This window comes from Amblyomma maculatum, chromosome 3 (assembly GCF_055883805.1).
Source record: "Amblyomma maculatum isolate TAMU_Amacu chromosome 3, ASM5588380v1, whole genome shotgun sequence".
Taxonomy (NCBI): Eukaryota; Metazoa; Arthropoda; class Arachnida; order Ixodida; family Ixodidae; genus Amblyomma; species Amblyomma maculatum.
The window spans coordinates 164,366,345-164,438,433 of NC_139346.1; the positions used below are offsets into that span (position 1 = coordinate 164,366,345).

General features: G+C 43.7%; 2 protein-coding genes across 2 annotated transcripts in view; both read right to left on the reverse strand.

Moving 5' to 3' along the window:
- Positions 1 to 6,766: 6,766 nt before the first annotated feature.
- On the reverse strand, positions 6,767 to 37,801 carry LOC146196713 (transmembrane protein 120A-A). The gene is made up of 11 exons (XM_084598482.1): positions 37,442 to 37,801; positions 27,474 to 27,706; positions 25,389 to 25,445; positions 25,195 to 25,287; positions 24,295 to 24,384; positions 24,082 to 24,147; positions 23,307 to 23,368; positions 22,616 to 22,708; positions 19,668 to 19,732; positions 18,109 to 18,177; positions 6,767 to 10,215 (listed from the first exon to the last, which is right to left on the reverse strand). The coding sequence occupies exons 1-11, from the start codon at positions 37,514 to 37,516 to the stop codon at positions 10,075 to 10,077; spliced, it is 1,044 nt and encodes a 347-aa protein (XP_084454608.1). The 5' UTR covers positions 37,517 to 37,801; the 3' UTR covers positions 6,767 to 10,074.
- A 26,575-nt stretch (positions 37,802 to 64,376) lies between these two features.
- Positions 64,377 to 72,089, reverse strand: part of LOC146196714 (sn-1-specific diacylglycerol lipase ABHD11-like) — a 24,117-nt gene continuing 16,404 nt past the window's right edge. The window contains exons 7-8 of the mRNA XM_084597062.1: positions 68,449 to 68,633; positions 64,377 to 64,562 (exon numbers count right to left, since the gene is read on the reverse strand). Of these exons, the coding sequence (XP_084453188.1) occupies positions 64,418 to 64,562; positions 68,449 to 68,633 (330 nt within the window). The 3' untranslated portion in view covers positions 64,377 to 64,417. The remainder of the gene's footprint in view (positions 64,563 to 68,448; positions 68,634 to 72,089) is intronic.

The following is a 72,089-nucleotide window of genomic DNA, read 5'->3' on the forward strand; positions in this document are numbered from 1 at the left end:
TCTGCTGTATTTTCGTACCGCCCTCCTCTCCTCCCACCTCTGGTGTGTGACAGTATGTGACGTCATGGTGACACTATTTTCAGCTCACTCTCTGTGTGGCTGAGAGTCATGCTTCACCATGAAGCGTCATATTCGGCAGAGATGAAGTGCCGTATCATGCTATGTTGTATATTGCTATTCCCTAGTGAAGGCTGATTTCTAACTATGGGGTTAACGCCACTTCTAGTATGCGGCAGTGCCCACAATTAAGAACATGGTATGTATGTATATATATATATATATATATATATATATATATATATATATACTTTGCTTTCCCGCCATTCTCTTATTACGGGATATGGCTGCTGAAAAACTTCGGTACTTCGGCTGCTAAAAAGCAATTTTAAATAGAAACATGGCAAGAGTTTCTTTACTTTTGATGACATATTTATAAACTGTTTTGAAACTTCTGTTTTTTTTTCTTATTGAAAGGTTCTGCAAATGGCCACGTAACGTCATCTGTTAACTAACAAGAATGTTCGTTAACCATAAATAGCTTGCATACTTCTCAAATCAAAGGATATACGTAAGAAAAGTATGATTATTTTGCTTAACTAGGGTGCACTTGGCACGTGGTGTGGTAGTCATCCACTTAACGGTCTTCACCTCACAATTTCTTAATTCACACAAAACGAAATGCTTATAACGATGGCCTTCCCCCTCGCTGATACACCCGGCTATGGCTGGTGGCGCAGCCACAAATGAAGCCATAAGCCACGTGACGGCAGGCTTAAAAAAAGGTTTACTTATTTTTCGCCATTTTATAGAAGAACCCAGTCGAAAAAAATTCACAGAACCATGTCAAAAGTACGGCAAAATATTCGGTAGTTCTGTCGTAAACGTCAAATTTTTCTGTAGTTCTGTAATACTTTTTTGTAGTTCTGTAGTTTTTCTGTAGTATATTCTGTTGTCTGTAGTTCTGTACCACTTTCCTCTTGTGGCTATAGAAATTTCTGATGTTACTACAGAACATTCCGTTGTCACAACAGGCTTCTCATCAAAAAACGCACAGAAATTCTGTCGTAACAACAGAAATTTTTCTGTAGTTTTTTTTTTTTCCGACTGGGAAGCGTAACCTAATTTTGACGGATATGCCACGATGCAAATGGAACGATCGACAATAAAATTCTCACGCGTATATAGTCGTGAGTCGTCCGCGTTCATAACATTTTTCTGTCAGAACTACGTACAGAAAGAAAACAAACTACAATCTTCGGTGCAGTTTAGCTTGCGCCGAAGAGCGACATCAATGCTTCTCTCTCGTGTTCAAAACAATTCAAACGGGTGACAAAGTAATCACGCGTGGATACACACGCTAAATTTAAATTAATTTACACCGTCAATGTCCGCCTAAAATGGCTTCAACTTTACTTCAAAAGTGCATGTTTAAACAATAGCACAGCTTTGGATGCTTTACGGAAGGGTATGCTGGTGCCACAGGCAGAACAAAAAATGATAAGGCAGGTTTATGTACGTGACCGACGCGCATCTTCAAAAGCATCCGCGGTTCGCTGCCACTAGACAGGAAAGTATGATAGCCTGTGTCTTGTAGGCACGAAGAAAATAACAGAAGCCTTGCGAGGCCAAACGAGCAATGATTAATTTCTTGTGGCCTAAATATGAACCATTTTTAAGCAATGCAAGCATCTGCTGCGTGGCTTTTCGAAAGCAATGCGAACGTCTCCTATTCGTGTGCTGTATATTATGGCCTCGTTAAACCAGGCAATGGAACGAGCTCATGTATAAACGTACGTACGTTTGCTATCCGTGTGGTTGAAGCAAAGGTTTGTTCATGAATGGCGCCTGCGGCTGACACGGATCGCAGTGGGCTAAGCCTACATTCAAAGCATGAAAAGGATGAAAAGTGCAGTCGGAGAATGGGAACCGAATATAAGGATGTCTTCTTCGAACTGTAGGAGCACTATTGTAAACGCGCTTAGACGGTTCGCTATTAACTTGAGCGCATATTTCGAGTTCGCGAAAACTGAACCCAAATGCCTGAAACCCGCAAAACGTTCAACAGATCTGCAAGTAGACACGCGGCAAAATCTTTTTCTTTCAAATATTTATCTTTCAACAAGAAGCTAATCAGCATTACTTCTTAATCCACTGTTCTATAGAAGAATCCTTGAACCATATTTACCTGTTCTTTAAAAAAAATAACCCGATAACACGCGTACAAAATTACCTATAAAATGGTAAATGAAGGTTCACCAAGATGAACAAGCAAAACAGAATGATGCATTCGTCTTCATCAAGCAGTTATTAGAAATGGCATATGTCAGACTAATTTTTAACGTTTACTCTCGGATTTTCTTCTTACTTTGTTTGGGGGCTAACTGTGCACTGAAACGTGAAGTAATATATATGTATATGTATGGTATCACGTAAATATAGGCTATGCAGCCAAGACTAAAGATGTGTGCTTCGCCATCAGGGATTGTAAATAATTCCAACCAGTAAGATATAGAGCCACAATAGTTGCATGTGCGCGAAGCAAAAATACAAGAGAAGGAGATAATTGTATACTGCGACACTGTACCAAGGGTAAAGAAGATATTGGTGAGAAGTGAATGTTTCCAGATGACCACCGTGTTCGAGGATATTGGGAGGTTTAAGATACGACTAGATGACGACACACGAGAGGTGACGAATCGAATTGGCACCGGGTTACGCGGATCACAAGATATCAGGGACCGTTTTGCTACGAAATTAGCAACTGTTGCCTTTTTTTTGTCGCCACGATGGAACCCCCTGGAAGCATTAGTAGCATTACAGCGCCGTGGCAGAACGGGATTTCCTGCCCGTTATCTACGGTCGAGAGGAAGGAGCTAGCGCCCGCTTTTTTCAAGTGCCTTCTAATCGGCTGCACACACAACTTGATAGGCCGCTGTTAAGCCGTTGACATTTTTCCTAAATATACTACTGTCTGCAGCCTATCAGTTTCCGATTGTTCTACCCGACGTTTGCGTGCTATGTCTGTGCTTTTCAGCCATTGAGCTATGTGAGTAAACTTCGGCGAGCTATTTTTGTGATGCGTTACTCGCGTTCATTGTACTGCGCGAAGTAATTACTCGAGGCGGCGTGCAAGAAAATGATATGTTGAAATTCTAGAAAAAAAAAAAAAAGAGCGTAAGCACCTATCTTTTAATGCCACAGAGACATAAATCATTCTGCGTATATTATACAAAGAAGTTATGTACGAAGCAAAGCCGATTTACATTCGGCGCATAAGTTAATGCTGTAAAAACGCTAACAAGCAGCAGCATATATAGCAGGTGTTTGAGGGAAGCCCTAGACTTATTTTATAACTAGGCTTTTTGAGGTACGCAGATGTTTTCTGCAACATGCTAGTATCGGCCGACAACTAAGGAAAGATCGATAATGATAACTAGCAGAAGCTGGTTCATTAGTGCTGATAATTATATTATTAACTATTGCAATTAAGTGCGTGGTTTCAATCAGGGGTTTGTAGCCGGCCGCTAGTATCTCCATATCAGTTTTTATAAGTTCGATTGCCTTCGGCGTTGTGCTTCAACAAATTTGGCCTCTCCGCCGCTAGAAGACGAGCGCTTGAGAAAAGCGCATAACAACGCCCCCAGTATGCCGCTTAAGCCCTATATGTGATCACTTTCTCATTCCCTCGATGGCTGGCATAGCTTCTAAATAATACTCTATGTAGGCTGGAGTTATACTGCAGCCAGCACCGTGGAGCAGGGGGACAGAGAAGGTCACGTGACACTTGCTCCCTGGACTGATGTGGGTGGGGGCGGTGCATTGCACGCTAGCGTTCGAAAGCGCGCGTCTTTTGACATGAGGCTGCCAAAATTTGTTGACCCACTGAGCCGCGTGTTACCGCATTTCTGAATTTGTAAGAACTGATATGGTAAATTGGTCATTACTAACGACCGAACACGAATCTTTGATTGCAACTAGGTAATCGAATTATCAGGCATAAAAAAAAAAAAAAACTGCAGCTAATATTGGCAATGGTACGCGGCACGTGTATTACTCCGCTAACAGTAAACAGAATCAGTTTATGATATTTCACTATACCAAACAAATCAAAGGCATCGAAATACTGGCGGTTATAATTTATTTTTATGGTTAGTTTTTTATTTAGGTAATTTTAAAAACTTAAAAGTGGACGACTTTCTGCCACGGAGGAAATGTGTGCGACGGTTACTGCAGGCCTGAGTTCTGTCAACACTGATATTAAACACCGTTTTAAAAATTAGTGGCGGGCTTCCCTAAAACATCTAACTCTAAGCAGATGCCGCCAATAATTTTGGTGTCCCTTTAGGCACTTTAATAGCACATTAGTACTTGATATATCTGCCTTGCACATTATTGCGGCAACAGCACACACCAGAATCTGCAAGTTCGCTGCTCCACAACTTCGCGGCTTAATTATCCTCCGACCAACTGAAAGACCAGTTTGCCTTGGTGACCCTGGCCCAAGACATTCTCGACACGTAATACTGCGTTTTATTAAAGTTGTTTTTTCCTCCTCCTTAGGGCGCCTTTCGGTGAACGGCACAACACTGAAAATTTTCCCCGCTTAAAAAGAAAAAAATACCATGGAGGCAGTGCTTAAAGTGTGGCTCCATCGGAGGGGGGGGGTCTGTTGTTCGAGGACGGGTGAAAAGGGTAATAAAGAGGGAAAGCGGCTGGTTGCGTGTATTGCAAATCGTTTTATACAAAGGGCAGAAATCATCAGTTTTCTCCATCTCTGGTTTTCGAAAATGTGTTATTGGTTCTTCACTGCGAAACAATAGAGAAGAAATCTTCCGATTACACCACTGACAACAAAAAAAAAAAATGGTTGCCTGCTTTGTATTCATACAGTCCTTATACTTTCAAGCTGAGGGAGTCTCGTCCCCCTCTTAAATGTTATAGACGATTTTAGAGAGTGAAAAAGATTGAACATGTATAGCATGTGTGATGACATCTTTACTTAATTCGTTTAGCTATGTGCCGTCGGACAATTCATAGCAGTGAACACGCATACCTATACTGTACCTCACTCAAAGCGTATAGCAGCATAAGCACCTAACATCCCACAGGGTTTCTCGAAATATTTTCATTTAGCTTACTGTCACCATTTTGTTTTTTTTTCCCGGGCTCAAGGCCAAGGCAAAGGTTGCTGAATATTAGATCAGTGCGTGTGTGTCTACCAGGAAGCTGTATATATATCTGGGTTCCTAATACAGTATCTTGTGTCGTATGCTGCAAAAGCCACCTTCCGCCTTCATCCCCTCTCCGTGTCACCTTTTCACTTGCGTTCCTTTTTCATATCCATGACCTGTTGGTCTGTCCACAGAAGTAACGCAGCCAATTTCTCAACTTCATCTCGAGGCACAAAATCAGCATAGGATATTGACATCGCTTCTTTTTTATATGCTACACGGATTCGGAATGCCGTGTCTGTACACCGGTTATGCGAGAATTAACAGAAAACTGCAACTTAGAATTTCGTGAAATTATTTCGAGCCAGAAGGCTAGAAACTCCAAATGGGTAGGATGAACATACACACATCGCACTTTTTTTCATTTAGAAGTATGACGCTCGACCAACTGTAATTAGTGTATTGTAAGTGTCGCTAAAATTTATTCTGTGGCTCTTTCTGTGTACGCTGACATTTTCCCAGGTGCATAAGATGCACTTATGGATAAAAAAATGTAATTTATTGTTATTTCAACACTCAATTCAAGTTAGCATTGTCACCGCGAGTGGGAGCACTGCTCAGCGGTAACGTTGCCATTGGCATCGGTTAATTGGTTCCGATATCTCAACCGGCGAGAAAGCACAGCCCTCTCACTTTTCCTAGGCCACGCCATCAGCAAGAACAAGAGAATAGGAGGGTCGACGTCCCTTTACGCCTGGCGCAACATTGACACTAGCTGGCGCAACCGACAGCAGCAGTCTAAGAACACTCCAACTCCGGCCACGGTGGTCTCTAACTGTTACAAAATGTTGTAGATGCATTTGTCTGCCCCATTAGGTGCTATACTGTAAACTAAAGCCACTGGTAGCTGCCGTCATAGGCTTGAGGTTGAAAATACTTTTGTTGCAGTTAGCAGGCACAGCAACTGAGATTCACCATAGCTTGGCCGGCCCAAGTTTATGCGGCACTGCTGAAGCCTAGGCAACTGTGTACCAATATGAAGAAAGTAACTGCAAACATTTATCCTCAAACACAAAAGCAAAATGATAAGATCTTAGCCGGAGGAAGCTCAGTGCTAGAGCAGGTAAATTTTACTTCAAAGGTAGATTGTTCATCAACCTCTTTTTTGCATTTCCTCTTTACAAGCTAATACACTTGCATTAGTATTTCAATCCTCCTGTTCACGGTTCATTTGTAGCCAATAGGACATCTCTGCACAATTGTTTACAATAGCTTTCTGTTGGTATGTGGCATAGAGATGGTTGACAATTGCCCATCTAGGACTATGCAAGAAGTACACGCAGCAAGTACTGCAACCGTTGCAACAGGGTGCGTGAAATGAGATCCGCTGCCTCACTGTGCAAAAAACATCTACTTACATCCTTTAAACTGTTACTTCCGTGCTACTCAAATGAAAAGCCAGGGTTTTTTGACAGCCCCTCTTACTGGTCATGAAACCCCCCGGTTTGGAGCAAGCGCAGAGCTGGCCATTATTAAAACCACTTGCATATATTTGCCTTAGCACAGGAATATCTGTCAGCTTAATAAATCATCAGTTTTATAAAGTTAAGCTTTAATTTGCATGTATTTAGGTAATGCACTTTTTTGTTTTGCATACAAGAGGCATAACACAGGAAACAAGTTAGTGGTGCTTTTGCATGAAGTCTATAGAAGAACGAAAGAAATCTGCCTTCAATAGTCACTATAGGCAATGTAGAGTTCCACCATAGCATGACGTAGAAGTTTTACAACTCTTAGGAAAGTGTCACAAGACCCTGGTAAAGTCAGGGAGGTGCTCGAACCACGCAGTACATAACCCCCATAATATGTTTTGTTACTGGTAACATACCGAAATGCTTCCATAGGTCCGCAACAGTGTAAGCTTGATTTGCAGGGTCAATAATCACTTCTTAAATCAATACAGTGGCACTTGAAGTAGCATGAATCCACTTTTGACTGCTGAGAGACCTCACATCTAATTTTTATTGCTTTGCTTCTCAGGCCTCCATGTCCACTCCAAAAAACATTAAAAAATTGTGGCAGAATCCCTGCACAGCAGCTGTAAATAGCAGGCTGGCACTTGCTACAGTTTAAGAGGAGTGGTTTATAATGATACAAAAAGCTTTGGTTACAAGTGCTGATGAATGTTATAACTACTTTCTTTTTCCAGTTTGTACATGCCAGCTTTCAAAACTCATGCTTCACTGTACATTGCCGAGTGATCAGATAAAAGTAACACAGTGAACTGCTTGAACACTGTTCGCTGCTGTTATGCTGCGGGTGTTGCAGCAACGAGTTTAATAAAATTTTGACATATCATGTTGCCCATGTTTCTTGAGTGATTGATTAGGCACTGATGAAACAGTTCAAAACGTGTGACTGTATATTGGCGTAGCACAACGAGTCAATTTCAGAGCTAAGGATCTAGCATTTTCTGTTTTCTTTGTGGCACCGCTACTAGAACGAGAATTAACAGCTGATAATGTTCACTGAGCAGGACAAAAACAACAGAATGCCTTTCGGACTACAATGCATCTCACACCAGCGCGCTTCAGAAATCTCACTAAAATCAGTAGGCTTCATCAAGACAAGGTAATTGCTTTGATCGTCGATATCGTTTAATAGAGCATGAAAACACTCACTGAACAGGCACAAGAGTGTAGATTATGGAATAGTTAGACCAAGACACCTGTTTGTCAGCACACGTGAAAGAAAGGCATAACACCTGCTTTACAATTAGATATGCAACTATGAGCAACCACCGTCACATGCTTTTCCAGCTGGGCAACAAGAACAATTAGTAACAGTTTAGTTTCTATTTCTAGCGTCACGACTAATTTTGATGTCACCTAACAAGCAACAACCTTGCAAAGCTCCACGGGAACAAATTTTCGGCACTAAATTATGCGCCTAAAATATGTCATGTAATGCAATTAATTTGAAACATCAAGGGTACTACACCATCAAGATGGTACCAACATGGAAAACAAAAGCAAGAGGGGTGAAAAAAAAGTATAATGGTTGTAAACTACTTTTCACCTGACACACTAACCAGCCATCATTGATGTAGCAAGCATAAAGTGATAAAAAAAAATGGTTTTTAAGACCTACCAATAAGGAATCACACTCTTCTAGCTATACACACTGGAGAAAAATTTGTGACGTCATCAGGCAAACAAAGAAAATGCCAAGAGTGACAGCTTTGGCAGCTTACAATGAAATAATAATCCTTAAATGGCTACTCATTAATTGCTCAGGCCGCAGACAAACAGGAGTGTCAAATGGGTAAGTTTCAGCTTCTTAGGGTAGACAAACACATTCAAAGTGGCCAACACAATAGTCACAATACTAAAGTATCCTTAAAGTACCAGATGAAACAATTCAGAACGGTACATCTGTTGAACAGAGTCCCATTTACACACTTCACACAGCACTGCATGTTACGCAGCTGCACTTTTGAATCATGCTTGCATATGCTTTGAATATGAAGAATAAACTGTAAGACTGAAGGAAATATATTGAAGCGGCAGAAGGCAAGATATATACATGCGTGCATAACCACACACACTCGTTTGGGCTGATGCTCTGTACACGAGCTGACATTAAAAACATGTCCGCAAGAGGGAGCACTACATAAAAGCAGACACATGAGGTGGCTACTAGCAGAAAAAGTAACTGCATTCTGAGCACTATGGTTGCACAAAAAAAAAAAAAAAAAAGGAGCAAATTGAAATGCCAAAGTGCTTTTACTGCAGAGAATTATTAAAAAATAGAGGGAACAATGCACGCTACTTGGCAACCTGTCCAGTTTACATTCGGAAACAACGCAAGCTTGTAACTAGACTCGAATTTTCTGCTACGCATTTCTGACATTATTGACTTCAATTAAGGCATCGTGGTATAGTTTTTAAGCACGCGTCTGAGGCTTTCTTACGAAAATAATTGCATGCTTTGCACAGGGCTTTCAATAGCTGTGCTGGTGCCATCATACATGACTGTACAAAAGCAGTCACTGAACATGAACAGTACACACAAATGGCGCAGGATGCCGCTTAAACTTTACATTAAAAGACAGCTTACAACCAGCCACCAAAACAATGCACTTGAAGCTTGGAGCAAAGTAACGAGTGGAGTGGCTGACAGCACAAGAACAAGAACCTTACGTCGATGAACTAATAAAGTATATTGCCTTTTGTACCACACACCAGGATATGAGCACGCAGCATTTCGCATTTTTCCACACCTTCAACCACACTGTCGCTGGCATATTCAGACACTCTTGACTTGTGCGCCCCTCATCTTTCTCACAGAGAGAGTCATGGCAACCCAAGAAGGGAAAAACCACTATGAATATAGCCCGGATAACCAGACACAGAGAACCTCCTACTAATACAGAGAGTTAAAAGTGAAGGTGAACGAGAGACTTCGATGAGGGACTACTGTGAGGCAAATTCGGAGCGATCTCCTACGTGCTAACACACAATAACTTGTCACACCAACACACACTTCACAGGATGCATACATGTGGAGATCATGCCAACACACCGAGAGCTTAATAATGAAAAATTAAAATGGTTCTTTGTGCGAGTACTAGAAGACATGCTACAGTGTCTGACCAATGCCAGGCACAACAAATCCAAGAACACCATCTACGAAGCAAAATCCTAGGTCTGCCTCCTCTTCATTGGGGAGCAGTCTGACTAGGGTGGTTGCATTTTCCTCACCGCCCACACACTCGCACGCTTTGCAGGCGAGCCAACAAACAGACGCCTGCAGTCTTAGTCAATACAACACACGTGCAAGCGGTGTCTATGACAGAAGGTCGCAGCACGGATAGAGTTGCAGTGCTTGGACAAATTTGACCCTACTCAATGTGGTCATGGCTTTTCTTCTTCTGTATCCGACGAATTACTGTGCGGCCACTGAGCTTGTGGAAGATCACGAGCGAGGTGGTCGAGATGTTGCCCAAAAAGAGGATGAAGAAGATTGCAGCTGATACAAACACCTGGCATGCCCATGCAAGGAGAAAAGGAGATGAAGTATTGTCAGAACTCATCGAGACATTCAATGCACGCACGCACGCACAAAATAATTTGTATCGATACCCCTTCATCTTGTTGTTTCGCCATGCGCCAATCGACAGCTGGAATATTTCCATGCCAGCTTGCTACGTCTCAGACCATTTGTACAAAAGCCCTCTGCATCACGCTGCACATTGAGCCCCATCATTCATGAATTAAAACAACACTGGAATGCAGTGAATCCCACTATCTAAACGTACACCAGCCAGCCTTTGATGTGAAAGACTTCAAAACATAAGGGCCCAGGAAGATCAAAGTGAAAATTGGTACGTATAACTAGTAAGGACGGTATTGTGGAAGCATCAACAATGTAGACATATCGAAGTGGGTGCAGATCAACCTCGACACATATTTTTTCTTCAGAAGACGACTAACACTGCCATTTTGGATTGCACTGTTTACATAGCAACACCCGCTAGTTTTAAGTCAAATGCAACAACCGGTTTCTGCCTTTTAATTATTTAATATTATTTACAGCTCAAGTTTCTCAGTCTCCATTTCTACACTAATTACTGAAGCAATGGCATACAGTTTAAGCCAAGACGATATCAAAGGAAAAATGAGTCAGTTGTCATCGCAAACGTATCAGTGCCCTATTTGGGACTCCAACCTACCAACGTGTCCGAAAACGACATGTCATCACAAGTAGACATTTCAAGAATGTGAGCCCTAATCGTACTGGAGATCAGTTATTCTTCAGGTAAATATAGACAGCTGTTAACATGAAAAATCAGGCCTTAAAAAAGTAGTGCCAGTGGCATCATCATCTACCAGGATCAGCCAGTGCACACGGCTCACGATGTCATGTCTACTCTAAAACGTAAATAAAAGGCTTTGTGAATTTGGCTGCTCTCAGTGGTTGACGCAAACTCCATAATTTACACTGCCGTTTAGTGCGCAGGTTTTCGGCAGCATAGCAGTGATAATGACTGCGATAGTGTCCGAGAGCCATGACAGAAGTCGAAGACTCGCATCACTGCAAAGCATGGTTCAGAGTGCTAAAAGAGAAGACCAACCAATTTATGCAGCATGTTCTCCTACTGCAAAATTGGCTTGTTTACACAATGCCTGCTTACCAATGCAAGCAGTGAGAGCCATCAGAAGGTGCTTCGAGCAAACATTAGATCAATTTGTTGCCAATTCTGACTGCATCCCTTTACTCCCTGAATTTTTTTTTTTTATAGTTCAAGCAGGTCTTTTATGCAAGTTGCTTGCAAACATTCAAAAGCAAGACAGACACATCGATGACCAAACCGCAGAGTACATGGCGGCGCTTCTTCAAAGAAAGCCGGTGTCTGCAAGTAGCCCACATGAGAGAAGGGAAATGTATATCCATCCATGAAGTATTTAACAAGAATGGGCAGAAAAAAGCCACGAGATGCCAATTTCACTGAAAATGAAAATTCTTATGCCAGCAAAAACAACATGACTGCAGTGAAAAAATAACGCTACAACAAAACTGTTCAGTAGCCAGCCTAATGGGACAAGGAAACCACCCTGATATCAACACATGCATAAGTACATACAGTCAAACCTCGTTACAACGAAGTCTCATTTTGCGGGGAAATTTGTTCGTTATATCCGATATTCGCTGTAAAGGTACACACAAATTCCTACAAAAAAAAATTCTGTTCATAAACCCAAGTAAAGGCTGCCCTAAAATGGAAAGCACAGAGCTGAAAAAAAAGCATTTTTTTTTTCTTTAAAGCATGGTATAAGCACGCGAAACCTTACCTTTCATTTTGCACTGCCAAGCAAAAATGAGCACACAAATCGGGATTTAGGCCACGCAGAACTGATTTATTAAAAAAAACGACGTAATCTTCATTTGGCGGCACTTCACACTATTCGATAGAATAAATTTCTCAACGAAATCGACACTGTGCAGCGCTTTCCCAATGTCAGCTGATTTGGCCACAGGTAGGTTCTCAAGGTACCTTCTCAATTTCCTCGCCATATCGGCGGCCTCGGTGCTGCTGAGAGCTCGCTCTTCGCCTTCTTCACTCTCATCGCTGCTCGTACCATCATCTGTAGGAAGCAGCTGATCGACAATTTCTTGGTCGGTCAATTCGGGCGCCACAGCCAAGTTGTCATCGGCAGCAATAAAGTTCTCGAACGTAACATTCGGAACCGCCAGTTGACGCCATGTCGTCTCGTCGAAACTGTCCGCTTCACGTTCAAAATCGGGTGCGTCGTTGGGCTCAGTCTCGCTGGTGGATGGGGCTAGGCCAGCATCAACAAAACAATTTCTTATTGTCGACTGTGCCACTTCGTTCCATGCACCGTACAGCATGTCCAGCGTAGTTTTGAGGTTTATGGCCATTGATAAGCCCCTGTCTATGTCAAATACAAGCTGCGTAACCAATCGCTTTCGGTAGCAGCATTTTAGTGAGCGAATGATGCCCCTGTCTAATGGCTGCAGCACTGAGGTCGAGTTTGGCGGCAAAAAAACTAGGCGGACCGCTTCAAGTGGTACAGACACCTTATGGGCAGAGCAGTTGTCCAATATAAGGAGCACTTTCCTGCGCTGCGCTGCCATGTCTTTGTTGAAGGCCTTCAGCCATGCTTCAAAGAGTGACGACGTCATCCACGCCTTTTTGTTCGCGCGATAGTCCGCTTAGACATTCCGGGCGTTGCGCAGGCACCTGGGGTGAGCAGATTTACCAATAACAGTTTGCCGCCTTTTATCCGACCCATCCATGTTGACACAAACAACAACGGTGACGCGGTCTTTGCTTTTCTTGCCTCCTCGGCACAGTTCGTTTTTCGCAACGAGTGACCTTTCCGGGAGCAGCTTAAAAAAAAGCGCAGTCGTCCACGTTGTAGATATCGTGCATCTCGTAGCCATCCAGTTGCATGCGGAAGCTTTCTGCCCACTTCTCGCAGTTCTCTACATCGACGGCTGCTTCTTCGCCCGACAAGGTGTGGCAAACAATCTGGTGGCGGTCTTTAAATCGCTGCAGCCAGCCACTGCTTGCATAGAAGTCATCGTGGCCTAAGACGCAAGCGAGACTTCTTGCCTTCATTTGAAGCACGGCACCAGACACAGGCAGGTTGCGCGCTCTAACGTCCTTGAACCACGCGAACAAGGCATCTTCAACATCCTGGTGGTGACAATACCTGACGCGCTTCCTGTCGTTCTTCACGACGCCTGCAGAGTGCACGTTTTCTATCTTCTGCCTTGCGCTCAGTATGGTTGACAGAGTGCTAGGCGCAACGCCGAAGTCTGCGGCAATCTCTTTCTTCTTGCGCCCGCTGTCGACCGCCCTGAATATTTTTATCCTTGTTTCAAGAGAAACTGCTTTGCGTTTTGGCGCCGCCATGCTGCAAGACGACAGCGCGACCTCGAGGAAAGTGAGCACATGCGCGGGTCGGCAAAAAGTAGGGGCAGGGGCATGCGGGCGGTGGTTCGGTCGATCACGTGCAGGTCACATGCCAGGCAGCCGTTGATGCTAGATTCACTCGCGGTTCTAGATGGCGTGGCGTGCGAAAGCGCGGATGATTCAAACACATTTTAGGTGGAGGCGACGCGGGCGGTGGTTCGATCACGTGCCGGTCACATGCCAGGCAGCCATTGATGCTAGATTCATTCGCGGTCCCTAGATGGCGTGGCGTGCGAAAGCGCGGGTGATTCAAACACATTTTAGGTGGAGGCGATTGATAAAACCGAAATTTAGAGTTTTGAAAAAATTTTTTTTTTTTGCTTCTTTGCAGATTTTGAGTCGTGTGAATACAAAACATGCTTCGTTATAACCGATTTAGTGTCAAATTTTCAGTTTTTCATTTCGTTATACAGATAGAACTCCCATAGAAATAAAGCACAGCCAACCAAACTTTGCTTTTACTTCGTTATATCCGATAATTCGCTGTATCCGTGTTCGTTATAACGAGGTTCGACTGTACATAGCCACTAATATATGCAGTAATGTTTAATAAGAAACACAACAATGCGTGGCAAATGCAGAAACCCCCGATTAGTTTTAAGTGCACTGGTGAGGTTTTCTTGGCATGCTGCTTCATCACAAGGGGCCATTTTGACTGCCTCTCTAATCCTAGCCCAAGTAACATGAAAATGACCCGAAATGCATTAGCTCCTTTGAAAGCTGCAACAAATACTGTCATACACAGCACCAATTTATGCATTAGACAGGGGAAAAAATAAAGAAAATTAGGGGACACCCGAGCTTCACCAGTATATTTTTCCCACCGAATTGCACTTCGATCATTCAGCCACTGGATCAAAAACTCATCCGAAGCGTGAGGTGCGCTTATCGGGAGAGGCTGATTCAGTGGATTCTCGAAACTGGCAGGCAGACAATGGTGGGCCTATTCATGGCTCTTCAGATGATGGCTGCTGCATGGAACATAGCCCGGTCCACCTTGATCTACAACTGCTTCCAGAACGCCGAGTTTGTTGACCAGGAGGCGACCAGCACAGATACAGCCGCGGCAGATGACACTCCATCATCGCAGACTCTGGGGATCGGTACGGCCTGGAAATCCCTTCAGAATGCAGGAAACGTTCCTGGCGATATCGAGTTGGACAATTGCCTCAACGCTGACACAGATGTGCTTGTCTACGAAGAGCTAAGAAATGAGGACATCATTAAAAGTGTTGGGCAGCAGGAAGAGCCGCCGTCCGATGCTGAAGACGATTCCACCCAGGATTTACCCACCTTGGCAACCTCGTCGCAGGTGATGGATGCCTTCGTTCCTGGGCTCTCACGGTGACGACATTGCGATAGTTCTCTTAACAGAGTGTTAGAGTCGCGTGACGCAGCTGCTGGCAGTGAAATGAAGTTGTCTATAAATTTTCAACAACGAAATTCCACGCCAACAAAATTTTTCGTACGCCCCGCCGATTTCATTGTCGCGGGATTCAACTGTACAATTATCCGCACTTTGCTGTGCTTACTGCTTACTACTAGCACACTTGTCACCCTTTATAGCGTGCGTTTTGCCAGGCAGCATTTGGTAGAATAGGGCCGTTTCATCGCGTTATAAACGTTCCTTTCAGCATACCTTGATACATGGGCCAAGTTTGTTGACAGCCACATACTGACGTCTCCGTCATTTCCTGCTGCCGATTCGCCATCGATACACTTGAAAATTATCCCGTGGCAGAGCTTGAAGCGATGGAGCCAGCTGTTTTCATGGAAAAAGCTGGGAAGTTCAGGAGGAATGCAAGGTCTTTTGCCTTGGACAACATCAGCGGCCCACTGATAGGCACAGTGTATGCCCGAGCTTCTTCAGTGTCTGCATATGTGGCCTTCCGTAGGCGTTTCCTCATAACCTTGATACATGGGCCAAGTTTGTTGACAGCCACATACTGACGTCTCCGTCATTTCCTGCTGCCGATTCGCCATCGATACACTTGAAAATTATCCCGTGGCAGAGCTTGAAGCGATGGAGCCAGCTGTTTTCATGGAAAAAGCTGGGAAGTTCAGGAGGAATGCAAGGTTTTTTGCCTTGGACAACATCAGCGGCCCACTGATAGGCACAGTGTATGCCCGAGCTTCTTCAGTGTCTGCATATGTGGCCTTCCGTAGGCGTTTCCTCATAGCGGAGTCCGTGGCGGCACTGTTGTAGATTTTACCTTTCTCTTTCAGTGTTGTGGATATTGTTAACTTTGACAAACCATACTTTTTAACCAGTTTGCGATTCTTTGTGCCTTAAAAAAGATCTTTCAATATCGAAAGATTTGTGGCCAAGTCCAAAGCTTTAAGCTTCACTGTCAAAGTAGACGCTGGCGAATCTGCCATCTTGAATACAGGCTTCACACCACTAGGAAACAAACAACGCACCAGCACAACCGCAAGCAAGAAAAACGAGTAAACGACTGTGCACTGCGCCACTGTCAGTCATGTGAGACGCAGGGATGGAGGAAAGGGGTGAGGAGGAAGGGAAGGCAGGCTCGACAGCCCATGATTGCATGCTACATTGTCGATTGGTAGCAAACTTGACCATTGCTCTGACGTTGGTGCTGGCAAATGGGGTTCCGTGGCGAATGAGATGTTACTCTCGGTCCTTTCCTTCGACCTGCATGCTCACGTGTGCTGGGTTCGGCTAGCTTTCCTTTTCCCCCTTTTTTCTTACGTTTTGGTGCTTTCTTTGCCCTGTCGCCGCTCCTTGCCACCATCTTAGATGCCGCGAAAGATAACCCGGGAAGTTGCTTGCCGCGTTTGGGCCCCTCCTCGGAAGCCGCTTGCTGCATCTGCGCCACCCCTCATGCCTCGGGTGAGATGCCGCAGGGGAATCGGGAATGCCGATTGTCGCGGCTTGCAGAGCACAGGATCGACGGATCTCGGCATGTGGAAAGTGGTCCGCGGCACCAAGGTGTTCACTGTAGCCAGTCGGCTAGTCTCACAGATGTTTGTTGTAGCAAAGACAGAGCGCCATAGCCCTAATGTATATTATGACGGTCGCACCGAACTTGTTCATGATAACCGTGCGTTCGCTTAAGTGGGGCCGTTATAAGTGGGCATGACTGTACAACATTGCAGTGAATAAGATTAGGCACAGGCTAGAAGCAAAAATATGACGTGCTAAATCTAGAGGTGCATGCTCTGCTGGCGTGCTGGCAGTGCGCCAGTAACCTTTAGTGATACTGGTTAGCTTTACCGCATGACAAGCGTATCGAGTGCTGGCTTTCCCCCATGAAAGCAGTGCTAGATGAAGAATGGCACCGAGAAGGCTGCCGCCAATCACATTTTACATTGCTCACACCGCACAGTTTTATGATGCCTTGAAGCACCCATCGTGGTCACTAGATACTTGTGACTGCGTCCGACAATGACAATGCTTCGCACGCAAGAGGCAATTGTATGTACCATTAAATATCGCAGACGTTTCGTTTACGAAACTATTGAGACACGTGAAGGGGATTCTTCGACCCTTCGACAAAAGCAATACAGTCAAACCTAGATATAACGAACACGCATATTACGAATTATTGAATATATCGAACTCGTCCGAAATTATTTTGTCAAACGTATTTTTAACTTCCCATAGCGCTTGCTGCATTGCTGCAGAAGCGCTTGATGCATTGGATTTACTGCGCCACCACTGCAGTGCTATTGAGAGCAGTGGGTTTGCCCTTGCTGAGTGTTTGCAAACTGTGGAACAGGGCGTGATACGGAACGCGATCAACACAAAAAAGCAGGCCGCGATAACGCAGTTCTTTGCGCGTAAATAAATGGACGTGACCAAGTAGGCACCCTCCGAGTTGCTGTGCCTTCTCCGATTGAATTTCGTTGCTCTTGAGTGTATTTTTTATGAAATTTTATATTACGAATAATGGATAGAGCGAACTATTTCCAGATTTTTAACTGTTCGTTATAATGAGGTTTCACTGTAATTAGATATATGCAGGACAGACTGTGTTATATATTTATCCTCAGGACCAGAGTTGTTACAGAGGGGAGTGGTTGCTAAGTACTACAAGTTAATACAAAAGAATAAATGCAGTAAAATGTTATACAAACATGTTTCAACTAATTATAGAATGCTAGCTAAAGAATTGCTAAATGTTGGTTAACATTAACTAACTCAACTCCAGTGGGAAGGTGGTTTCACTATCTGAGATATAAGAGGAATAAATCACTGAAAAAAAATGTTTGTTGCAACAACTGATACTGACTGTGAATGTGATCAATGTGATAAGAATGATACATAGTGGTTCTTTAATTCGCCATAAAGTACAGGATGGCAAAAAGCTTCTGAAATAAAGTTAAGCTCAAAATTTTAGGTCGAGACTATAGACAGAAGTTCAAGGTTGCTTTTCATGGCTGAGTTGTTTAAACGAAAAACATGCTTACCTGCCACTCATTGCACTCAGGAAGAAGACTGAGCTGATACAATGTGTAAGCATTGTATAACTGGAACATCTGTGAGCAAAGAAATTCCATACAAAATTAGTACGGGAATAATAGCAAAGTAATGACTTTTTTTTTTTTAAACACACAGCATGATATAACAAGCCGGAGGGGAAAACAGCCCCCCAGTCAAGCCCGCACAAAACAGCCACACAAATGGCAGCAGGTACACTCAACAACAAATTCTTCTGGAAACGGAACAGAAGCTGCAGAGCTGGAATGCACCCTGTCTACCTACGCAGCAGAATGCAGTCTCTGCTTGCAGTTATCAATTTTCTTGTAAAATTTAGTATGGTATACTAAATTCGTAGTGTGGTATACTAAATTCACATTCGTGCGAAAGTGGAAGAATTCGCTCTTCAGCTCGGCATCGAAGGATTCACCTGCAGCGAAGAATGGCTCACTAGGTTTAAGGTACGAAATGGCCTGGTTGTTTCGTGCCATTTCAGGGGAAGCTACCGCTGCCGACGCGACGGCACGTGGAGAGGCGAGCAAAACGGCTCTCCGAAATTATGCAGCAAAACGATCCAGAGGAGATGAGACAGCACTGTTTATCAAGTTGCTTCCTTCTTAGTCCCTTCAAAGGAGAGAAGTGCACCGGGGGAAGCTTAGTAAGGACAGGCTGACCGCCCTCATTGGCGCTAACAGGACAGGAAACGACAAATTAAAGCTGGTAGTGATCGGTAAATCTAAGCCTCCGCGGTGCTTCAAGAACGTCGCGACCTTGCCCGTTTCTTATCAAGCCAACGGCAAGGCACAGATGATTCAGGCCATTTTTAGTGAATCGATTTATTCCGAGGATGCCCGTCTCATGCTGCAGAAGGCTTTGTTCCTCGTTGACAACTGCCCTGGACATGGAACTGTGCCGGGCCTCACGTCCATACAGCTGGAGAAGTTTGAAGGAAAAAGTATTTGCTTGCTTTTGAGAATAAACTTTGTGCTCATTTGTGTACAGTTTTCTTTATTGCCTAAATACTGCTTCTACAGAGACTGCCGACTGCGCGCACTCTTGCCGCGTTGGGACCAAGCTGCGTGCATGCACTAACGTCGACCGGGAGCGGTCCACCCATTCAAAATGTATTCTCTCTCTCTCTCTCTCTAAACGGAACTCCTGATAAATGGAATATATTTTCCTAGTCCCTTGAGGTTCCATTTAATGAGAGTCCACTGTATGTAGACAAAAAACTGATTTCATACTATGTATAAACGAATGTTGTGAACATCCTCTAATACTTCTTTCCGCAGAATAACACAGTTAGACATGCCACTTTTGTAGCCCTTCCTCCACTGCCAAGAAAAGTTGGTTAGTATAGCGTCAGTTCATGAAGACCTTAAGTGTCTCCATTCAGCTACAAAGGTTTATACATCCTGCCCCAATCAGAGTTATTGGTATGATGCTACAAAAATGGCAGCGTACAGTGAGGTGTTTTATTAAAAATAGCTGCAAAGAATTTTATTATGCGACATAAGAAAGGCACAAAAAAGCATAAGAATGCACTCACATATGCAAAGTATAAAAATGGGAGGAGGAATGAGAGGCCACGCCACATCCACGATCGAAACCCATCTGTGAAAGAGAAGGGCAGAGAATATGAATTGCCATGCTCTTTACCCTTTGCACAGCCAAAAAGATAGGGCCACAGAAAGGCAATGTAGGAACAAGATAGTGCCCCGTGGTCTTCACTTCGCATTGCCTTTGCGAAATTTTCAAAAGGAAAAAACAAAAAAAAAAAGAAAACAAACAAAAAAACAAGCAGCATTCAATGACTGGCTCTTCACACTGCTGGACTACTGAACATGTTATCACATTTAGAAAGTACCGATAATATCTAAGTGACATGACAAATACACTGGAAATAGAACCAACTGATGCCTCATTCAATCCTGAAAAAAAGTGCACAAATAATGCAAAAACAGTTTACCTGTTTTAATGTAAATGTTTAATGTAAATGTGTTTAATGTAAAGACAGTTTACCTGTAACATAGCACTCTTATATAAGGTGCTACAACTTTTCTCATTATATTAACCATGCTTTCCAACAATAAATTAATAATAAACTGTCCACCCTGCATGCAGAGACTGAAGGCAACTGAGCTGCCGTACGTGCTTAAGCATACTAGAAACATGTGTTCATTCATGTGTTAGATTTGGGGTGTTCTTTTTTTCTTTCTTGAACATGAAAATCGGGTGCGAGTTAGAATCGAGGGCATGCTAGAAACAGGTAAGTACAGTATTTGTATACACTCTGCTTGTGCTTGGGCATTATACTCAAGCTTCTTGTACTATGGACTTGAGGCGCGAAGAGAATCGGGCTCAGAACCATATGCTCGCAATGAAATCCCAGCGAGGCCTAGCAAGCAACATGGGGACGATCAAAAAACTACACCAGAAAAGCCCAAATTGTCAAGGATCTGTAAAAATTAAGAATGTGCTAAACACTGAGCATTCGCCAAGCAATGACCATAAAGCTGCCAGCGCCAGGCGCTTGCACGCCACGAAAAAAGTCCAAGATGGACACGGTGATTGTAGATCCAATCATTTGGTTTGTGAAATACGTACCTAACTATAGAGTGAATTGGCAAACAAATGCCGGGAGAATGAGGCGCTCGTTACGGCTAATTAAAAGATACTTACAAAAGGAGCCAACAGCAATTGACAAGAAGGAAAGCCTAGGACATTTCTTTGCACTGATCAAGGTGAAATAATAATTTAATCACGGAGGTAAACGATTATGAAGTAGAAAAGGAAACAGCCATGTTCTGCCAGTGGGGTCCAAACCTGTTCTCCCCACATACTTTCCAATCGTTTACATCTATGATTTACAATATTATTTCTCCTTGAACAACATAAGAAAAATCGAAAAAATTAAAAATGCCCTCAGCTTTCCTTGGTGTGAGTGGCTGTTGGCTCCCTCTGTACATGGAGAGCAAAATAAGACAAGAAAAATATCCGCCACAGAATCACTGAAGACACCAGTGTACATGTGTAAATAGTGTTTTTATAGAGCAACGCTTTCTATACACATTTTCTGGGTTGCATCCTCCTGTAAGGCGATAGGTGAACATATCGATGCCTTTGTATACAGTAAGTAATTCCTGCTATTTTGTATGCAGATGGTACACAGTTTGGAGCATGTTGAATTTAAGGCAACAAAACAGTAACACAACATTCAGCGATCAGAAGTTAGAAAATGTAAAGTCGGATTATTTGGAGCTCACAATGAAGATTGTGGAACAATTTCACTCATTATCCGACTGAAGAGGACATGTCCAGTGCTCTCTCTGACAAAAACAAATACCTCTTTATTTTTCTACTTCATATTACAAATACATATGACAGCCTTCTCATCTTCAGCAGAACTCTTTTAAATGCATGTCTCCCGTGGTTCTTACAACACCAAAGGCAAGTGCACAAGGCAAAAGTATTTCTTGTGCCCTATGGGCTTCCAAATAATTTTTCTCAATCGTAGACTGTTGAAGAACACTCAGGTAATTTGTTGCATGATAAGGGTCATATATATGCCCCAAGTAAAAAAGGCAGTCCCATGCAGTACTGGCCATCAATGGCTAGAATTCAAAAGTAGCCTGCCTACCAGATTATGAACTCACATTATACAACGCAGTAGGAAACTTGGACTAGGCATTACTGCGGAGGAAACACTGGCTGTGAATGCAGAATAGTCTTCCAGGAAAGCACAAAAATGTGCGCCGTCCATGAGGAACGCGACGTTCGGTGGCAGTCGCAGGAGGCACTCACGAATTTTCTGTTTGCGGGAGAGAGGACAGTTTTGCCTCCTAAAGATTTCTTTCTCCGCGATCGCAACACAGATACATCAATCATAAAAAGTTGAAACCAGGCAGCGACAAGTGAGCGGGTTTTTGCTCTTATTCCAAGTTTTTACAGCCTGAAATGCTAAAATGGTTTGGTTTAAAGGGTTCGACATCTCAAAGTGACTCACGACTGTGAGGGACACCGCAGTGGAGGGCTCCAGAAATTTCAACCACCTAGAGTTCTTTAATGTGCACTGACAGTGCACAGTACACGGGCGCCTTGCCTTTCACCTTTTTCGAAAAGCGGCTGCAGAAGGGATTCCATCCCGCATTTTTGGGTTCAGCAGACTAACGCCCTAACCATTGAGCCACTACAGTGGGGCGCTTTCCAAAAATAGTTAAGGCACTATGCATGAAGCATTCTGCCCTAACAACGTCACAGAACACTATCATGACATATCATCTCTTTGTTGTGCAGCACGATACTGTCGTTGCGACAGAGCCAGTCCTATTAGTCCTGTTGTGGCAAAAGAGGGTCTCTCACCGCGACAGCTCGGTCAGTCCGCTTTCGATATCCCCAAATATATAGTAATACTTGCTTTGGGAACATCTGGTTCTATGCCCCTACACCTCACGTGTTCTGACAAAGAACTGAAAAAAAAAAAAGATTTGTACTCACTGATTGTGATGTCCATGTTGTGGCCTTCACCCAGGGCTCGCAGTCTGTACAGGCATCCTTGTTGGTAATAGAACTGCCAGAACTGGATTATGCCTGTACGTAGAACATGCATGTGTTTTTTGACATTGGGTGTCAGCAATATATGACGGAAGCCGAACACCAAAACTTGGCTCCCATCTACCTTCTCGTAAATCTGTGCAAGCAAGGCTCAATGCCCAATACCGACTGCACCAATCTCCAACTTATCGAAATTGACAAAGTAAACTGCAGTGGGATGTCAAACAGAGGGTTCACAAATGTCACGATGCTGTTACATAAGAGAACCTGCAAGCCTGTTACCATGTGAGCAGGCAATGTCACAAATGGTCTCCAGCAGTCGGCGCCTTTTGCCAGCACATTGAAAGGAATACTTCACCAACGTCAGGGCTGCAGACTTCCAATACAATTTCTCTTAGCACTAACCCCTCTCTCTCTCTCTCTCTACTAAAAGAATCAACATAAACACTGGCAACAAGCATGCGCAGGCCACCATCTTTTACCGATTTGCTACGCACTGCCGCGGCTGCTCCTACAGTTTCCCTCTTATTCCCATACCTGTTTACCTACCATCTCACTGAATCTGTAATAACCATTCAGCCTTCAAGGCATTCAAATAACGCACCACAATGTATGAACAGAAGGATCTACTTACTAATGAAGCAGACGTACCAGGTAAACTGTCTTCGGAACATGCCATATATGACACCGTCCGGCCTGAAACCAGAAAGAATTTTGAAGACATTGTTGGCTCTGTTCTACACTGTTCCCATATATACAGGGTGTTTCAAGGAAGCCTTTAACAATTAAAAAAAAAAGAGGTTTCGAAATAGTAAAAATTATTTGCAGGAACAAACTCTGTTGCAAAGGACACAATATGCTGCCAAATATCTGGATAATTAACTAAATCCCACTAATTAACTTTTTACTTAGTGCAGTAGATGGCTAGCCCTAACAGTGAGTTTGAAGCTGTGAACAAGATGATGCAGTGCAGCACAAGAGCTTGATGCTGCAAATATTTCTTTTTCTATTTTGAGTCCACTATTATTTAAAATGACTGAAGGTCTTCCCTGAAAAACCATTGTATTTGCTCTTTATGCCTTTAACTTTAAACTGTAGTTGGGGTGAAGGAATACTTTTGCTTAGAACATATTGCTGATGATTATAAGAATGCATGAAAAAAAAAGCAAGAACTGTTGTCTAGTAAAGGCAGACATTAGCCTTCAAAGAGTTAAAGCGAAGAACCGCGTCCCATATAAATACGCCATCCATCATTTGAGAACAAGAAAAGGAAACAAGCGTAGGTATCAATGAGCACCGCCATCTGCAGCTACCTAAGGATAAAAAAATAATATGGCGATGTTTAAGTAACTTACGCCCTTTCTATACACACGTAGTTAAAAATGAAATGGTGACCAATTGCAGCTTACCACACAATGATGATTCCAGCTTGTGCAGTCGTTATGAAGTGATGCAACCTCCACCAACCTTTTATCCTGAAATAAAAAAATGAATCAATACGATTGACCTGTTAGATGATCGAAACTGCCAAAAACAAATAACTTGCAGCCTGAGATAAAGCAAGAAGCAACGACCACATCATTCCCTGCCAAGTACGCAAGTAGGGCGATGCGTCAACTTACTTTGAGCCGTTAACTGCCAGAATACTCTCTCGTATCGTGAGCGTACAGTAATACCACACCAGCAGGAAGTGAAGAATGGCGTCATTGACTCTGAAAACCAAATGATGTCAGCGTGAGCTATTTTTGTGTGACTAACTGAAAACAATGTCTGACAAGACATTTAACAAAATTAGACATACTATCAAGCACTACCAATGCATCCAACGATTGGGAAATAACACTACCTGGCATGGGTTCTACCAAAAAGCAAACATATAGAAGCGAGAATTGAAGGGACAGCTATAAGCTTCATTGTCGCCATCTGTTCCCAGTATGCTCATGCTGCAAAACTTCCCTACATAATGCAAGCAGAGAACGGAAACAATTTAATTGAGAAACAATAGTGGTTTGGCTTGGTTTGTGAGGTTTAACGTCCCAAAGCAGCTCAGGCTATGAGAAACGCCATTAGTAGAGGGCTCTGGAAATTTCAACCACCTGGGGTTCCTTAACGTGCACTGACATCACACAGCACACGGGTGCCTTGCTTTTAGCCTCCATCCAAGAGCGGCCGCCGTAGCCGGGATTTGAACCCGCATCCTTGGGCACAGCTGTCGAGCTCCTTAACCACTGCGCCACAGCGGCGGGGCAAGAAAGAATGATGAAATGTGGCACAGAAAGTGCAATATGAATTGAATGTTGGGGACAGTTCTCTAGGAATGCTTCCTATGAATGCAAAAACTCCAGGAACTGTGTCAGATGAATACAAAGACAGCACTACTTCCGAAATGTTCTTAACAAACGCAATGGCCAACAATGCCAGCATCAATGCACTAGACAGAGAATTCCACAAAACTTCAACATCAGGAGTGAAACTCAACTCTGGCAACGAGCTTAAGCCACATCATTTCACCGACTACTTACCTGTAGTTCATTGTTATGCACAAGATGGACACGACCAGAATGCACATGGTGACTTTCAGCTTGAACCTCTCGTATTCGTCTTTGTATCGGTACCTGGTACAAGAAATGTGCAGACCGGGTAAGCACCGACATGCACTGGTGGCAACAGCAGTGACCAACAGCAAAGTCAGACAAGTAAAAAGAGTTACACTCACTTATCTGCATCCCTGAGAAAAAGGTTGACACTCCCAAGCACAATCTGCAAGTAGAGGCTGTAAAATAAAAAACAAAAAGTAAGCCCTAACAGCCAAGAGAAACTGTTCGCCAAGCACAGCTGGTGAATAAAAATTAAAATGTCATGAATTAAGGATGACGAACAAATCGGAACTAATGCGTTCACACTGCCATAAAAATGAGCCAACGTCCACTTTTGAAGCAGCCACAAACTTTTTCAGAGAGAGAGAAATAACTTTTATTCACACCCGTCAAAAATGACAAGGAAGAAGGGCCCCCCCAAGCCACCATTTATTCACCTTAACTGTCAGCCGGAATTCCTTGGGACTCAGCAGTGGTCAAGGAAAGACCAATGACTTTGCATTGCTCTTCTGCCTAATGACTGAGGAGCTGTCTCCCAGGATTCTACATTTTTATTCAAGTTGTTATACGAAGGGCAGGTGCTGATCATGTGGACTAGACCTGCAATGTTTTTTATAGTGCGTACGTTTAGGATTGAAGACTTCTGGACGCCATTTACTGCACAGCTGTGAGTTTGGAAACACCCCGGTTTGGAATTTCTTCCACATGATTGCCTTTTTTCTGCTGAGCTGTTTATCCGCTGGTGGATAGGTGTCACGACCGAGCTTATAATGAGAAATAATTTCGTGAAATATTGTGAGTTCATCACCCGAAGGAAGGCGTTCCTTGCGTGGAGGTGGCGCGTCAGCGGCGATCGACCGGTAAGTGAACTCTTAGGCGATCATGTGCGCCTTCCCGTTTCCCCACAGGCCCCAATGAGTCGGAGACCAGATCAGTGCAATTTGTTCTGCACATCGTAATGAGGTCCTTGCCAGGGCCTTATTACGATGTGCTTTCCTCGCGTTCTTACACGCCACAGTAGCAGGGTGTTCGTCCTCCTCCATCTCGCACAGTGTTGTAACCTAGGCAGGATTCCGGGGACACCTATTTGTACACGTATTGCCCTTCTAGCGCCCTCTACTTTCACGTCACACCGACATCACCTCACGTGACCTCGACAGTGGTCACGGGCCACTAGGTTGCCTACGTGATTTTGCCCCAAAGTCACAAAGCAACTAATTTGAATTGTATTGTATTGTATTGTATTGGGTTTAGTGGCGCATAAGCAGCTCAGGCTATCATGCGCCAGGCACCAGGTTGTATCTTGAGTTTAGTGGAGTATATGTATTCATTCTAAAGTTTCTTTAAAACATTTGCTTCATTTAGAAAGCTAAAAACGCATGACAGATCAACAAGACCATTTTCACCTAAAATCAATGCTGGATGGAACGGAATGTGCTCATTGTAAAATCTAGTAAAATACTTTTTCCTTTGTGTTTCAAGTCCTGTGCACGAAAATAAAACATGGTTTATGGTGAGTTCCTCTCCACATTCTTCACACAATGGTTTGTTTTCTTTTCTCAACAAAAAAATTATGAGTCAAATGTGTATGGCCAATGCAGAGTCAGCATAAAATCACTTCTATGAAACGTTCTTGATGATGACATGATTTCCGTTTCCCAAAAATCGGCTTCAACTGCAGTTTGTTATTTACTTCGCTACACCATGACGACTGCCATTTCTCCTTTAGTTTACAGTGCAGTAGCGCCATGCAGTCTCTGTATGGGATATTTATGTTCTTGATCTGTTTGTCATGGGCTTGAGCAGTGCAAACGTCTGCTTTCTCATTGCCTCCAATGCCAACATGACTCGGGACCCAACAAAATGTTACGTTATGTCCTTGAGCAGAGGTCGCCGATATATTATGTATGATGTTTCCAAGTAGTGGAGCAACTGCGTTTTTGTCGTGAAGGACTGTCAAGACACTTAGAGAGTCTGTGAAAATAGTTTGTGATATTCCCATTGGCTATCTTTCTTGCTGCCATAGCAAGTGCATAACGCTCAGCGGTAAAAATGCTCGTACACCGAGGCAGTCTTACTATTTTTTCCCATTTTCCTTGCACTACTGCACTTCCAACATACTTGACTGTCTTGGAGGCATCTGTATAAAACTGCCTCAAACCATACCCACAGTGAATGCCATCGGAAAACTGTGTTGGCATTACCCATTGGAATGTGGCAGGTCCTCTGCTATGTCATCGAGGTGCAGCCGCTTGGATTCTAGCTTCTGCAGCAGCTGGTCCTTTTGCACCTTCTCATCGTCACTGCTCGGCTTCAGCTTCGCGAGCGACTCGAGAATCTGAGACGACCTGTAGCGATGATGCCGCAGGGCCTTGAGGCAGTTCTCCTGGGACCGCTGCATTTCCCCAGTCACCACCATGTACTGGCGGTACGCCTTCTGCAAGGGCCAGGAGGAAGAAAAAAATGACCATATTCGCATCAACTTCTCGAATCCAGACACAGCTCTAGGGAAACTAAAATAAATGTTATCCATGAACATGGGTGTTAGTTGTATTCCTTGAAATATAGTTCATCAACACTTTATGCTTTCAGCCAGAAGATCAAGCTGACAAAATAGACCTGTGAATTGTGCATTAGTTCAAAATCTCGAAGGAACACATGGGCTGTGAGGGAGGCTGCAGTGAAGGGCTCAGTTAAATTAGGCCACCAGGGGATCTTTAACACGCGGTGATGTTGCACAGCACATGGGCAATTTTCATTCTGTTTCCATCAAAATATGACCACCGCTGCGGCCAGGATCGAGCCCGCAACCCTACATTCGGCAGATGAATGTCAAGGTCAAGCGATTATGACTGGCAAACTGACACAAAGAATAAGCGAACCAAGAAAAGTTCTGAATCTTTAGCAAGCAAACAAAAGTGCCTGCTGACAAATGCAGCTTGTGACTCACAGGAAACCAGCAAAAGAAGAAAAAGAAGAATGAAAAAGGGAAGCAAAAACAATCAGACTATTTTGCTGTCTGTACCTCCCTGTCCTAGGCAGTCTCTGACTGGTCCCTAACAAAAAATAATTTTGCGACAGTTGTAAATGATTTGTGTGTTTTTATGCTGTTTTCTACTTCTTCCTTCGATGACGTTTTTATCTTTACTGGTTACAACTATTTGCCTATGTATCTAGTGGCAGTCCAAATTTGAAGGTGTTGCTGAAATTTTTAACACTCAAGCCATATTCACAGCTCCTGGCATCAATAATGTTAATTGAAAAGTTGTTGAAAAGCACCAAACTATATCCATTATTAATTTTGTCAAATATTTCAGCAGTCATTAGACAATGGCGAATTGACGTCACATTGGACGGCCAGAAGATCAAATCAGTCGATATTGTCGACCATAAACCCTGACTGCTCATTGGAGGGTCAAATTCTAAAGTTAAAGCTCAGCTACCTTGGTCATCTGATGAGAAGAGAGAAGAAAGGAGTCGCTGGAGAAAGATTTGGTGTTGGGAAAGGTTGAGGGTCACCGGAGAAGGGGTAGGCAGCGAACGCGAAAGTTAGATGGCATCCTCGAGGCGCTGCAGATGAAATTATGTGATGTTAGGAAGATAGTGAGAGACCGGAAAGCGTGGCGTGATATGGTCCATAGGGTCACGAAGAGTCGGACACGACTGAACTGAACTAGAAGATAAGAAAGGTGGTCCCAGTTCACAAAACCGGATTGAAACAATCCTCCCATAACTAAAGGCCCACATTGATCACCAGCGTACCTAGTAAGATACTAGAACAAACCCCTTTACTCGCAAATCATCATGTTTCTGGAATCGTAACTCGTTTTTTCACAATTATCAATGCGGCTTTCGCAAGACATACTCATGCAAAATGCAGTTTCTTTTTTTCACCCACAAGTTACATGTCAGTCTTGACTGCCACTTTATCGCTGATAGCATATCTTTAGAATTTGCTAAAGTATTCGACAAAATATGTCACCAGCTACAACTACTAAAATCATGTATTATAGGACTTGATACCAACATGCTAAAATGGCTCAAGTGCACTCCAACCCCCCAAGAGTCAACAGTTCATAACTGCCAACAATGTTAACTTCCCCCTGCATCCTGTTACCTTTGGTATTCCTCAGGGTGCTGTGCTTCAGCCTTCAGCTTCTATAATCTGTATTAATGATTTGTTTGACTGTTTCATCCATTCAGCTATTTGCCAATGATTGCTTTCTCTGCGGTAAAATAACAACTTTCATTCAGCCCCCGCTAACACTAAGCTGGTTATTTGCAAAACTATCATTCACTCACTATTAGAACATGCATAGGTAATATGAAGTTTAAATCCTTACCAATGTGATAGAAATAATTCAGTACAAGTAAGAATGTTTCTTTTCATCAAACTACCATCGCACTGCCAGTGTATCTGCCATGAAACAAAACCTCGACTTACCACCGCTAGCAACACTCCTCATAAGGAAATGTACCTGTGCCCTTTTCACAAAATAGTTTACTACAAAACTCTGCAAAACGAATCGCTCGCATTGTCTACATATATATCCTCCCACTTTGACCACACGCGCAAAGCTAGCTTAATCTCATATAACAAAAAAGCACTTTCAGGCTCATTTATGTCCCGTACGTATGTGGACTGGAACCACCTTCCCTCTTGAGTGGAAACTGAAAAATCACCATTGCTACAATCTTTAGTGCCCCCTGTTGCTTACATAACGTGTTATACTGCTGAACTATACTGATGCTGTCCCAGTTGATATCATTAGGACCATGTTGTTGTTTCATCACAGGCAGTTTCTTTTTTCCTTACATTTATGTTTGAAGTTCTACTGCAGTGACCCCCACTCCAGTCGGTAATGTTTTACCCCGAAGGTAGAATAAAATAACAATCTGTGAAACTGCTTCCTACCCCAACTTTTTCCTCCCTAGAAAGAATCAGTAGAACTGCGGAGACCACAGCAGTAGCACCGCTGTTTGCTGCCCACTTCATAATAAAATAAGCAATAATTTGGTAATGGACAAGCAGCTACAGCAGTACAATATGCGAAATTCAAGGCAGAAATTCATTATAGGACATGCCTTACTTTTCAGGGCTTTTACATGCAACCAAAGACGACAAGTGGCACAGGCGTTGTGCATATAAATGCAGTTTCGCCTGTAGATAAGGAGTATGCAGGACGCAAATCTAAAATTTTGTGCTACTCCGCTAAACCATGCTCAACTAATATGCCAGACCAAGAGCATATAAAGGCTGCCTCTTCAAACAGCAACTTGCAGACAGCAGCATGGCTTATCATATAGGTAACCCTGTTGGTACAGTGAATTTCAGGTAATCCTGACAAATACATTCTTGCGAGGTTACCGACTGTAATAGAATTGACATGTTTCCAGATATTTACAGCCAGAACCGATCACATCATGAATTTTTTTTTTCCCCACCCAAACAGCTCACCTCTCGGGATTGCGAGAAATACACTCTTAATGAAGCAGTCATATTCTCCAGCCCTGTTGACAACCTCCATTAGTGACAAGCCATAACTAAATATCCATCACAAGCTACTGAAATGATAGCCATCAAGCTGCAACTACGCAGTAAAATTGATCAGCTTTGCAAGGAAGTTTAGATGGTCTGCTAAGGGAGTCCAATAAATGTGTAACTTTTAAATTGTTCACTCAAACAGTGCATGTTCCTTATGGTAGACAGGAAACTATAGCGAAAAAAGCAACCAGGCTCCAAACACCTGCTGCCCAGAACAGTTTTCAACAGCTGCAATTGCTTCCCTTTTCGTACTGCACAACTCTCTCCTCGTTGAGCTTGTCTTTGTCCAAGAACAACTGGCTATTCAAACCGCAGAAACCACCAGGTGCGTGCACTGATCGCACAGCAATAGCATATGAAGCAATATATAAAAGTATGATAGCATAATAAAAGCTCACGTAAAGCGACAGAATGATAGCGCTTGAAGTACTGAACTGTATCACTGTATTAACATGAAAGGAATAAAACTTGTCTTCTCCAAGTTTTCTGACCAGGTTATTTGAATGAAAAAAAAAAAAAAAAAATACATGTATATATATATATATATATATATATATATATATATATATATATATATATATATATATATATATATATATATATATATATATATATATATATATATATATATATATATATATATATATATATATATATATATATATATATATATATATATATATATTATATATATATATATATACTACTATATATATATATATATAGTAGTAAATCAATCAATCAATCAAAATACCTTTATTTCACAACTTTACAACGCCGGAGAAAAAACTGTCACTGCACCTTGACTGTGCTCCAGCCACCTATCAGCAGCAGAAACATATTATATTCAGCTTTACTGTAAGCTCTCATCATCATCATCAGCTCAATTATACCCACTACAGGGCGAAGACCTCTCTCTCACTCCACTACTTAACCCGGTCCTGTGCTAGCCACATCCACTTGACCCCTGCAAATTTTTTAATTTCATCCACCCACCTAATTTTCTGCCGGCCCCTGCTACGCTTACCTTCCCTTGGAATCCAAATGGTTACTCTTAGAGATCATCGGTTATCCTCTCTTCGAACTACATGTCCTGCCTATGCCCATTTCTTCTTTCTAGTTTCGGCTAGAATATCAGTAACTTTAGTTATTTCTCTGACCCACTTTGCACACTTCCTATCTCTTAACGTACACCTATTATTTTCTGTTCCATGGCTCTCTGCGTTGACACCTATTATTTTCTGTTCCATGGCTCTCTGCGTTGTCCTCAACTTAAGTACAACCCTTTCCGTTAACCTCCATATTTCAGCCCCATAGGCCAATACCGGTAAAATGCAACTGTTAAACCCTTTCCTCTTGAGTGATACCGGTAAGCTGCTTGTCATAATGTTTGAGTACATTTCAAATGTGCTCCATCCCAACCTTATTCTCCTAGTTATTTACCTGTAAGCTCTATATCAACCATACCTAATAAATTATAGGAAACAAATATACTGCACATCACGTACCTGCACAAGTGCATATGAACATACAGAAATTAACGATCACAGTGGTGCTGGAATGATGCTTATGACACACTTGTCATACAAAAAAAAATAAAGTAAAATGTTAGCTCATTTGGTATCACTGAAAGGTGACAAGCATTTTTACGAACTGCACTCGGCACAAGGTAAAGCAGTGAAGCATACTGAATTGGGTAGAGTAACTTAAGACGCATTAAATGCAAATTGAAAAATAAGCCTCAAATACAGGTTTAAAAAACTACAAAAAATGTAGTTTGGTCAGACGTTCCGCATCTAAGAATTCTGGCAGCTTAAAAAAAAGCTACATGCTTGTGGGAAAATGTTCCTTAACTTTCAGGCAAACAGACTTGTCAGGTATTTTCTAGTTAACATAGTAATGTCAATATTTAGTAAGTCATAGTAATTTAAAGCTACTGGGAATGTGTACTGAATTACCTGTTTGACGTATTCTGCGTGTGAAAAACAAACATGTCAAGGTTGTTGGTGACGAAAAGAACATGTCATGGTGTGTTCGAGATGTGCATGGTTGTGTAAAACATCTAATAAGCCCGAACAGCTTTTTTATAAGACAAGAGAGTGTGAGTGTAAAAGTCCCGAACTCTATAATAATTCAGTGTTTTTCAAAGAGACGCTGTGTGTTCTAAATAGGAGGCACTTCATACCGCGCGAACCGCCCTTTTTTGTACTTGTGACTTTGTGCAAGTTTTCATCTGTGGTATTATCCCATACCAGCACACAACATAAATGAGGGCATTTCACGAAAAGTGCATTATACAGCAATGTCGTTAATCATTGTCGGGAGAGTATGCCAGTGCAGAGATATTATGCCCAAAGTTTTACTTTATTTACCCAATAACGACTGAACGTGCTGGTTCCATGACATATGTTCATTAAGTATAATGCCAAGAGTTTTCACAGACTTTTTGATCGAAACCTTGTAAGGGCCAAACTAATGGATTCAGGCACCTCAGCTAACATTCTTAACGTTTGAAACACGCACTTTGCTTTTTATTCGTTCAGTACGAAATAATTCGATTTGCACCATTCCTAAAAACAACAGCAAAACACGTCTGTTTCTATAGTAATGCACGAAAGATCTTTTCCTGCAAAAAAGATGGAGCAATCGTCGGCATAGATAACCGATTTGCAACTTTTGTTTATTTGCACTATGCCGTTTATGTAAAATAGGAAAAGAACAGGTTCCGAAATACTTCCCTGTGGCGCCCCCAACAACTATCCCTCAAGTGCGATTTGTGTTTGCCTATTTTGGTATATTGCGATTCACCGGTAACATATGAGCGAATTAATTCCTGCGCTATTTCTTTGAATTCATAGCGTCCCATTTTAGCCAGCAAAATTGCGTGATTTACCAGGTCAAAGGCTTTGCTGAAATCCAAGTATAACCCTAACGTCATCAATGCATTTTCCATGTTTTCGAATACAATCTCTTTCTGAACGAAGAGTACACTTTGTGTGGAATGGCATTTCCTAAATCAGAATTGATGGCTTGTTATGAGGTTATGTTGCTACAGTAACTATCTATTCGTGCTTTAATCACGTTTTCAAATCTTTTCGAGAAGATAGGCAAAATTGAAGTTGGCAGTTTGGAAAGGTGTTCTTATCTCCCCCCCCCCCCCCCCATGGATTACCATAACCCTAGCTACCTGCATACTATTTGGAAAAATGCTAGTAGAGATTGCTACATTAAAGATGTGCAAAATGACATGCGCAATCACATCTAGCATGTACTTAACAGGGTTAATCCGGTGGTCATCGGCATCTCGACTATTGCTGTTGCCAAGACCTTCAAAGATTGTTGTTACTTCTGCAGTAGAAGTAGGTTGAAAAAAGAGAGAATGCGAAGATCTCGGGATACAAGTAGCAGCTATAGAGATGTTCATCCTGTTACCTATATGTGCAAAGAAGTCATTGAAGCAGCTCACAATTTCTTCACCACTTAATATAGTATGATTAACGATAACGTGATCGATGAAGTTTGATATAGGCTTTCAGTTTATGTCTGTAATATTCTTCTTTCGAATTCCTGATTGCCTTGTTTAAGGGGACAAAACACTGACCAAAATATATAATAGGATTAGGGTCGAAATGAAAAGATCTTGTCCTGTATGATACAGATCGAGCGCTACAATGTTCAAAAAACGAGGGTATATCATTTTGATTTGGCACTTAAAGCCTCAAGAAAATGACTGATATCGCCTCTCGTTTGTGGCAAAACCGCTACGGAATCGACCACTCGAAGCAGGAAGCTTTATATTGCACCCCCAAAAAATTTTAAAAGGACAGAACGCTGCCTTCGAGGGCAGCATTTTGTCCCTTTACCTTTTTTTTTTTTAATAACTTGTTTTATCCACTTACTGTGGTTCCAAGGCTTAAGGAATGCCTGAAACATTTCATCTTCGACTTTAATCATCTTTAGCATTTTTAGAGTAACCCAAGGTTCCCTTGATTTTTTACTCTTACGAAATGCCTTCATTGCAAAGGAACAATAATAGCACTGCATAAAAGGTTCTGAAGATTTATTATAGGAAGCATTGACATCTGCAGTCATCAATTCTTTGCACCAATCAATGCACATATGTTCTCTCTGAAACCTTGTGATGAGAGTACTGATATATTGCGATAAATTATTTCTGCAGCTTCTCATTTCTCTGTTGGTTGCATTCTGTCCACCATTAAGACAATGGGCATATCCACCTTCCACCTTGATCGTAAGCACTTTACCTTAGTTCAAGAGCTCTCCCTCCTCCACACACACAAAAAAAGGCAGTGCATCAACTCTCGTAGTTATGATGCTCTCATCCCTCACCAGCTCTTCACAGTATTTGTCAAGTACAGAAGAAAACAGTGTTTTTTTATTAAATAAATCCCTCAACATATTTTTTTTAATGAAAACTGCCACAGCCCTTGCAGCTAATAATTAAGCCACCGCAGATTTTTAGCAGTTGTTCTTAGTCCAAAGCGGCAATTTAGGCAAGCTGGTGTGACGAGACTGCAAAAACACTATGACAAGAGAAAGACAATTAAGGCACGGGCTTATGTCCTTCTTGCATCCATCTTTAGCAGTATATGGTGCTTCAGCAATAAAACAACACTGCGGCTTGTCACTATAATATTTATTCCTTACATTTTATTAAGATAAATATTTCACCATTACTGATCAGAAATAAATTTAACTAGAAGCTTTATTATTTATAGATAATCCCACACGACTGCAGGTATGCATTCTCCACAGACTGTTGGGCAAAAATTATTTCCTGTATGGACCTTCAAATGATTCAAAATGACATTAGCATTGCGTTTTTGAAAGTAGAAAATGACTGTCCGCTCGAGAACACCAGGAACAAAGATCAGCCACAGAAACAAATCTCAAAGGACAGGATGTCTATCTCCTATCATGTGGTCTGCAACCAAGTCACTGATAAGTTAAAGAGAGCTAGACTTTGTTACTAGATTCAAGCCACCATCAACACCAGTGTGTGCCTTGGAGGCTACCGCTCCTATCTGCCGAGACCAGGTGCTTCTGCCCATGTCGCTAAGTCTGAAGAGGTTCAGATCTGCAGTTGACAGAGGCCGAGCGACGGGCGATAGCAATAAGCGCGCGCACGGAACAGTCGCCTGCCACAGGGACAGTGATTCAGCGTTTGCAAATTATCAGCAACTGCTTTCCACTCGTGGACATAACAAAATTTTTCCTATCCTGCATGCTATTCAACGCACGAACGTTTTGTACACTTCTTCCATGAGAACTGCAGTCAACAAGAGCAGCATTCAAGGCTATCGAGTTAAAAAAGCATTCACGCGCCCTTACGTTCGTGCTACGCTAAACTGCGCTTGAGCAACCAACCACGGTTGACGAGGAAGACTACGCGCGCTGCCTCCACCTCGAACGATGCGACTTCAACCGCATTTAAATGCTGAGAAAGGTTTTCGGCTTCGTCGATTCTCTCCACCTGTCACGCTTTGCTGTAAAGCCGATCAATGCGCGCAGGAAACGCTTGCACCAAAGTATAAAGGAGGCTATGACCAAAGGCGACGGTAATGTTCTTGTGCACGCTTTCCGTATATCTGCTCCGGTACAGGGCCGTCCCCTCATTCAGTCTTCGTTCTCTTCCTACTCAACTACGCACGGGGTGCGTCATGCACGAAAGATTATTCCAATCGCCAGAAACCAAAGGCCGTAGACTGACCGGAGATGACTAAAGATCGGAGTGCGTAGAACACGCCGTTACTCTGACGCCTACAACGACCCCGGGGAAAATCACGTGGGAAAAAACGTGGGGAAGATTTTGTGTCTCTTGACGGTGCCAGTTAAACGATAATCGAGATCGCCAACGGGCAGGAAAACACGCCAAGTAATGGTTCACGCGCCGTTCGACCTTGACTCTCCGGCGCGCCAGCACGCTGGGTTTGTTTTCTTTCTCACGCTGAAAAAAAGAAAAAAAAAAAAGGAAATACCTGCACGCATTTTTTTTTTTTTTTTTGGCACCACAGCGAGCACCCGTCGCGCTGGCTACTTTATTAATACACTCAACAGGCTGGAAATCACGGACACATATGTTTCTTCTTTTTTTTTTTTTTTTAAGATGCGTCGCCCACACTAACTAAAACACGTTTAGCGTGTACAAGCTAACGAATACTGGGACATCCACTTGTGCAAGAGCAAACAAATGAAATCCTTCATGCCTCTTACATCAAGCTGCACGCGCCAAAGCGACTACAGGTACTGTACAGGTCAAAGCCTCTACAAGTCCTAAAGGGCAACGCTTGAAGTGGACGGTTGACTAGCCACAAGACTCAGGAATTCAACGGGTTCAGAACAGTTGCGTGCAAGTAAAACCCTGACACCAACCGGCATGCGGGAAAGAACGGATTTCCCAACTAGCAGAAACAATTTTGCTGTATAACGACTGAAAATGAGGCGTTTTCCCCCAAAAAAAACAATGCAGGAAGAGCAACGAACGCTGTATAACAGCTGCAAGCATCTGCGCTGTTAAAACTGAATGGCACACCAGAACGTTACGTTATCATTCAGGCAATGTCTCAACACGACGACACAGTGATGCGAACTTTTCACGAAACTCACCTCCAAATCGCAATATTCCTTCTCGAGTTGGTCCCATTCTTCAATGCACGCGGCCAACGGCTGCGAGTCGCTCATCTCAACGGCGTGCTATCACCGACGAACGCAAGTAGCCAGCGCCCGCCGCAGCTCTGAGCACGTTGGCAGGGGCGACGCGGCCGAACTGAAGACACAGAGGGGACAACGCCGCGACAACGCGACGTGCCTCGGCTTCTCTTTTCGATCACACTCTCGCACCACAAAACACGCCCGCCGAGTCGGCTCCCACCTCCTCACTGCTAGCCTTGCGTTTCTTGTTTCTTGTAGGGCAGGCTTGCGATTTCATTACACTTGGGAGCTTGGGAGCTGCTGACTTCTGCCGCTTGGATTGGATTGCGGTGCGTCCTTTGACTTTGACGTAGTCTATGACGTACAATGGCAGCGGGAAATTCAAGATTTTTGTTCGCGCGCCATTAATTTCGCATTTGCGTTTAGCATCTTTTATTATTATTATTATTATTATTATTATTATTATTATTATTATTATTATTATTATTATTATTATTATTATTATTATTATTATTATTATTATTATTATTATTATTATTATTATTATTATTATTATTATTATTATTATTATTATTATTATAGCATCATGGAAACTTCAGCTCTTTCATGATGTCGCGACACGAGGCATCTGATGTTCATATTTTCATGAATTATTTATGACGCTTTTCTTTCGTCGAATGGCGCGTGCCCGCATTGAGGGTTCGGTAGTTCGGCCAAGCATCGGGTGTCAAGACCCAACTCCTCACTGCTAGCCTTGCGTTTCTTTTAGGGTAGTCCTGCGATTTCATTACAAGTCGGCAGTTAACTGCCGACTTCTACCTCTTGGATTGGACTGCGTTGCGTCCTTTGACTTTGGCGTGGTCTATGACGTACAGTGGCAACGGGAAATTCAACAGTTTTATTCACGCACCATTAATTTCGCATTTGCGTTTAACATCATGGAAACTTCAGCTCTTTTATGACGTCGCGACATAAAGCATCTGATATTGATATTGTTGCTTAGATGCGTATTGACTCTTTTGTGTGTCATCGAATGGCGTGTGCCCGCATTGAGGGTTCGGCCAAACATCAGGTGTCAAGAATGCGCTCGATTACCGACTTCTTTTAATTTCCTCTGCTCGTTCAAGAAAATTTTTTTCTGAAATAAAAGTCAGCTCATCAGGTTTTGAAACAATTGGAGGGTCCTTCTTATTTCTTACTTGCGCTAACATTGCCTTAAATAATAACTTTACAACTTTTAGACACTACACGGCTAATCACTGGATGTCACTGTGTTCACTTAAAAGCTCATGTGTCATGTGTTCATTTAAATATTGAGTTCCACAATCGTCATGTCTTCATCCCAACAAGTCTAGTTAACTGCAATGAACAATTGGATATATGACTAGAATCATTTCAGTTCATCTGATCTGTGCCTCTTGAATAATTTATGGCTCTTTTCCTATATGTACGAGTACCATATTTGTGGGGGATCGCTTTTTATATCTTATACCTATTAAAGAAGGAAGCACAGTTGTGGAATCAAACCCTAACACAGAAAGCGGAAACTGTGCAAAGATATTTCAGAGTCAGTGTCAAGAAATTGACGCCAGGTCTTTCCAACCATTCTTTGAATAAAAGGTAGTGCAAAAGGACGAGTTACCTTGGTATGGAGCATTCCCATCTATGCATGGTGTCGCAAAATCACTTAAAAAAGGTGTTTTTCTTGCATAAACTATCCACAGCGCTTTCTTGAAAACGCTAGGGGTTTTCAGGGTTGTTAGTGCGACCGCATAAGTAAAAGAGACAGTGGTGTCGTAATAGCCCCTATTCGTAATCTGCTATTCCTTGCTGTAACAATTGACTCTTGCCTTGAAATGTAATTTATCAATTCGAAAGCCTCATTTCCACCAAGAGTAATCTGCGCTTGTTAATGACGTGTTCTAGACAGCATCACTTCGTTTATTCGTTCATTTCATGACGTCCTTTACCTGGTGAAATAAATTCCCCGAAATAAATTGATGTAATCCATTTAGTTCTTCTGCGCGCGCTTTCATGAACACGTGCGAAATGTTTTTCTGAAGCAACTGATCACCAGCCTAACAAGATAGAACGTTCACTCACCTAAAATAGTAGATCGATCTGATACTGATGTCGCAAGCAAAAAAGAAAGAATGATGATGACGGTGGATTTTAATTGCGCAAGGACATCTTAGGCCAAAGAGCGCCAAACACAAGGTATAAAAAAAAGAAAGAATTTAATGTCGATTTGCCTTTGCCGAGAATCAGCGACCTATAGTCACGACACGTTTTTGAACTACTTACCAAACCCTCAAAAAAATGAACGAAATTGTCACACTTTACGACAAAGGAGACAACAGTAACACTGAACTCAATGCATTCCGGATTTGGTTCCTGATGTTTTTAAAAGACAACCCCGAAACAAACTAGTTGCTTCGAAAACAAAATGCATGCTATAATCGAAAAAATATTACAAGGGCTCAACGCTGCTGAACCAAATATTGAGCGAAAGCATTACCTGCGGGTGACCGAGAGTTCTTCTTCTTTTTTTCTTCTTCCTAAGCCCACATATAAAGCCCCGCTTTAACCAAGCCGTATGAACGTGCCTTAATTAGTGGTCTATAGGGCTGGGGAGCTGACACATTCAGCGTGGAACACCGGAGAGTTCTCCAACCATGGTCTCAAGGCATTGGACCCCGTACTGCGCCTGCGTATTCCCCACCACACAACACGTCGTGAAACAACGTTACTGTGCCGCCTATGGCTTGGCGCTGCTTTCGCAAACAAATGCGCCTTCCTGATCGGGATGGCTGACAGCCCTGCTTGTGAACGATGTGGCGTTGATGAAACGATTGAGCACCTCCGTTGTGACTGCCCTGTTTTTGCAACTGAACGACTTACGCTGCATACTGCATTGGATCGTCTGGATGCTCACCCTATAACGGAAGGGAAGATTTTGGGACCATGGCCACAAAAGTCATTTGCGCTCAAAGCCTACAAGGCACTTCTTCGCTTTTTAAGAGAGACTAGCCTGATTGACAGACTGTGACTTTCTCCCCTTCTCTCCTCTTCTACCCTCCCCCTTTAATTCCCCATTCCCCTTCCTTAGTGAAGGGTAGCCAACCGGAATTCATTCTTTCTGGTTAACATCCCTGTCTTCCGCCCTCCTTTTCTCCTCCTCCCTCTTCCTCCTCCAGGGTCCTAGCAGGCTGATTCTGACATAACCGTCCCATGTGAAACGAGAGACCCATGTTGGCAGCTCCTGCCTACTGAGCCGCGGCTCCGATCGCGCCACGCCGACCGCTTGAGTTGGGAGCCCATCTCTCGCTTTTGTGTCACGTGGGATTTGACGTCACAGCGTCAAGTGGGTAAGACGTGGCTACCGCCGCGCTACGCCGACCGCTTGAGTTGGTAGCCCAGCTCTCACCCTAGTGTCATGGGGGGGGGGGGGGGGGGGGGGGGGGGGGTCACGTCACAGCGTCACATGGGTGCGGCCGCGAAACACTGAAGGCTCGAAACCTAGAGTACCATTACTTTCGCAATAATACATACTTACCATGAACGTAACCGCGATCCTCAAATCACCTCGGTTTAATACCACTCTAAAGCGTCTTAACAGCAAAAAGAGGACCCTTCCGAAAGGCTGAAATAGCAAATAACCCAGACACATGACGACACTATTTCCCTACAACTGTGCAAACGAAACACTCATTTCTCTCGAAAACATCTCTTTTGCCATTCCGCCGGCGTCTTTAATGTCTATCTTCAAGGTATCTTATCGGCAATTCAGAAATCCCCTTATGGGAGACATACATCGATTTTTTTTTTTTTTTTTTTTTTACATAACTCAGGTTACTAACAAGGCAAATCATGTTACTTCCGATGAACCTTGCGAAAGCCATTCCCATCCGTGAAATACCTTGCTTATTTAACTCTTATTAGTTCCAAACTAAAGTATGCATGAGTGATCTGAGACCCTCATAACATAGCGTTTCAACTACTTTCGAAACAGTTCGAAACAGTACAAAATCGCTGCGCCTGACTAATCTTCTCGGCCTATAATGTTAGGGTCTCTGAACTTAAATGTAACGCCTACATTACAACCTTAGCTAACTGCCGAAATAAATCCAGAGAGTGTTTATTTGAAAAGCTGAACTACCTACATTTTTTTAGGTCCATTATATCAGCCACCCCAACCGCATCTCCGACCTCACAAACAATGGGAAGGTCGTCTATACTCTCTCTGTTCGGAGATCTGTACATTTGTCAACATTCTTCGTTCAAAGTGCGATGAATTAAATGACCTGACAAATTTCATCGTGGACCAAACCGACTCATAATAATTCAGATCATCTATCGAGGGATCCATCTGCTACATTTTCCACCACCTAATACAATACCCCATCATTTGACATTTAATTGAGATATAAATAAATAAGATAACTTATTAGTCGTAACTATGACCCAGCAAAGTTTTGTTCCGTGCTGCGTCTTCTCATTGTTTAATAACAAACGCAGCAAAAATGCTAACGCTACGAATTTTCTCAAACTCTGTAGGTAAAGCATCAGCTGTTTTACTAATGCTTGCATCATTCAAATGCGTGCGACATTCTCGGGGCTATGTGGATATCATTGTATGCTCAAGTCAAGCTTATAAGCCGGTGTACTTTGGCCCCGGAGGTCAAACTGTTCAATGACACCTTATATATACAGTACGCAGGGGTATTCACATTTTACAAATGCCTCTTCGCGGCCTGGTTGATTCCGGAACGCCAAAGCCGCTGAGTCACCGTGGCAGCTCAGTATGAGATACGACGAAGACTAACACAGGCCAGGCTAAAACAATGGAAACGCCATGGAATACAACCACATCTCCACCCCATGTTTTCCCTCTCAATGTCTATATCTCCTATCTTGCTCTCATGCCCAGATCTCAGCAGAAATGAAACTGGTGATAAAGTAAATACGTTAGTCAGCCTTACTGGACGTCGAAAGCTATCTGTACGTTCAAGACAAAAATCCATCAAAATCATCAGCTCGCATTCTGGAACGTGTGTGAAAATGGGATTATCATACTTGCGTCGGCACTGTATGGAACGTATGTCCCGCCCATCTGTGCTCGTGTACTGTGAGTAGCTTATCCAGATATAGTGTCCACTCGACAGATAAGGTCGTAGAGATAATGTAGAGAAAAATGGAGGGTGCACTGGGCAGTGAAAGAGCCCCGTGAACACGCCCGCTGTCGCTCTTCTGACGATAATATATTTCATCGGAAAGGAATAGAGGAATCAAACAATCGATTTATCAGTCCCTCAACCCAAAGGTCCTTGCACTAAAGCAACTTTTTAGTCAAGTTCGTCAGAAGCAAATAGTGCTAATAAAAAGAATGTACAAACCAAGCACATACTAAACCTTTTTGCACTCTTTAAAGTGTAACCCCGTCCCCTGGCTAACAGCCTATGAATAGAGCTGCACTGCTTCAACGTGGAACATCCTTCGTTGTGCAAATGTCATTTGTCTGGCGTTGAAAAGAGGATGCAGTGTTCTATTGAGGATCCAGCGCGCGGCAGCCTTCACAGTGCTCAAGACACTGCTGAGGCAGTTTTTGGCTTTCCAGACCGCATTTCTCTCTTTTGCTTTCTATTATATGCTCCTCTTCTATTTTACACAACGCAAAGTAGCCAACCGGGTAGCCCCTGGTTGTTAACCGCCGTGCCTTACCCCTGCCTTGCCGTTTTTCACAGGGTGCTAGCCGGGGACAATCGAGCTCCCTTTTTACACCCAAAAGGGTGTAAAAATGTTTAGTTTGATACCCCTGAAGAACATTACTATAATATCGGATGGTGCTAATCCTGGTAAGCTTTTCTGCACCATGCAGTGTAATAGCTCAGCCGCGTACGTTTTCATCTAACTACCTGAAAAAAAAAAAGTAGAATATTGTGGAACTGGGGGAAGCCATACCGAACAAGTAAATGCAATGGTTGTCACGAGATACATGCAAGGTGATCTGTATGAAGCAAATGTGGAGTTGGTTACAGCGGTGATGGTGTGGGAAAGCAACTTAATCAGGCCGTACAAATTGAGGAATATGGATAGTTCAGCTAATATGCGAGTTGGTGGTGTGATAGCCGGCGTAGCAAAGGTTAAAAAAAAAAAGAACCTCATGAAACAGGCTATGCTGGCATTGCAGCGACGGAGCATAAAAGTTGATAGCACATGATGATGATTCTGCTTTTTATAAACGTCATGACGACTCGGTGGGACGGCAGGCAATGTGAACTAAGCACTATTGCGCAGCTCCGGAAAATAACGTAAAAATATCTACTGTGGTGACCGGGCTCCTGATACAACGAACAGTGACAAGCCACACCACACGGTTATAACGGGCGAAAAGGATAGCCTCTGCTGTTGACAAACACACGCTTCTCTAGCTAGCATTGGGAGGCTAGACAAAAAGATTTTTTTTTTTTTTGAAAAAAAAACTTTTTTTTTTCTTTTTTTGCGAGAGGTAAAAGGATGGGAAAACCGGACATAAAGAACGCTCGTGAAGTAGGTATTAAAATTATTACACTGATTATTGAAACAGTGGTGGATGGCTCCCTACACATAAAAAAAGAAGGAACGTGCTGCCATTAATTTAGTATTATGTTTCAGTGTCAAAATAATGCCGAGTTTAGCTCGCTTAACCACTGAATCCAACCTATAGATCAGAAGGCATGGTCTCTAGTGCGAGGACGAAAGGAGTGTTGCCGGGAAAAATCAAGCTGCATCAAGCTAGGGAACGATGCTATATGACCTATAGCGATCTAGATTGCTTTACCTTAATGTTATGGCCCGTATCTACTATTGAGCGATGTTTTTTTTTTTTTTTCATGCTAGAAAGCATTGTCCGCCAAAACTGCGCTTGTTATCATAGACGGACGAATGTCCAGCTCACCTTTAGGAATCGCCTGTCTAGATATTTCGCTCCGCATTTCTTTGTAGCAAGCAATGAAGTAAATGAACGATCAGGAGTCAGTGTCTCCTAATTCACAGCGACAGTATAGATAACGTTAGGGTGCGCGTGAGCGAGTGGTTAAAGTGGTTGCGAAAACGAAGAAACGAAGAGCGATATGTACTATGGGGCATTACCCGCCTCCATACTGGGGATAAATGTATATCTCTTTTCTGGTAATTAGTACAGTAGTGAAAAAAAAAAAAGAAGCTTTCCGGCACCAGCGTCTGTATCATCCGGCGTCAGTTTACACGTGCCGTGTAACTCACCCGTTATATCCTCAATCAGGTGTACCATAGATTACTAAGGTGTAAATTGTGTTGGATGCATTCGATTTCAGCGTGCATTGCGCGAAGCGCTTAAGCCACACTTGGATATTCATGAACCTTGCGACGAAAAACCGCAGCGCGTGCGTTGTGTTGACCAGTTCGCGGTGCTAAAGGAGCCGATTAACGTAACGAAAAATCACCACAAGCCTGTCAATCAGCCTGCGGCTCCTATTGGTCGATATTTCTGCCGATCAAAATCGGCCAATAGGAGCGGAGCTAGCCAATCTGTTTGTGCCAAATTTGTGGTAGGTTCGTGACGTGTCGTTGCGTAATACGTCCCCTGTGCTCTATTTCAACTTTTATTGTTCCTCGTTTGTTCGCTCCCCGCGCGCTGTGTCACCACATAGGATGTCTTCTCTTTGTGGTCTTCAGGTTGATTCATCCGGTAAGAAGGTGACAATGGTGTCGTTCAGCCACTTTGTGGTGGGGTGCCGGGGAAAGTGTGTGTGAGAAAATTTTGGGGGTCGGCGAGAGCCATGGGTACCTGAGTGAACCTTCAACTGCGCTCTTATTCAGCATCTGTGGACAGAACCAGCGTAGTTATAGTTTTTTTTTTTTGTTAAGCCGTGATGCGTGACCGTGAAGGCAAATGCTTTTAGCTTGTAAAGATGAAACAAGCTGTTAATATTAATTTTACCTCCCGAGGCCCGATACTCAACTGCAGGAGTAATGATTTGCAAGGTACTCACGCTCGAGCTGGAGCTACCGCAATTGAGACGCCGGCCGACCACCTCTGTTACGTCAGTCATATGGAGAGGAGGACATGGTCAGGCCTTGTCTGTCAATGCGGCTTTGCTAGATCCTACTTAACGGTCACTTCGTAAGGAGTACCGTGGTAACAAAAGCCTAAACGGCAAGTGCCCTGTTGTGGGGCTTCACGCGTATGCATATGCGATGAAATTTTTAAAACATTAAGTCAACATCGATTTCTCATCAGAAAGTGTCTGCGCATAAAAAGATGTCATTCCTCAGGAAACCAATAAACCCATCTAGCAGTGTTTGCTATAGCCTCTGAAACATCACGGAACGTATTTCTAATTTCCAAAAAAAAAAAAAAAATCACAGCTGCTAGATGTTAGAAATGTGGATAATAGCGAAACTGAGTGCCATATTATCAGGTCCTCAAATTTCTTTTTCTCAAGAAATCTGAACAGCCATGAATATAAACCACCGAAACCCACCTCCATCACAATCTGCTAGTGCATGCACCGGTCGTGGAACGAGTTAAGATAAGAAATTGTAATGCTCTAAAATAGCTTTTAACGAACCACACGTACCCTGGCCCATACGCCTAGCAAGGAGTAACACGTGGGAGGGGAGGGGGGGGGGGGACGGTTACAGTATCGTGGGAGTTCATGGAACGTGCACGGAAGAATCCCGCACGTGGAACCCAGCTTGAGAACCCCTGCATAAGACTAATTTCCTGTACCTCAGCGTGTGCCGTTGCTCGTACATGTTTTTATATTTATTTAGAATTTGTCTGCTGTTTGCTTCACCACACTGTCATATTCGCCGCGGAGAGTCGTCCATTTGGCGTGTCACAATTAACGACAGCTCAAACGCAGGCCTTCGAAGATTGAAAGCCTAAGCCAGTATCGAAACTTAGAGCTGTCTCACAGATGTGTTGTGCCTCCTACTCATCCATTATTTTTTGGTACTCTGGTGCATTCGCTGCAAAAATGGCTCTGAAAAGTGTGCAAGTCAATATGTTTATCAGCAGCTAGATTTTGGCAGCTTACTCATGGCATACTCCTGAATCTCGCAACTTGACTTGACCGACTTCCGGCGAGGGTGTGCTTAAACGTGATCTTTAAAACACCTTTAAGTGGAGGCTGAACAGATGACCTTCTATTTGTCACACCTCAGACTATTCAGTGTGTTATTTTCATACTGCTTCTTTGCCTCACCTTCGCTAACATTCAGAAAAAAAAGTATCCACCATCGATACCACGCACCAGGATGTGGCGTGATATCGCCACTCGTGTGGTAATCGCGTGATTATCTTGTTCAAACTTTCTCAATGTTTCCAGTATTTCATGAGAAAAAAAAAAAGCACCTTCTTCCCTCGTTTCCTTTGCCAGCGTTTTCAATATTTCGTCAAATTTTGCTTCTAAACACGTAACCATGAAAGTTACTTTCTTCATCCTAGAAAAAAAAAAAAAAAAACGTAGTGATCCAGAAGAGCAACATAAAGGGTGCGACGCATACAATACCTAAAAAAAAGCTGCACTTATTGGCCATAAGTCCTCACCGCGGTGGCTCAGTAGTGAGGGCACTCGACCGCGTGATCCCGAGGACGTGGATGCTATCCCGGCCGCTGACGTCGCAAGAAGCCCATGATGCCAGTGCACGTTAACCCGAGGTGATCGAAATTTCGGGAGCCTGCCACTACGGTATCCTTCAATCCGATGCCATATTAAACCTATAAACCAAACGAAACCGACTTTTACCAGATGTTTCCCTGATAAATTCACTGCAGCATCGGAGGACTCTGGCCGCATGTAGTGTTTCAAGTCAGCAGTGCCAATTTCAGGTTGGATACACAGCACCCGCTGTCTAGTCCGACACCACTGTTCTGCTGCACAGAGCTCAGACCGGTGGAGGACATTTGTAAGAGACATTTGCCGTTAGTACATGGAATTGCGCCCAATCGAAGCTCTAAAAAAAAACCGGCTGGTACTAGCAATCGTTACTCGAAAGTTACCCAAAAGCAGACAATATTTCTCAGCTCATTTTTTTGAGAAACTTGGTGCCTTGTGAGCAGCCGTGACTTTGGGCAACGAGCGCAACACATTTTAATTGCGAAAACAATACTGCTAGCACTTCGAGCCTTTGGCGTGTCGTGGCGCCTCTGTACATGACCTTTCACGTGACCTTGTGACGTCACGCCAGACCGAGAGACAGAGCCGCAGCTCGCGCCATCGGCGTGTGGCGGTGAGTCCTTACAGGAGCCGCAGCGGTGATGTCACGCCATTTTCACGTGACCGTGTGACGTCATGCCAGAACGAGAGACGGGGCCCCAGCTCGCGTCATCGGATGGGGGCGGCGAGTCCATACACGGCGCTGTGTTGCAGCCGAGAGAGGGCGCTCGCTGTTTGTGACGTCACGCTAGGAGGAAAAATGGGGCTGTGGCTCGGCTCCTCGCAGTAGTCGGGGCGAAGCCTTACGGTATGTCGGATGATGCGTATAAGGTGAGGCCCATTTAAATGGGCAGACAAGAAGTGAATTAAGCTACTAGAAGCCTCCAGAAGCAACTAACAGCCGCGTCCGTGCTTTCGTATTACTCCAATGTAGATTCTGCGGTGCTCTAATTTTTTTTCGCCTTTCGTTGATCCGGATTTTGAAACTGCGAATACTTTTCCTGCACCTGGATGATGTGTTTCCAGCTGCAGTTAGAACGCAGCCCTTTCCCAGAGCTGAAAAGGAAACGGCAGGATGTGTGGAAAGAGGGGCCTTGTCATTGACACTTCCACCATACTGAAATATGCCGGACGTGGTTTCGTGCTAGCAATTCCTAGGTGTTTTTTTTTTCCTTTTGTTTTGCTGACAGCAGCGGACTGAGGGGTTGTTTGCCCCGGGGAACGGCTGGACCAGGTGGTTCGGCAGAAGCGAGGAAAACGGTCTTTGTTAATTTCCTCACTTCTTTATGCGATTAGAATAGCGTGTTTTCGGACCCTGTGTAGGTACAACAATGACTTCAGAATAGAGGGCCCCTTTCGATTATGAGAATAGGGTAATAGCGAGGCGCAAGTGCGCGTGCGCGGAGTTATTGCCGCACGCCCCCGCCCATTTATCTCAGCATTCCACGCGTGCGCATTGTTTCCTCGCTATTATCATATCCCACTAACAGGATATGATAATAGCTATATTCCCTATTCTAAAACTTCCTAATGAGCCGCTTTGTGTTCCTGGGTTCCTACGACCGCATTCCAGGTTTCCCGAAGGAGGGCTCCCAGCAGCCCTTATAATCGTACGGTTGCTTCGTTCGTGCTTTTCGACCCTCTCTACCGAGGCAAATTACTGCGTATCGCTAGCTACTAGAGTGGCGGTGGTGACTTTTACTGTTCGCGTCCAGGTACTATCTCTGTGCAGCGGTGTGGAAGTGGCTACGCCAATTGTACGAGAAGCTTTTGGTGGGTGACGTGATATCTTAGATGGAGTCTATTCTTAACATCCGGCAAAGTGAGTAATTATGCAAAACGTGTATATATATATATATATATATATATATATATATATATATATATATATATATATATATATATATATATATATATATATATATATATATATATATATATATATATATATATATATATATACGTATATATATATTCCGAATCATCTGATAAGCAATAGCGGTACCTTACCAGTTTAAAATATGTGCTTCCTTTTCCGCAATAAATACCTGGAGAGCTTTAAACCGCGGTATATTAAGGGAATCGATGGTTGCTGGTCATGATGAAAGTAGAAATATTTAAATTGAAAAAAAAAAAGAAAATATAGTTCACACTTGAGCTTTGCCATTAAGGGTATGACGTGACAGTGTAGGCTACCAGCTCACATATAAAGCCCCGCTTTAACCTAGCCGTATGAATGTGCTTGCGTGGCCTATATAAGATAACGTGAACGTGAAAGCAAAAGCAGGCTGATTCTGATATCACCCTCCCATGTGTTGGCAGCTCCTAGGCAACCCTACGTCCAGTTAGTGCTCGGCCATATGAGCTGTCAGCTACCGACTGCCAGCGCCATGCTCTTCAGCTAGCTGACGAGGCGGACACTGATGGGTCTGTGGATTGTGTGACGTGATGAGAGTACACAACGTGGCAAGAGCTGCCAAATAGTATAGCTGCTTTGATTTAGGTAAGACAATCTACTCGGGTTAAGTGGAGAAATATGGCAGAGGCCTTCGCCTTGCAGTGGGTATAGTCAGGCTGATGATGATGATGATGATCTACTCATATGCTACGCAGGTCCATCCGTAAGGGTTGGTTTAAGCGGGACTCTGTATTTATGTCAGATGGTCTTTAACGTAATTGAATAGCTTAGAACTCTATTGAGTATATGTGAGATAATATAGGGGCAAATTAGGGATTTAGTCATCAAACGAGCAGCAAAGGGCCTGTACGATAATGGGGATCGGCCAATGGGATTTGCTGACGTGAGCCGTTACAACGCTGCCGCGGCATATAAGCCCCCCCCCCCTTTCAATATTAGCAGTACTCTTTTGTCCCGCGTATTTGTCTCTTGTCACTAACAATAAAAAACTTTTTTGATTAAAATTGTTTCCGAGCACCACGACTTGTCAGGTACGCACAAATCAACAATTAAAATGCCCTCGCATCGTGTCATCAACCTAGCTTTATTTAGCATTATCTAACACACTAACCATCACGTTAGTCCAATGTTTTTATTGGGGAATTCCTCGGCGTGGAGGATATATTTGTAATAAGGGGAATAATAATGAGTCATTATCGTTCACCCAAGCGCTGCCTTATGGCCACAAATGAAGGTTGTAAAGCCTCGATCCTCGAAGACGTCGTAGTGGAAGAAAACATTCCCCCGGGTCGGGGTTTCGAACATGGGATCACTGGCTATCCGGAGTAACTCAAATAACCGAACTAAACCAGGAAGTTTAGCAGATCAGAAAGTTAGGAGGGTGACCAGCGAAAAATAACCATTTTTGCGAAGTTAAATCTTAGGCGGCTTAATTTCTCAATTGTCTCAGTTTCTTCCCTTTGGGGCTTGCTAAGAAACAAAATAATGCATATAATTTGGTTTACCCCAAATTATATGCATTATTTTGTTTCTTTAAACCAAATTATATGCATTATTTTGTTTCTTAGCAAGCCCCAAAGGGAAGAAACTGAGACAATTGAGAAATTAAGCCGCCTAAGATTTAACTTCGCAAAAATGGTTATTTTTCGCTGGTCACCCTCCTAACTTCTGACGTACGTGCGCGAAACTGCCCTTGTGAGCAGTCAATCTCAGACAACGAGTGTAGTATAACCCTACGCAATTCTATGGTCGCTATTTTTTATATAATGAACGCGAATGAAAACAATACAGGTGTGGTCTGTTTTCGGTGCAGCTAGTGCAGTGGGGAGCAAATAGCTCGTGATAGCATAACACAGACAAAAAACCGTCAAACCAATACTGTCACGAGCAAAACTAAATGCATTTCGTTTTTTTTTTTTTCGTACCCGCCGTGGTGGTGCAGTGGTTAGGGCGCTCGACTGCATGTGCCAATGGATGCGGGATTGAATCGCAGCCGCGGCAGCCACTTGTCAATGGAGGCGAAAAGCAAGGCGCCCGTGTGCTGTGTGATGTCAGTACACGTTAACGAATCCCAGGTGGCCTAATTTCCGGAGCCCTCCACTGCGGTATGCATTTTTCATAGCCTGAATCGCTTTGTGACGTTAAACTCCATAAACGAAACCAAAGCAAGGCATGTTTTTTCCACTTCAATGGCCTTAATATGGCGTCCGCGTAAATGACAACATAGAAACCAAGCCATACGCGTGCAGCTAGCGACCGGCGCGAAAACCTAATTTTCCATCGCGGCGGGAAAAACATTGCGTTACCAGCGGAGGGCAGAACGTATTCCAAGGGCATAGTAATATATACTAAGGGTGTCGACACCTTGAGAGCCGCCTCACCGGTGTCGAGGCAACTAGCTTGGAAAACCATACTGGAAGGCGGAAAACACACTCACAATCACGTTAGTCCAATGTGTTCGTAGGGTAATTCTTCGGCGTAGAGGATATATTTGTAACAAGGGGAATGATAATTACTCATTATCGTTCACCCAAGCGCTGCCGTACGGCTACAAATGAAGGTTGTAAAGCCTCGATCCTCGAAGACGTCGCAGTGGAAGAAAACATTACCCCGGGTCGGGGTTTCGAACATGGGACCACTGGCTATCCGGAGAAGTCACTCAAATAACCGATCTAAACCAGGAAGTTTAGCAGATCAGATTGTAAGGACAGAACGAATTGGTTAACTGGAAGTGGGAACGATGTTTATCGTACGGCTGAGTTCACGTGGGTGCCGATGAAGATTTTTTTTTTTTTAATTTTCTACTTTAATCATGTATGGTGTGTTTAAACTTTGTCTCTAGTATATGCCGCCTTCAGATTAACGACCATTTTCGTTCGTTATGTTACTTGTGCGCCTTTTCTTATACACGCAAGTTTCTTTTTTCATATTTTGAGTTAATTTATATGATTGGTTGGTGTCAAACGATTTTGCTCTTTTTCCCGATTGTTTTGATAAGAGGTTCCAATTCAGCATTGACTTCGAGACCACCAGTGACAATAACCTTGAACTTTAAATTGAAATGATTTATTTCAAGCATATATAATACATGCTTGAAGGGGAGGGCAAATGCATAGTAAGTTTGCAGGAGGCCCGTCCCCCATGGTGCACTTAAAAGAAGCCCAGCATATGACATAAGTACAAAGTGACTTGAAATGCGCATTTAGCACATCCAAATATAACATTGCTAAGTGCTCATATATTCTTAATGATGTAAAATTAAAAATTAAAATAAGTCGTTACTCCCTTACCGCAGACCTCCACGTTTCCGTCCTGCGTTGCGTGACGGCAGCGACAGGCTCCTGCGTTTGCCATCGGCATGTCTCTCGAGTCGCTATGCTTACATAATACGCCATCGTTCACAGCAGATATTGCACAATGGTCGGTATCACGCGCGACTTTCTCCTTTTATTTCTTTTTTTTTTTTTCAAGAGTGCGGCTATTTAGGAGGAGGCTAGGGGAACGCATGATTTGTTGGCCGAAAGGCTTCTTGGACCATGACATGAGGGGTAGAAAATGACAAGTTTTGCTCGTTATGGACAACTGTGCGCCCCCCCCCCCCCACCGCACGCACGCACGCACACACACACACACACACACACACACACACACACACACACACACACACACACACACACACACACACACACACACACACACACACACACACACACACACACACACACACACACACACACACACACACACACACACACACACACACACACACACACACACACACACACACACACACACACACACACACACACACACACACACACACACACACACACACACACACACACACACACACACACACACACAAAAGAGAAAGAAATAAAAAAGTTGCCATCACTGACTTCAGTGCCAATACTGTTATGGCCACGAATGCGGCATGCGAAATCCACCCTCTGTGCACGCGGCTCATTCAGACACTCTAGGTGCTCTATTGGCTACGCATCATTCAGAATTCACAGACAAGGACTGGCCCCTGGATTGGATCTATATGTTAGCTGCCGTGGAAATGATTGAAGGGACAGAAGGGTATGGTCAAAGAATCGAGGAAGCGAGTGCAGGGTGAGTCACGTCCTTCCTTACCAGAGTTCCCTTTCTCTTGAATGTTCAGTCGACTGGACCACCTGCACTCTGTCGAGTTGGCGGAAAATGGCCTCTGTAGCACCTCCCTAGTGATTGTCATCAACTGAATGGACGCCGACCCATGACCAGATGCAGCGAGTGGTACAAACTTGATTAGTCCTATCAATCACCACATTCAACAGGAGTCTCGGCGAGGAGCCCGAAGATGGACGCGATGGAAAGCCTGCAAATCGTCGTGATAAAAACCGTATTGAACAAGCATGCGTGACTATAACGAACTTTCAAAACTTCACGCTGCGTTTTTCTGACTTGCTGTTCTTGGTTGTAAAATGGAAAGCCCATTTATCGCGTAATTCGGATACAACAAAAGTAATACAAGCCCCCGTCATGATCGCTATAAATGGGCTCGACTGTGTATTTCTGTACATGGGAGCAATGGCGCATATTCAAGCTTCGGTCTGATTATTGACTGGCAAGCTAGGAGATAACGTTTGAGAAAGCCTCATGTTTAATTCGCGGATAATATTGCATTGAAAATATCCGCATGCGAAGTTCGATCAACCGTTTGTCTAATGTATATTCCACGGCAAAACACTAATGGCTAAAGGACAATGGCCAAACGAAAGTCATTCGATGGTTAATAGGCGGTAATCCAACAAAAATAGCTCTACATTGTTTTTTACTTCCTGAGCATTCCAAAGGCCCCGCCGTGGTGGCGCAGTGGTTACGGCGCTCGACTACTGTGCCCACGGATGCCGGATGGAATCCCGGCCTCGGCTGCCGCTTTTCGATAGAGGACTCTTGTACTGTGCGATGTCAGTGCACGTTAAAGAACTACAGGTGGTCGAAATTTCCGGAGTCCTCAACTACGACGTCTCTCATAGCCTGAGTTGCTTTGGGACGTTGAACCTCACAAACCAATCCAAACCAAACCAAACCCATTCCAGAGCTATAGTTAACGATATTTCTTTATGTTCTGTAAAATTGGTAAATGAGATAAAGTGCATGTTAATTTGTAAATTTTGTTTTTGAAGGTTATTGAGTTTTGATGAATGCACTTTTCACCGAAATCTATTTTGAGAGTTCGATAAGCCAGTAAAGTTCTGCTGTAATAGCTTGAAAGTATTTTTTTTTTTTCGTAAAGATGATTCTTTTTATACATAACGCGAAATAGGTGCAGTGAAGGTAGTATGAATGACTGTGTGATCATTTGCTTCCCTCAGTGATGCAATACTAGTTGAGCAGTAAAGATCGCGGGTGAATATCAGATCTAAAACGCTGGCGAAAGTTTGCGCAATGCGTGTTGGCTTCAATATTAGCTGAGTAAGGTTGGATTTAAGAAGGGTATCGATGAAATTCATTGCTTCTAGATGATTTGTCTCGGGCATATGGCATGATGCTAGCCAATGCCAGGAAAGCCGAAGTCATGAAAAGGAATAATATCCACACTAGGACACGATGGCGTCACTTACACTCCGAACAATAATAAGACTATAAGAGAGTAAAAAGCGATTAGCATGTCCTCAAGTACACTCCCTTGCAGGGGCACGTTATTCTCTTCAAGTCCTCAGATAGATTTTCACGACAATACGGAATGCTATACTTTGCCAGCAAAAGCATACTGTTTTTCTAAACAATATTTATTTGATGTGTTTATCAATTCTGCGAGGCTTATAACCACTGCATCAGAAGTTTTGATGTTATTAATTAGAAGACATAAAAACCTCATTTAAAATCTTCATGGCTGCTAGAAATTTGCATATTTTCAATAGAAAATTGGCTTCCGTATTTCTAGCGATTAACATCTGCCCGCGGCTCGGCAGAATGTCCTGTCATTAATAGGGAGTGCGTTAAAGAGCATGCTACTCCTTTTCTACTCCCTAATATGCCTATTCATGTTTACAGGGTTCTCGTTGTTTAGTTCGTAGAAAAAAATATATTAGGACCATTGCTCGGTGGACTGTAACAACTTTCTTTTAGCGGGGCAGCGCTTCATAGCATGTCCTAAAACGAAATCTTCATAGATTACTGGCGCCAATGCACGGCTGTCAAGGTTCGGTATAGCGGGTTTGCTTTCAAATTACTTCGAAGTAACTTCAGTGTAGCCTCTCTTGAGCCATACCTGGCGGCACATGTGGAAGTGGTGACCACCAAATATGGAGCGCCCTGGACGTTTGTAAATCCTGCCATGGTGGCGGAAATTAAACCTTTCACGTTAGAAAATCAGATAATTATAAACCGTGGCAGAATCGTATTATAATCTTACAGTGAAATCTATGTCAATTGGAAGTATTTTTTTCTCAGGTTTTTCAATTACCTTAAATTTTTATCGTCCCCGATGTCGCAGTTTTTCTTAGTGCCAAGCTTGCATGTGCATGCTTCAGTCCACAGGGACAGGCGGACGCCTTTTTTCGCTTTATCAAAAACCACCCTGGATCAGTTCAATATGGAGGGAATTTCTGCGGAATGATTGAAGTAGAAGATCCCCCCCTGGCTTTTGTGACCTGAATTCTGTTAATAGCTGCTGGCAGGTTGGAATGAAAAATCCGTGTCATGGTGCCCCAAGCGAAGCTTTCAGTAATAACATAAAATGAACACGAATAGCGATATCCTGGCTGGTCGAACTTTTGGATGTTGCAATCAAGGCGAAACGCTAGCAAATGCCAATAATGGTTTCAGGCTTTGTCTCAGAAGCCCCGGAAAAATGCATTTTTCTTGAACTTAAAGCTGTTTCCATTCTCATCTGCAGACCCTTAAAATAATTTCTAACGGCGAGGGCTTATTTAACGTGGAATGACATCCCACAAGAGAGAGGGCATTTTGGAGCGCACTGCAGGGGTTCCAAATCGACCCCTGCACCACCTCAGGTTTAGCGGCCTATCGTCATATCCACTGAGACAGCGCGGCAATTCCGTTATGCCTGAATTGATAACATTCTGCACATTAAACTGTAACCTGTGCCTGAGAGAAGAAACCTTCAGTCTGTGCCTTCGACACGCATAGTAAAGGCGGCCGTGCTTTTACGCGTAGTAAGGCCATAAACGTGATAACGTGTATCTTACCTTGCTGGCAATGTGACTGTTGGAGACATTTTCTTTAGTGTCACCTCCAAGATATCGCGGTCATCGTCCGATTGAATTGAGTTCGAATTATAGCAACGTCATGTGACCAGTTTTTATCATTCACATAATCGATGGGATCCATTGATGAAGGTGTTAGGTGATCAAATAAATGGATCGCGTATACCCCATAAATACCCCATAACTGTCATACATTTAAATAAACTCGCAACGCAAGTGAACTCCTGAATATGCTATCTGTAACATCCCTCATTTTATGTCTCCTTAAACACGCTGTTGACTTTGGAACTTGTGTCACATTATACATAAACGAACTTTCATGTGTTTTGTTAAGGGTAAAAAGCTGGTTTCAAATGTCTTCATCGAACCGAAGCCGCATACATTCGGCATCACTCGCTGCATCTGAGAACGGGTTCTAGCTGTCTCTTTTTTCTTTCTTTTTTTTTTTTTTGGGGGGGGGGGGGGGTATACCTATTTCACTCAAGTGCATGTAAAGCCATTTGCGAGCTGGGCGTAGCCGTGACCGCGCTTCGAGCTTCGAGTGCGCGACTCTATCCCCCCCCCCCCCCCCCCTTTTTTTTTTCTTTTCCCTGCCCTGGGCGTTACCGTAGGCGCGCATGGTCGGCGTTGCGAACGAAGCTTCGCTGTGGAAAGACCCCTTGCGTTTTCTGAGCCTAAGTTAGCGCGTGTGCGTGCCGTTCCGTTTTCCCGGTCTGTGCCACCATGGCTGTTGCGTCGGAGCGCGCCTCTCGGCGCAAAGAGCATCTACTCTAAGCGCAAGCGCAGCAAGAATGACGCGATCAGGAAGTTTGCAAGTACGCATTACGCATCGGCCATCTTATTATGGCGGTATTTCGATAAGGCTGATGAAAATTACTCTATTCGTCGCTGCAGCAATGTATCTTCCAGCACATGTGATATGTTTCTGACGCAGTAGATAACATACCAAAAACTTTCAAGCTTTAACTTACTCCCGGTCGCCCGGCCTCCAATGCTTTCGAGCGAATACCCCAAGAGAACTCGTACACTACAAATAAACAAACCTCCTCAAATATACGTACTTAGAGAATCTCCCTTCGCGTAGTATGCATGACTAGCTATTTCAGGCCTAATTTTCGCGCAAAATCACTGCCTCCCCACACCCCTGCCTAGGTATGGGGCTGCAGGAAAACGGTCGTCATAAGAAGCAATAAGAAAAATTGAAGGCTGCGCTCAACAAACGGACACGTCTAATTAGACGCATCGCTAACCGCAAGTCTCGGGAACGAGCGAATTGAGCCAACCTTCTAAAACTCGTACAAGCATTTGTGATCAGCAAGGTGAAATATAACTGTCCCGTATCTACACCTAGCCAATTGCGAGAAGGCTAAAGCTGTAGGAATCATCAGGAACAATGCGTCTACGGACCGGATAATGAAGCTGGGAGGGGTATAATACGCTGGCCGGTATGGTACATGCCAACCAAGTGTCCCAATACAAAATACTGGCAAAATCCCCGACGGAAAGAAGCCTACTTCTCAGACTGGGCACATCTCATGTGAAAGTTCAGGGGATCGAAAGACTGAGGTCCCGATGGAAGTCCGTAGCCAACTAAAAATCCTCTCGTGGCCACGGAATATGGATCCAGAGCACACCAGAAAGAAGAAAAAAAAGGAGGAGGAAACGCCGAAGAAGAGTATCACGGAAGACAATGTGGTCTATGTAGGCGCCGCCAAATATGAGGACAGGCATGTTATGGTTGCGGTCGCAACAGACGATCAGCAATATCCAAGAGTTAGCGTCTCGGCCAGGACGAGCGTAGCTGAAAAGGCTGAAAAGTGGCAATTGCCCTTGCGATAGCAGGGACAACGGCTGTTACAATCGTACGTGATCCAAAAAGAGCAATAGGAAATTTTCTCAAAGGAAGGGTCTCTCGGTAGGCAAAAAATAGGCTAGAAATATGTCAGGATGACAGAATAGCAGGATATATCGTAGCCAGTGGTGCCCGGAGCGATTCTCGGAAAGTATAAACTGTGTCGAGATAGGGCAGATTTTTTAAATATGATGTAAACTTGTTCAGACCTCCAAGGTGTAAATAAAGATACAAACACAAAAGAATTTCGGAAGAATGTACGTATACTGTAAGGCTCTAATCCTGAGATTAAGCTAGGTTTAATCCAGCTGGCAGAACACGCCGCCCGGGTCCAAGAACTCCAGGCCGCCATCTAAATTTGGGTAATATCCTCTTCTGTTCTAATATAAAGTTTCACCACCACTATGTTATATGACCTTGCGCTAAGCGACGGAGATAAGCCTAGAAAGCATAGTCTTTTCGTGAGCCTCGGCGAAACATGTTCGACCAGGCTGGGGGCGAGTTTGGGGGAGATAATCCTCAGCTTTCCCTGTGCTACGAGCACAGTCCAGTATCCAATATGGCAGCACCCTTAACCACTATTTGAAAAAGTCTATATACTCAGCGCGCAGCAGCCTAGTCGGCCATCTTCATTGTTGAGGTCAGGAGGACACAGGTGTACAGTACACGTACGGTGCAATGGGGGAAAAGAACAATGTATCTGAGCCTGTAGGGGGACATGGAGGCGGTTACCCTGTAACTCTTCCTCTCAGCTACCCGTCTGCGTACTGTTTCAAAGAAAGTAATCGCAGTAATTCGGCCAAGCACATGTCTTCGGCGTATGAATATTCTATTTTAGCGCGCTGCTACTACACCGTACTTTAGGAAAAACACTGCTAAAAATCCAGCCATGGCGGACGAAAACGAATTGAGTGTACGTACAGCAGCAAGTATATAAATCACTATGCATGACATTCCGCACCAAGATCCAGCTGTGGCACTTACACCACATCCGCGGTGAGTCAATGGTTAGGGCATTCCACTGCTGAGCCCGAGGACGCGAGTTCGATCCCGCTAGTAGAGGCGATGGAGGCGGCCCCTGTATTGTCTCATAGTGCAATTTAAAAAAACTACAGGGGGTCAACATTAACGCGGCGAGCTCCATTACGGGGTCCATACCATACCATACAATACCGTACAAAAGCGCACCATACATATATTATCGCACCGTACCGTTGCGTGCCGTACCATGCCACAACATACGTAAAGCACGTCACCCAATAAACGATCAGGAGCCGAAGTGCACTTGCCAGCTGGCTAATGTCCCCTCGATATCATTAGATACAGCATGCTCAACTAGCGCAACAATCGGCATTATTGATGGTCACAGCGACGTCACTGCATTAGATTCATGCAGCTTGCTTTGACCTTTGACCTTTGTAAGCATTTAAAATATTTATTTGACTTCGGAAAGATGCTTGCAGTACGGGATTGTGCGCAATGACACGTATGCTGTACTTTTTTTTTTCTTTTGCTGGCTATGCTTACTTCTTTGAACAGTCAACCTGGTTTCTACTTGGCGCAGTAAGGTCTGTGTTTTATCTTTGTTTTTACAGGTGCCATTGGTGGAAGCAGGAGTAGCAGTTTTTGATTCCCAGAATTTCATCCGCAAATGGTTGCCGGATTTGTTACATCAGCAGGAATAAGCGGTTCGCTGAGGCAGTTCCCCCTTTCCGGTCAGGCACTATTCCCATCCCAGCACACCCTCTAAACACCTGGGGTGCCTCATAGAAGTGTAGTGCCAACTACTTGGACAATCCAAGCCGCCTACCAGGAACTGTTCCTTTGTTCATTTCATACATATACAAGGGTCGCTTATCAGTATCAGGCTACTTAAAACGCAGGCAGCTGAATAAATGGTACAAGATGGGTATAATTGTTGAATAAATATACATTTAATATTGATAGGCTGTTTCCATCCGACGGAATAGTCAGTCGTTGAGCACTCCTTTTCTCTGGGTATTCTGCCAGCAGGCAGTGAAGGCATGTATCTAGGCATGTATGTATTTGCTGTCTCATTTTATGAATAGTTATGGTTGCTTGCAAGCGAAAAGGTTAATTGAGCTGTTTGCCACAGAAATTGTACATCGCTTCTTGAGTCTGGAATAGGAAAATCAAGTAACATACATAACCATGCAGAATAAGTTGCTGCGAGACTCGGTAATGCATATCGAAAGCGCAGGTCTATATTGGGACATGAATGAAAAACCAGTGATAGTCCATGTAGGGAAAGCCACTGGTTTGCCGACCTTGGATACGCCTGTGGAGTGGGGAGGTTGTTTTACGCGGGCTATGAATGAAAACCCCAACATTAAGTCACATTGGTAGTTTCAAACTAGCTTTAAGATACACCAGTTTTGGAGTGGACGATAGTCCAACAATGACAAATGTAGTAAATCCCCAGAGAGGCAATGCTGGTCTTATATTGACGCCATGGTTTCGCAACCTTGTACCATCATTGGTCTAATAGCGGTATGCTGCTTGGGAGGGTGCTGGGATGTAAAGGAAACAGTGCTCTGAAGTTTAGTTTCTCCGAAAGACACTCGTCGCATTTACAAGAGTGTTACTGTACCTCATCCAATTAGTGCGTCAGGTCTGACTGCAGTGACTACAACGCTTCGCGTTATATGCCCGTTTTCAGCGTTGGATTTGGCGGTATAGGATCAGGAGCGCACGCGTTTTCTTCGCATCAGATCACAGCCTTGTGTGAGTGCGATGCTAAATAGCCTTCCTCTGCGTGAAGCGACGCACCCCTCTCTGTAACATAGTTTTTGCTCGCAAAAGTCGGTCTCGCTGCGAACAACTCTCGCCACTAATGATTGCAGCATTTATCCACGAAGCAAGTCGATTTAACACTCTGGCAGGTGTCATGCCTTTAACGTTCGAGTCGCGAAGCTTGCGACAGTGCATTCGGAGTGGTCGCAATCGTCCACGAGTCGAAGCAACAAGTTTCGCTTGTGTTTCCGCGCCTTCTCTTCCGATCCTTGCTTCTTTCTTCGTTGCTCGTAAATTGCGTGAGCACGGCCAAAAAAAAAAAAAAAATGAGAATCAGCGACTTCCTGCTGACAATATCTCGTCGTAAAGCTTCTTCGTTCACTCGCGGAGGTTTTTAACCATCTCGCTGCCGCTTTGCCCGCGGCCACTGTGGCGCGTAGCCGGCCTTTTGAAATCACCACACGCGTCGCTGTGACGTCGGGCGAAATAAATCAGAGAGCCGTCGGACGATTAGCACTAGATGCCCACGGCAAAACCACAAATGAGGCGGTACAGGGAGATATGGGCTGGGAATCTTTCGAAGTACGGGAAGCTCAGAGTAAAATATTATATGGGGAACGCCTGAGGAATTCGGACAGTAACAGATGGGCAGCTAAAGTATTTAAATACCTATACCTAAAAAGCGTTGACTCACAATAGAGGAAAAGAACTAGAAAACTAACCAGTAAGTATGCTGGTCACAAGGACGAAGAAATAAAGAGCGTTAAGCAACAGGTGAAAAATACAGAAGGTAAAAATTGGATAGATACGATGGAAAAGAAACAGAGTGTGGAATTATACCGAAAGTGGAAAATGCAGATCAGGAAGGTCTGCATTTTCCACTTTCGGTATAATGCCACACTCTGTTTCTTTTCCATCGTATCTATGCAGATCAGGAAGGAAGAGGCGTCCGTGTGCTGTGCGATGTGAGCGCACGTTAAAGATCCCCAGGTGGTCGAAATTACTCCGTAGCCCCCCACTACGGCTCCTCTTTCTCTATGTCCACTTTCACTCCCACCTTCCTCCCTTCCCTTACGGCGCGGTTCAGGTGTCCACAGCTACAAGTGTGACAGATACTGCGCCTTTCTCTTCCTGTGAACCCCTTTTTCTTATTATTATTAGATCAGGAAGGAAGCTTCTTTGATAACTCAAGAGGCAGTGCCCTACTTTTTTAAGCTAGATCAAGGTGCCTTAGAACACGCAGCTACAAAAAGAAATTTACCAATGAAGATGACGCATGTGCTGTATTTGGTAACTCCAGTGAAACAATTGACCATATTATACTCGAACGTAATGGTATCCATCCGGAAGTCGATGCAGGCGCAGTCACTCTTCCTGAAGCTCTGGGGTTTAGAGATACCAGTGGCCGGGTGAATAAAGCGGGGGGGGGGGGGGGGGGGGGGGGGGCTAGAAAAAAACGACAGGAAGATTGGTGGCTTAAAATCAGAAAAGTGACATAATGTTAGCAATGTAAAAACAAAAATTCAATAAATAGAATTATGGTATAGTTAACCAATCTAAAACAATAATTAGCATGATAGCAACTGCTACCACCCGTTTCAAAGGGGACGCTCCTATATTCCATCTATCCATCCATCGTCTTATAAAAGGAAAACAAGAAGAAATCTTGCGCTATTCGAGGAGCGTGTCAACTTTGTCGACGTGGATAAGAAGGTGGCAAGAATTAGTACTGTAACACCGGTTTGTGACCAGACTGGTGAGGAGGGTGATTGGCGAGACTGGAGAGGAAACGCAGGGAGGGGGGGGGGGGGGGGGGATAAGCGCCGAAATGGCACTCCGGGACTTTCAGGGCCTCTTGATTTGATATTTCAATGCGCTGTAGATCCGCTGCTCCGGTACGGTGGCAGCTGAAAGGAATGTCTAGCTCTTATAACAGTACGAGACTCGAGCAATATCTATATGAAGCTAAGCTGTCTTGCTTACTATCAAAAACCTGCCAGGGAAAGCGGTATATGCCTCCGGCCTGTGCAGTGTGGCTCGCATAGCATTTCGCAAGGTTCTAAATCTCCCCAGAACGAGAACAACCTTTTTACTCACTTCTTGATAGAATGTGCCATAGGTAATAGGCTGGCCTGCGCCTTAACGCTTCGCTATGTATACAAGGATCGTCGATTTAAGTTTGTTGGTGCGATAGGAGGCCGAAATGGCATTTATTTTCTTTTTAGCTGAACCCTGTTGTGCCAGGCCGGCTGAAGCCCTCGGGCATTTAGGCCGGCCAAACTTCACCGCGTCACCAGAGAAGGAACCAGCGTGCTGCTCCAGAATGCGCAGGCCTGGATGCGCGGCCGACCATCGGACGCTTGTTGCCATCGGCTTCGAGATGGGTCCCGGACTCTGTGGCCCCATTCCTGCGACCTTTGTTCTTTGTTCCGGATGTAAATAGCTGTATAAAGCTCTTTTCATTTGTTCTCAACTCCGTCTCGTATCATCCACTTGATTGCTGTTCCCACCTCGACACCACGCTATCCGTGAATCACGATATAGCCCGTACCTCTCCAGCTAGGTAAAAAGGTCCGCCGCTGCTTTTATTCTATTTTAAAGGGAAATATATAGTTTGAGCATTCAATTAACACTAACTCAGTATTATTTTATAAAGCACAACATTTCCTGCTTCTTATACAGTTTTTCTCTCGTTGTAGAATAACGAGCAGTCATTATCATCTTTTTTTTTTTGCACCTGAAAAAAAAAAACTATAAAATGTAATTTTCCGTGCTGACTGCTTCCTTTCATAATCAAGAGACCTGCACACTGAAGACAAACGTCTCTTTCGAATGATATTCAAATATACATGCTTACGTCCCTAGCTGCTGCTCACGGCCGGCCGCGACAACTTTTTAATTGGCTTGAGATCAATTCTGTTACCCTTAGCAAAACAATAGTTACCTGTTCCCCCATTTTGCCCTGACTTCCGGTATATCAAATTGAATACTCAAAGACCCCTATCAGCTGTGAGCCAAATGCGAGATATTGCAAGATATTGTTATGTACCCCTGCGGACAAAAGTAAACGGAGCACGCTATTTGCTTCAACAATTTTCCACGCATTGCCTAAATGAAACTGCCAGTCGTGGTATATAGGAACCGGTAGTAGACACCAGTGCCCGTTTACTTGGACGGATATTGTTTTCTTATCTCCTGTGAAGAAGGCGTAATTTTAATTTGAACAAAAAACCGTGCCCCGTTTACTTGGGTGCACACCTGTATGTACCTGTTTATGTGAATGGTGTCTGCTTCCGATTTGTGAATAAAGGTCGTTTTTAAACTTTTTCTTATGTTTGCACCGAGTAGTATAAGCTGCCATAGAAAAAAAAAAATGGACTGCGTTTATGAAAATTGTTGTGAAACAACTGTGACAACGATCCTTTGTTTATTTGGCTCGCTTATTATACTTATGCTCAGTATCGACGAACGTCGCACCAGCCATGATCAGACAAGCGAGGGCGTGGGCTACGCAAGTGGTTCCGCCATGAAGTCCTTGACCATCTTCAAGAACACGTCGGGCTTGTCCTTGTGGACCCAGTGTCCTGCACCTTCCACTGCCACGATGCGAGCTTTGGGGAACGCCCGCCGGATGGCGCCATGCTCTGCAATCCTAAACACACACACACACAAAAAGACGAAATATTGGAAGTGTGTCGACCATGGTCGGCAGCATTTTCCACCATACTTCAATATTTGGCACCCGACCGGTTAGGGGGATAGGGTTTTAGAAGGACGACAATGCGCACGTGCAGAATGCTGCGATAAATGGGCGAGGTGTGCGGCAATTACTCTGAGCATGCGCAATCGCTCCCTTCTATTAGCACATTCCCCTATAACCGATACGCTACCCCAAAATTCCCTATTATAATTGCATGTGAAGGCGAGGTGCTGAACGAAATCAATACCACACTGATGTTTGCAAATGTAGTAAATTGAAGGCTGCACATTTTGCGGAATAATAGCGCAGTTTGATAATGATGTACCGCCTTTGCCAAAAGTAACCAGGCTGCATGTTTCGCTTCTCGCTTGTATTCTAAAACCGGCATGACATTCCAGAGGATCACAACTTGTTAATAAGTGAGAACAGGATCTCGCCTTTACTTTGCACATATTTACAGCTTCAGAAGAAGTACGAATTTACTACTACATGACTAAGAAGCGAAACCCGCAGCCTGGTTACTTTTGGCAAAGACGGTACCTTGCGTTATGATGTTATCTCCACCGTTAAATGGAGAAAGGTGGAGCCTAATACGCTGCAGTTGTGTTTATCTTTTTTTTCATATATAAATCCCCAACTGTCATATCTTTTCTTATCCAAACAACAACAAAGTTTTCTTTTTACGTTGCTCCCTCTTGATTTTTCTCAATCAGGCGCCTTTCCTGAGAACAGCAATGCATGTAATGTTTACAGCGCCATACACTAACAAGTCAAAGTATGCGTATACTCACGAAGGTCAGACATAGTGCTGTCTGTTTCTCTTTAAATGAAATTTCCCTCTTAGCCCTGTTTAGCGACGGCGGCAAAATGCCTGAGGCGCATGCATACATCCGAAGCTTACCTTGGGCCTTTCCTCACACGAATGAAAACCAGGTGTATACGTTGATGTGGCCGTGTCGATCAACGTACCGACTTAAGAAAGATCAGCGCCGTTGCAATGTAGCCAATCCATCAGAAAGATGGAGAAGCCCACTACGAGGCATCCCGTCTCAAATATCCTTCCCAAGTATACTCTGCAGCTTCTGCTGCTCGAACGCAGGATGAATGGCTCTACATGCTGGCATAGCTCATCGTGCGGCTGCTTCTCCACTTTTGACGGAGGTAATATTGCTTGATTTCCTTAGAGACATCAGATTTGCCAAGGTCAGAATGCCAAGGTCGTGGCTTCGCTCGTTAACAATGTCATAGCATGCTTTATGGCAATACACGTTGTGCAAATTTTCCTCTCGCGCAAGGCTCTGTATATCCTGCCCGTTCAGTGATTGTGGTCATTGACTTTTTCACATCTCATGTGCAAGTAAAAATTGCGAGGCATCTCTGGGTATACCTCACAATCAGCGCTTGCATCACAGTTAATTTGGATGCCGACGGATGCATGCGATAAGTCGTTACGAGCGGAGCACGTCTTGTCTGGTTGCCCGAGCCGTTCCTGCAGTAGAAGGGTATGCTACCAGCGATGGGCTTTCCTCGTTGAACTCGTCTGGCATAGAGAAGCTTTTCCTCCTTTGTTCTTTCTTTATTTTTGCTACCTCGACTGCTAACGTACCTGAATCACCTGAGCAGTCCAGCAGGCGGCTGAAAAAGACGCGGCGGTGCCGTTTGGCGTCAAATCAAATGTGTATCGTATTCTGCTCTAATAGAACTTTGCTTGCTGTCATAGAGATTCGGGGCCGCTTCGCGTTCAACTGCTCAGCTGCTTAGCTCAAGGTCGCACGTTCTAAACCTGACCGAAGTGCTGTTTGCATTCCGATGGAGCCGAAATGCAAAGTTATATCAGTTAACTTTAGAGAGGGACACTGAGGAACACACTTTTTCGTTTAATTCGTGCTCGGTACAAAACTTATTTGCTTTCTCTGGGCAGATATGAAAGACGAGTTTATTTCTGAGAAAGTTACTTCAGAAATGAATGTTCCCGAGACTGCCCTGTATGAGGCAATCGTATGAGGCAATAACCTCACATTTTCTCACACAATCTCACACAATTCACATACGAAATCACATACAAGTTGCATATAGTTGCGTAGGGTCTCATACTTTCTTGAAAACATTATCATAAATTATGTACATTATTTTATGATAAACATGTTCGCCGTATGAGACTCTATGCGATTAAATGAGATTTTATGAGGTTATTGTTGAGTGGAACTTGGTTTTTCAGTAAGGTGGATTCAAATTCATAACGTCTCATTGCCACGAATGTCCCAATGAGACGTTATGTGGCAGTGCTCAGTCGGTGTATCTGTACGTCTCGTGGAATAGTACTTTAATGAAAGGCAACAGGTATTTTCCAGTAAGTAATCGTGCATACATGCAAAGGCCCGGATTTTCTCACATGATTCATGTTTTTCGTGATCTCCCGGAGCATGTCACCCTGGTGTGCGATAAAGCTTTTGTTCCCAAGCCTTAGTTCCCACGCTCGGGCAACCAGACAAGGCAGACTCCGCTCGTAACGACTTATCGCGTGCATCCATCGGCATCCAAAGTACCACTCGACGGTTCGGGCACTCATTTTCAATATGCTATTATCTTACCCTCCAAGATCCGTTCCACGCCCTATAAAGACGGCCGACATTTGAATGTGTTTCGGAATACAAAAATGCAACTTATCGAGAATCTACAAGGTCAGTCATTTTTTGCCGGCGGAAAAAGCAAGGGCTCAGCATTCTACAGAAGGTATTCAAGTGACGTCACGGGCGCCGTTTTGTGGCTCAGAGCACAGACTCAGTCGTGCTAACCGGAACAGATAATAATGAACCAATTAGATATGTATGCAGACTTTTGCCGCGATTGATGAACCACGAAACTGCGCCAATGTGACGTAGCTGCACGCTTCTTATTCCTCAAACTTTTTCTTGTGTTAGAATAACGAGGAAGAGAGTCTAACACTGACGTTTTCAGAACACGCTGATCTAATCACGAGCACCAGAATGATAATGATAAGTAGTATTAGTAGTATGAAACATTACTTGGGAAAATGAGTTATGGTTTAAGGGCGGGGTTGTTCGGGTCCTCATTCCTGGACTCCGTTGGTTGAAGCCTCTGCCTGAGCTCTCGCAAGCAAGGCCATTTGTGCCGCAAGGCTGGAGCTGAACAGGGCCACCTCCCAAACCGCCCACGTCGGGTTTGCTTTATGAGATATGACTTGTTTTCCTTGGCAATCACATACCATATAGTAAAAGTGTACTTTCTGGCCACAAAACGTGCATTCAGCTCAGAAAGTACCCGGACTAATTGTGTGCAGTCTAGCTGGGCTATTGTAGGACGATGTTTGTAACCGCCTGAGGCGACGCTTTGTCCCTGGAGTTTCTGCAAAAGACAGAAGGCTGTAATAATATAACAGTCTATCGGTAGAGGACAAAAAAAAAAAATCTATTTGGCCCTGGTGTTTCTGCAAAAGGACCGAAGGCGGTAGGAATTATTACCTAACAATATACTAATGTAGGGTCCCTCATCGATATGATCACGTGAAGGTTACGGGGGTATATGCGGTATTATGTAACATGTACACAGAGTGGATTATCAAGTAAACTAACGCAACTTGCATAAAATAACATCGAGATTATGACCTTCGAAACTGTTTGCGCATTCCTTACACGACGGCTCGGCGACTCTGACACCCTGTTGCTGTTGAGCTCAGAGCCCTGCACTCACGTATTTCGAGACGTGCACATCATGAGTGTGGACTGAGGTTTTGAAGGTCATGCACAGAAATTTGTAGCACATTAGTGTGCGCTTCCCACCGTGTGTGCACAGCGGAGATTCGGAGCCAATCACTCACGTCACGTATGGGGACAGTTTGCCACAGATGAAGAGTGCGGTGACGTCAGATCTGCGGCCCTTGAGGTGCTCCGCGTGCACCAGCTTGGGGAGGTTCTTCCTAACAGCCTCCACGCTCACCTTCCACGTGTATTCACCGAAGGGGTTGTGCAAATTCGCCAGGATCAGCTCTCGGATGGATCGGTTCTGCATGAAGGGGTGCGAACAGCGCGAGTGACACCATAAGATCATTCTTCCTATGCCGGCAACAAGACATTTTTTTTTTTTTTTTTGGCCTCTCCATAAGCAGAGGGTGTTATTTGAGGAGTCTTCAGGAAAAATATTTACGCAACGGTTTCATATACAAGAACCATGCAGCTTCTATCGCAATTTCGCTGCCTTGATGGATTGCCTTGCTTCCATCGAAAGTACAGGTTCTAAAATATATGTAAAAAAAAAATAGCTGGTGATTTAACTTTGGTTAACCCTGGAGGGAAGCGAAAGCTTCATACATGGCTATGCTCATTGCCAAGCTTGGATTAAACACATTGTGCGTTTCTCTAAACGTAAAGCCCGTTCTTCATTGGTCTCTTCGGGCACGCCGCCTTTTCAGAGCCTCATTCCGACGTGCCTTCTTCGCGTTTCGATGCGCTACTGTATTATGATGTTCGTCCTCCTCCATCTCGAGCAGTGCTGTAACCTAGGCAGGAGCCCGGGGCTCCTATTTATACACGTATCGCCCCTCTAGTGCCCTCTACTTCCACGTCACACTGAGGTCACCTCACATGACCTCGATCTTGACAGTGGTGATGGGCCATTTGGTGGCCTACGTGACTATGCCCCGAAGTCACATGGCGAGCACAAGGTCACGTGGCATTAACATTGACGTTACATCACGTGTTCTCGACCTTGGCAGAGGTCACGGGCTACATGGCGGCCTCCGTGAATATGCCCCAAAGTCACATGACGACCATCAGGTTTAACACAAAAGTTTGAACTCTAAATCGCTCTCAAGGTGGAAACCGTGCATACTCGACGGCTTAACTACCTGGCGTAGTGAAGCTTTCGCTTCAAAAGGAGGCAGGACTGGGAAGATATAGATTATAGGCAGGATTAAAAAAATGTTCAAAACATGACCTAATAGACAATCCACCGGTGCTAGAGAATATTTGAAGTCGCATGCGAATGATTATTACCAGCAAAACGGAGAGCGCAGCCAAAAGTCATATAGGGAGGAAGCAGGTTCAGGAAGCAGGTTCAGTAATCTGGGAATCTTTTAATTCTGAGGCAACCCTGCGATGTTATATAGTACTGTTCAACACCTATTGATGGGAATAATCTAGTCTTCCGAGCACTTTTTTTCGTAAACTGTTTCCTGCGCTCGCGCTCGCAACGAGTAACTGCCGTAAAGAATACAATGAGCTCCGTTTTTGCAAATAATTGGGAGGAAACTGGAATGTCGTTAGATACTTTTTCTATATGAAAGTATTGATAAAAATGGTCTAAGCAATATGTAGCGAAATTTGCCTTCTCAAGTTTGTCCAGCGCTGACAAATAATGTCAGTCTGCTATAAAAATACTTGGCACGGTTTGGAAAATTAACAGAGAAAAAAATAAAAATCTAGGTGCCTGCCAAGTGAAGAGCTGCAGAAATATTTGTTATTACCGTGGTAATAAGCAATATATGAAACAAAAAAGTACCTGCAAAACTCTTTGCAAGAAAATGTCCAAACATTTCTTGGTACGAATAAGTCGTTCATGTCTGCAATCAGAACAGTTCTGTTTAAGTTTGTTCTCAATAAAATCTACTGTATGGCTGTGGCTCTGTAGCGGTCTTTGTCCATGTTTTATCGGCAGCAAATGACTCATTTGGTTGCTGCGAAAACTTGATTTGAAACAAAAACATTTTACGCGAATCGTGCAGAACTAAAAGCCATGGGCGCATTTTAGTTTTGGTTATTAGAACCGCGCGAAAGGACAACTGACAATTAGAAACCAACAGGACGAGCGCGGTTCGTTGTCCTTTCACCCGATTGCAATATGCATTCTAATACTCGCGTCTCTTTGTTGTAGTTTTGGTCCTTACCTTGCTTATCAAAAACTCTATTTTGAGTTAAAATAACTGCTTGTGATCAGTACGCGATAAGCTATCAGTGCAAAATAGTCCTTTTTTTTTTCAGAGCCCCTTTAACATAAACTGAGTCTGTAAGAGTGGCCTGAAAATATCACAAAGAGTGCAGGCAACTCTCAGAATTTTGCCAAAGCCAAAAGAGCTGTGGCAGAGGCAGTGACTGGGTGCTTGTACCTGGCACAATAACACGGTTACTTTATGAGGCCTTCTCTCCGCAGTGGACTTTACTAGGTTGATTTAACTGCAAAGAAACAGAGATGGCAGATCGATTTCGTGATCATGACACAAATTATACACGTACCAGTTTTATAAATATTAAATTCAGCTGCCCTGTCCAGAGAGAACCCCTGCATCGTGGTGGGCCAACCCGCGATATTGGCGGTCGACTACTGTGCTGCGCGTAGAAGGTGGTGTGAATCACAGCGGCTCCAAGCTGCCGCACTCGACAACTACATGACAGGAAGGAAGAGCGCAAATACCAGACGAAGGCAGAAAAAAACTGCACATTGACGTAGGCGCAATTAGCGCCCGCGTTGTTTGTCTATGCATACCTTCACCCTGTGTTTGCGCTGTTGTTTCCTGTTATTTTCCACCAACTCGACCACATTTTAGATGCGAACGGCAGCGCTCAGTGTGCAGGCGGTGCAATATACAAGGCTGCGGCGCTGCATCCAACCTTTACCCGCAGGATGAGCCGTGAGCCACGGCGAAAGGATTTTGGTTTATAGGGAAGCTGACATTCAAGGTTCTACAAATACGAGAACCTTCACTCACCACCTACCTTCAAACCAGCGGAAACCCACGCTGCTCAGGGACAAAAAAGAAAAAGAGTGCGAAACCAAATTAAAATACGGAAGGGGTAGGGTGGTGAATGTAAAAGTGAAATGTGCAGCCAATTCTGCTAACACGTATCTGGTTGGTTTGTGGGGTTTTAAACGTCCAAAGCGACTCATCGTATGAGAGACGCCGTAGTGGAGGACTCGGAAATTTCTACCCCTGGGGTTCTTTAACGTGCACTGACATTTCACAGCCCACAGACGCCTTGCTTTTCACCTCCATCATACTAGCACATATCCGTCGCTTGACCATCGTATGATTTCCTGTATATTCTTTTTTATTGCGATAGCAATACTGCGCCAGGTTTCGGCCCGTCGTGTCGTCTTGGGAAAGGCCACGTCTGACCTTGAAAGCCGCGAAAGAAGAAGAAGAAGAAGGAAGAAGAAGAAGAAGAGAAGAAGAAGAAGAAGAAGAAGAAGAAGAAGAAGAAGAAGAAGAAGAAGAAGAAGAAGAAGAGAAGAAGAAGAAGAAGAAAGAAGAAGAAGAAGAAGAAGAAGAAGAAGAAGAAGAAGAAGAAGAAGAAGAAGAAGAAGAAGAAGAAGAAGAAGAAGAAGAAGAAGAAGTAGAAGGAAGAAGAAGAAGAAGAAGAAGAAGAAGAAGAAGAAGAAGAAGAAGAAGAAGAGAAGAAGAAGAAGAAGAAGAAGAAGAAGGAAGAAGAAGAAGAAGAAGATTTTGCTTCCTAGAAGAAATTTTGC

What these genes read in the sequence shown, in the direction of transcription:
- LOC146196713 (XM_084598482.1), bottom strand. Translation starts at nt 37,516, where the DNA reads ATGAGCGACTCGCAGCCGTTGGCCGCGTGCATTGAAGAATGGGACCAA. An exon ending in TTTCTCAGGGATGCAGATAA is followed by an intron (nt 25,288 to 25,388) that starts GTGAGTGTAACT and finishes TTCTTGTACCAG; the next exon opens with GTACCGATACAAAGACGAAT. An exon ending in CATTTTTATACTTTGCATAT is followed by an intron (nt 18,178 to 19,667) that starts GTGAGTGCATTC and finishes CTTTGCTCACAG; the next exon opens with ATGTTCCAGTTATACAATGC.